We start from the raw sequence: 72,089 nt of genomic DNA on the forward strand, positions 1-72,089 counted from the left end.
AAATTCACATTATACACCAACGGTTGATGGCTTGAAGATTATACTGACTGTCATTTGCATCGACTATTTAGGAAAATCAGCGAAAAATAACATTTGCATAATAATTTGGAATGCGGTGTATTAAAAGAAAGTTATTTTAAAAAGTCCTGCACTATAATCATTCTTCTTTATAACTGGAGGTACACTTTAAGTCTAAGGCTATGTTCACACTGAGGTTTTTTTACGATGTTTTTGACGCGGAAACCGCATCGGAAACCGCGGCAAAGAACGGCCGAAAATGTCTCCCATTGATTTCAATTTGAGGCGGAGGCGTTTTTTTTCCCCGCGAGCGGAAAAAACGCTCGCGGGAAAAAGAAGCGACATGACCTATCTTGAGGCGGTTTCCACCTCCAACAACCCATTGCAATCAATGGGAGACGGAAAAACAGCGTGTCGAGCTGGCGAGGCGTTATTTGACGCGGATTTTGTCAAATAACGCTCGCGTTATTTCCGCCTGCAAAGCACAGCAAGCACAGCCCAAAAAAGGGGCTGGCATCTGATGCAAGCTGGAGGCAGCTATTTTCAAGTTTGCCAAAACGTGGAAGAACTCCCATGTGGATAGGAGCTGGAATTTTCTGCAAACCTCCATCACAATTTTAAAAAAGTAAGTACATTACTGCTCACATCTGCCATACATGCCATACATGTAGGCAGATGTGCTAATGTTGTTTTTTTTTCCTATTTTTTTTTTTTTTGGTTGCTGCACTTTATTTCACAAATTTATTTTTGTAATTAACATTTCAGGAACAGAAATGTCTCAGGAGGCATACCATCGAATGGACTTAAACGTGGGAAAAATGATTCAGGAAGTGAGTAATCAATGTTTTTTCATATGTGCCTGTGCACATTAGCGCTGTGTTTGCGTTGAGGGGTTCAGTCAGTGCTTTCAGTTGGTGTGACCCTTCAACGGAAAGGCAAACGTAAACTACAGGTTACGTTTGCATCACCATTGATTTCAATGATGATGGATCTGTTGATAATGTTTTTCGTTTGGCTCTGTTGTGCAAGTGTTCCGCTGGTTCACATCAGCGTTGGCTTTTCGTTCTGGAGTCCCGTCTGAGGTTTCCGTTGTGGAACCCCGCAACGGAAAGTCAAACGGAAAACACAGATTCCGTTTGCATCACCATTGATATCAATGGTGGCGGAAACACTGCTAATGCCTTACGTCTGTCACCATTCCGGCAGGTTTACGTTTTTCAGACGGAATCAATAGCGCAGTCGACTGCACAACGGAGACAAACGAAAACCATTTGCACACGATCCATCAACATTGAAATCAATGGTGATGCAAACACAAACCTCCAGCTTACGTTTGTTTCAGTTTGGACTCATGGGTGGTCAATCATGAATGGAGCCCAGAGTGAGATTTGAACCAAGCGTAATGTATGCTTTTTTCTATGTCTGCTTTTACATTTGTTTGATAATTTGTTTAGCCCATGTTCACACAGGGCGGATACGCATAGTATAATGTACACAGCATATCTGCCTTGGCCGCCCCGGGGAATGCCAGCAGAAATGTCATTATTTGGAATTAGAACCTGTTCTAGACTTTACGTTGCAGGGTTCACCCCACGGAAACCTCCGGCGGAACCCCTGGAATGGAAAGCCAACGCTGATGTGAACAGGCCCTTACACTAGCGTTGCCCTTCCGTTAAGGGGTCCCAACAGAGGATCCGTATCCCCTCGACGGAAAGGCCAACTGAAAGTTACGCTGCAGCTTTCCTCACGATTTCACTGAATGGTTTTGGACACCTAGCTGTAGGTTTCCGTCACCTAATCTGGCCCTTATCGGCAGCGTCTGCGTCCTGTGTGAACATATGTTATTAGTGGATTTTATGCAGCGTCTGGATGAGATTTTAAAACTCATCCACTCTGCTTCTACTGTACGCTGCAGATTTTCCACTATGAATACCTTTCATCTGAACATACGCAGTGGCGGATGATAACTTGTGTGCGCAGGACAATGTTAATTTTGTTAATAAACTGACGTTTCAATTATATGTTATTACAGGTCCAGTCACATCCCTGTCTATGGGACAAAGGCGCGGACGGGTACAGTGACCGTAATGTCAGGGAAGATGCATGGATTGACATTTGTAAGGCACTGTACCCAAACTGGAGTAGTCTCTCACCTGCTCAAAAAAGGCGTAACGGTGAGTATGTCTTTGTTATTTAAAATTGCACTTTTTCCCACATGTTATGTTATTTTTGTAAAGTATTTTACAAACTAAATACATTTTTTTATTTGCAGAGGAAGATGTGAAAAAAAGGTGGAAGATCGTGCGGGACCGCTTCATGAAGGAGGTGCGGAAGGCAGAGAGGAGTGGGGACTCTCCATTGAAAAAACCAAAGGTCCCTCATTATGATGAGCTGCTGTTCATCTTGCCTAGCAGGGGACAACGGGCGTAAGTATTGATGCCTATGTTTTCATTTCCCAAAACAATTTTCCTAGGTACTTAATGTTTTTTTTATTTTACACAGAACTGAAGGCAATTTTCAAGAGCCAGAGGCCCCTGCCACCCAAGATGAACAGCAGCAGATGGAGAGGGAACCTACTCCTTCAACATCCACCCAGCATGAAGCGGAGGGGGAAGAGCAACTGGCGGAAGACTTGGTGGAAAAAGGCATTCCGCTGGGGGAGGAGACACCTGTCTCGTCACCCTTGACGGTCTCTCATCGCGATGCCCCCACTGTGGCCACCCAGGTCAGTGATCCCGCCCCCCCCCCTACCAGCACCTCTTCCACGCGGGGGCGTTGAAGGATCCCCCGGGTAAGGGACAGACAATTGGATGTGGAGTCTGAGGCCATGTCCCTTATCCAGAGGGTGGACGGCGATGACAAGTTTGATTATTTTGGGTATGCGTTGGCATCTTCCTGACACCAGATGCCAACGGAAAGGCAAGACCACTTTATTGCCTTTTGTCACGCTGTGGCGGCAGACTTCTCTAACGCCCCTGCCCTGCCTGAGTGTACTTCTCAGCCATTTCCGGCAGGATGTAGAGCTCCATCAGGCCCAACTTTCGGGCGCGGTCTCCACCGCCACCCACAGCCAACCCCTTAACGCTCCTGCCCCTTACCCCGCTCCTCCCCTGCCCACTGCTGGTGGACAATTTCATCAATCATTTTACCCATACCACCCTACCAGCAGAGGTCCACAGCCTACTGACTCAAACCCCACCACACCCCCTCATTACTATAATTTATAGTTTAGCTGTGCCTGGTGGTGTACATGTTTTTGTTTAGCTGTCATGTTTAAAATAGGAGTAAATTATGGTGGGTGGGTAATAAGGGATCCGTTGATTGTTTTTTTGTTTGGTTTTGTAATAAATTATATTTTAATTATTTCATTAAATTGTGTGTGTCTATTTCTTTTAACGTTCATTTTGTTGGTGTTTTCACACGAGAGACATTTATGATACATCCACAGGATATGTCATAAATGTAAGGTGTGGGTCCCAGAGCTGGGACCCGCATCTATCTGTCTCCACAACGGGAGCCGCTGTGTGTTGCTGTTGAATGAGGTTAGTTTTTGTCTATGAAAAAGGTTATGTCGTCATGACTTACGTAAGCAACGTAACTCCCTGAGCTACGCTGTTTACGTAAGTCTCACCAAAGGTAATGGTAGTTACGTAAACAGCGTAACTCACATGTTACGCTGCTTCTCTAACTGCAATTCACTACTAATGTAGTTAAGGAAACTGTGTAGCTTAACGAGTTACGCTGTTTACGTAACGCACCACCAGAAAACCTTTGGAAAGTTTGGAAAATACCTCATTCAGCGGCTGAATGGTATTTAAGGGCCCTGTTCTGGAGATAGATGCGGGTCCCAGAGGTAAGACCCGCATCTATCTGACATTCATGACATATCTAGCGGATAGCTCATAAATGTCCCTCATGGGAAAACACTTTATCTCATTAGGGTTAATCCACTCCATTTAGGGTTCATTCACCTCTGCGTTGGGGTCCCGTTCTTACGTTCCGTGGGAGGTTTCCATCAGAACGGGACCCTAAGTAGACACAAACTGACACCCTCAGAAAACAGAGGTTTCCGTCTCCATCACCATTAATTTCAATGGTGACGGAGCTGGTGCCCGTGGTTTACGTTTGACTCTTTTGTGCACCGAACGCAACGTTTGGCCGGAAGCAATAGCATAGTTGACTACGCATTTGCTTCCGCCCAAACTACTGATCTAGTGCACAAAAGAGGCAAACGTAAACCACATGCACCGGCTCCGTCACCATTTAAATCAATGGTGATGGAGACGGAAACCTCTGTTTTCCGACGGTGTCAGTTTGTGTCTGCTCAGATGTGAACGAAGCATGAGGTACATTTCCGCCACCACACAACTGTACAGTGTCCTGGTCAGACAGAAAAGACTTGGGTTGACCATGACACTATACCTTATATGGCTGCATTAATGGACCTGTTTTATGAAGGTCTAACCCCTAGTTTAATTTGTAATCTGTAGTGAACTATTTGTTAATAACATTTCAGATTACAAAATAAGTGTAGCTAAACTTTTGCAAGCTTCTGACATGTGGTAGTGTCATGTGTAAAGTTTTGATTCGCGGGGTTCGAGCACGGAGAAAGAACATGAAGTACTTGTGTAAGCACTCATCCGTTTCTTGTGTTTGGCTTTTTCTCTAAATCAAATGTATTGGAGTACGGGCTCATAGACTTTTTTTTGAGCCCGTCCTCCGATACATTGATTTACTTAAAAAGCTAAAACACACACGAAGCGGCTGAGCGCTGACAGAAGCACTTCAACTGCTTAGTTTTACTGATTGTTGGGGTCTGAGTGCTTGGACCGCCACTAATCAAAATTTCACCCATGTCACTATGACATGTCAGAAGCTTGTTAAATGTCTAGGTACATTTACATATGGATTATCCAACTGAATAAAAATAACACATAGCCACAGGGTCGGTTACAAATATTTCATAGTTTGTCCACACGTAGCGTAATTGCTGCGTATTTTCCGTCCTGACTTGTGGATGGAAACTACGCAGCTGAATACAGTAGTAGCAAAGTGTATGAGATTTAACAAATCTCATACACACACTGCACTAAAATTCAAAGCCAAACTTGACGTGCACGGTTTATTTATTGGCCCGCGGCACGTCAATTCCTGCTGTGGAAAGTGTACTGAATTTGAGCAGCGGAAAGCCTGCTACAATTGCTGATCAAATTACGTTACGTGTGGCCAAGGCCTTCATTCAAACTTATATGAAAAAAAAAACAACAGATGTATTACAACAGAACTTAAATTTTATTGAAGTATACAAGGCCTTTAAATCAAAGCAAAACGAATCGACATGACCCAAAGCCAGCAGACGAAAGTTGCTAGCAGGCTGGTTGATGAGAGGTTGGATGGAACCCATGAGGAGGACCATCAGTCCTGGACAGGCTGCTCTTCGCTGAGACATGCAAATTGCCGGGGCACGGCACCTTCGGGACTCATAAAGTAGTCTGCAAAGGCATCTCTCACCTGTAAAGCACGGTTGGATGACCGGCCAAAAAAACAATTGCCAGGTAGGTCACTAAAAGCTGCCTGTTGCTCCTCGCCTATGTCCAAACTGTCATAGTCCCAAGCATAGTTGTGGAGCACACATTCAGCTTTAATGACCATGTCAACTTTGCCTGCATCCAACTGCATTGCACAGGTGAAGACCCTCCACTTACTACTCATGATCCCGAAGGTGCACTCCACGAAGCGTCGTGCCCGGCTCAGCCTCATGTTGAAGGCTCTCTTCCGGGCATCCAGTCCCCTTCGTGGGTATGGGCGCAGCAGGTTGGTCATCAGCGGAAAAGCCTCATCCCCTACCATGACGAAAGGGAATGGATGCAAGGTACCCGGAAGAGGTCTTGGAGGGGGCAGTCACTTGATCTACCAGCACTCGCTGGCCGAATGTCGATGTCAGTAGCGCCCGGGAGTCCCCAGTACTGCCATAGGCGCCGACTTCAATAGCAACAAACTTATATTACTACTTCCTGTAATTGAAGCAATGTGATCCTGAGTGCGGTGGTTGCTACACACGTATGTGCTTACCATCGACGGCGCCTATGCAGTTCGGGAAATTGGCCACAGACTGAAAGCCTGCTGCTGCCCGCAACCAAGTCTCCTGGGTCGGACTGGGCATCGAAATCGTCTGTAAGTGCTGCCAGATCACGTGACATGTCCTCCTCACAATTACGGTCGATTTACCAACCCGGAATTCGAGGTGCAGAGATGCGTAACTCTCCCCAGTTGCCAAAAATCTGAAAAAGAGAGCGAGAATAAAATTAGTACAAGGAGCAATCACGTATATACAAGCCTATCTTGACCATACCCACTAATATCATACAAATTTAATCGATGGTCAAGAAGGCAAAACGTTGTTTTGTTTTATTTTTATAAACTCACCGCAATGTGATAAGCAGCCTATATGTACGAGAGATGACCCTCCTCATGGTGGTGTCCTGGCGCATCAAATGGCACTGCAGGACTTCATCCAGTCGATCAAATGAGCTCATAGCCAATTTAATGAAATCGAAAAACTTCTCAGGATAGCTGTAAATACAAAATCCCAATGGATTAAGCATTTTTAAGTTTCAATTAACTTTTTACATTCACCACTATCAAACATAAATAACAGCCCCCCCCCCTGTAGACAGTGTCACAACCCACTTGTGGATAGCGCACCCCACCTACCCCTTGTAGCTAGCGCCATACAGACCACACTGTAAATAGCGCCATACAGCCACACCACCCAAATAAAACAAAGAGCATTATACTCACCTAGGCGATGAACTAAGCTGATCCACAACATTAACGACAACCAGGGCCGATTCTAGCTTTTCTGCTGCCTGAGGCAAAAATGGAAATGGCGCCCCCCCCCCCCTCCACACAAAATAAATAAATAAAAATAAATTGTAAGTAAGAAACAACTTGTAAAACGAAACAAGAAAATTAAAGCTGTGTGAACAAAAAAATACATTAGGGCCTGTTCACATCACCGTTCGCTTCCGTTCCGAGGTTCTGTCGGGTGAACCCCGCAACGGAAAGTGAAAGTGACAGCACAGCTTCCGTTTCAGTCACCATTGATCTCAATGTTGATGGAAACATCGCTAATGGCTTCCGTTCGTCACCATTCCGGCTGGTTTCCGGTTTTCCGACGGAATCAATAGCGGAGTCGACTACGGAACGGAATCGAACGGTGATGTGAACAGGCCCTTATTGAACATCATTGTTATAAACTGCAAGGTCTCATAATGCTACAGGCAATTGTGTAGTAAATATCCCTATATTGCACCAGCTATAAATACTACTAAAATGACCAGGGCAACGTGTATCCAAAATTCAAACACAAAAATGAAAGAACAATGTCAGTGTTCAAACTTGTGTCAGGGCTCCTTTAATGGCTCTTTACAGTCAGTATAGTAACGCACGCTGCACTTTACAGTCAGTATAGTAACGCACGCTGCACTTTACAGTCAGTATAGTAACACATGCGGCACTTTACAGTCAGTATAGTAACACATGCTGCACTTTACAGTCAGTATAGTAACGCACGCTGCACTTTACAGTCAGTATAGTAACGCACGCTGCTCTTTACAGTCAGTATAGTAACGCACGCTGCACTTTACAGTCAGTATAGTAACGCACGCTGCACTTTACAGTCAGTATAGTAACACATGCTGCTCTTTACAGTCAGTATAGTAACGCACGCTGCACTTTACAGTCAGTATAGTAACGCACGCTGCTCTTTACAGTCAGTATAGTAACACATGCTGCTCTTTACAGTCAGTATAGTAACGCACGCTGCACTTTACAGTCAGTATAGTAACGCACGCTGCTCTTTACAGTCAGTATAGTAACGCACGCTGCACTTTACAGTCAGTATAGTAACGCACGCTGCACTTTACAGTCAGTATAGTAACACATGCTGCTCTTTACAGTCAGTATAGTAACGCACGCTGCACTTTACAGTCAGTATAGTAACGCACGCTGCTCTTTACAGTCAGTATAGTAACACATGCTGCTCTTTACAGTCAGTATAGTAACGCACGCTGCACTTTACAGTCAGTATAGTAACGCACGCTGCTCTTTACAGTCAGTATAGTAACGCACGCTGCACTTTACAGTCAGTATAGTAACGCACGGTGCTCTTTACAGTCAGTATAGTAACACACGCTGCTCTTCACAGTCAGTATAGTAACGCACGCTGCACTTTACAGTCAGTATAGTAACACATGCTGCTCTTTACTGTCAGTATAGTAACACATGCTGCACTTTACAGTCAGTATAGTAACGCACGCTGCACTTTACAGTCAGTATAGTAACACATGCTGCTCTTTACAGTCAGTATAGTAACACACGCTGCACTTTACAGTCAGTATAGTAACACACGCTGCTCTTTACAGTCAGTATAGTAACACATGAAGCACTTTACAGTCAGTATAGTAACACATGCGGCACTTTACAGTCAGTATAGTAACACATGCGGCACTTTACAGTCAGTATAGTAACATGCTGCTCTTTACAGTCAGTATAGTAACACATGCTGCTCTTTACAGTCAGTATAGTAACACACGCTGCTCTTTACAGTCAGTATAGTAACGCACACTGCACTTTACAGTCAGTATAGTAACACATGCTGCTCTTTACAGTCAGTATAGTAACGCACGCTGCTCTTTACTGTCAGTATAGTAACACATGCTGCTCTTTACAGTCAGTATAGTAACACATGAGGCACTTTACAGTCAGTATAGTAACACATGCGGCACTTTACAGTCAGTATAGTAACACATGCGGCACTTTACAGTCAGTATAGTAACACATGCGGCACTTTACAGTCAGTATAGTAACACATGCGGCACTTTACAGTCAGTATGGTAACACATGCTGCTCTTTACAGTCAGTATAGTAACACATGCTGCTCTTTACAGTCAGTATAGTAACGCACGCTGCTCTTTACAGTCAGTATAGTAACGCACGCTGCTCTTTACAGTCAGTATAGTAACACATGCTGCACTTTACAGTCAGTATAGTAAAACATGCTGTTCTTTACAGTCAGTATAGTAACACATGCTGCTCTTTACAGTCAGTATAGTAACACACGCTGCACTTTACAGTCAGTATAATAACGCACGCTGCACTTTACAGTCAGTATAGTAACACATGCGGCACTTTACAGTCAGTATAGTAACGCACGCTGCACTTTACAGTCAGTATAGTAACACACGCTGCACTTTACAGTCAGTATAGTAACACACGCTGCTCTTTACAGTCAGTATAGTAACGCACGCTGCTCTTTACAGTCAGTATAGTAACACACGCTGCACTTTACATTCAGTATAGTAACACATGCTGTTCTTTACAGTCAGTATAGTAACACATGCTGCTCTTTACAGTCAGTATAGTAACACACGCTGCACTTTACAGTCAGTATAATAACGCACGCTGCACTTTACAGTCAGTATAGTAACACATGCGGCACTTTACAGTCAGTATAGTAACACACGCTGCACTTTACAGTCAGTATAGTAACGCACGCTGCACTTTACAGTCAGTATAGTAACGCACGCTGCACTTTACAGTCAGTATAGTAACGCACGCGGCACTTTACAGTCAGTATAGTAACGCACGCTGCTCTTTACAGTCAGTATAGTAACACATGCTGCACTTTACAGTCAGTATAGTAACGCACGCTGCACTTTACAGTCAGCATAGTAACACATGCTGCTCTTTACAGTCAGTATAGTAACACATGCGGCACTTTACAGTCAGTATAGTAACGCACGCTGCACTTTACAGTCAGTATAGTAACACATGCGGCACTTTACAGTCAGTATAGTAACACATGCTGCTCTTTACAGTCAGTATAGTAACGCATGCTGCACTTTACAGTCAGTATAGTAACACATGCGGCACTTTACAGTCAGTATAGTAACACACGCTGCACTTTACAGTCAGTATAGTAACACATGCGGCACTTTACAGTCAGTATAGTAACACATGCTGCACTTTACAGTCAGTATAGTAACGCACGCTGCACTTTACAGTCAGTATAGTAACGCACGCTGCACTTTACAGTCAGTATAGTAACGCACGCTGCACTTTACAGTCAGTATAGTAACGCATGCGCCACTTTACAGTCAGTATAGTAACACATGCTGCACTTTACAGTCAGTATAGTAACGCATGCGGCACTTTACAGTCAGTATAGTAACGTACGCTGCACTTTACAGTCAGTATAGTAACACATGCTGCTCTTTACAGTCAGTATAGTAACACATGCGGCACTTTACAGTCAGTATAGTAACACATGCTGCTCTTTACAGTCAGTATAGTAACGTACGCTGCACTTTACAGTCAGTATAGTAACACATGCTGCTCTTTACAGTCAGTATAGTAACACATGCTGCACTTTACAGTCAGTATAGTAACGCACGCTGCACTTTACAGTCAGTATAGTAACGCACGCTGCACTTTACAGTCAGTATAGTAACGCACGCTGCTCTTTACAGTCAGTATAGTAACACACGCTGCACTTTACATTCAGTATAGTAACACATGCTGTTCTTTACAGTCAGTATAGTAACACATGCTGCTCTTTACAGTCAGTATAGTAACACACGCTGCACTTTACAGTCAGTATAATAACGCACGCTGCACTTTACAGTCAGTATAGTAACACATGCTGCACTTTACAGTCAGTATAGTAACGCACGCTGCACTTTACAGTCAGTATAGTAACGCACGCTGCACTTTACAGTCAGTATAGTAACGCACGCTGCTCTTTACAGTCAGTATAGTAACACACGCTGCACTTTACATTCAGTATAGTAACACATGCTGTTCTTTACAGTCAGTATAGTAACACATGCTGCTCTTTACAGTCAGTATAGTAACACACGCTGCACTTTACAGTCAGTATAATAACGCACGCTGCACTTTACAGTCAGTATAGTAACACATGCGGCACTTTACAGTCAGTATAGTAACACATGCGGCACTTTACAGTCAGTATAGTAACGCACGCTGCTCTTTACAGTCAGTATAGTAACAGACGCTGCACTTTACATTCAGTATAGTAACACATGCTGTTCTTTACAGTCAGTATAGTAACACATGCTGCTCTTTACAGTCAGTATAGTAACACACGCTGCACTTTACAGTCAGTATAATAACGCACGCTGCACTTTACAGTCAGTATAGTAACACATGCGGCACTTTACAGTCAGTATAGTAACGCACGCTGCACTTTACAGTCAGTATAGTAACACACGCTGCTCTTTACAGTCAGTATCGTAACGCACGCTGCTCTTTACAGTCAGTATAGTAACACACGCTGCACTTTACATTCAGTATAGTAACACATGCTGTTCTTTACAGTCAGTATAGTAACACATGCTGCTCTTTACAGTCAGTATAGTAACAAACGCTGCACTTTACAGTCAGTATAATAACGCACGCTGCACTTTACAGTCAGTATAGTAACACATGCGGCACTTTACAGTCAGTATAGTAACACACGCTGCACTTTACAGTCAGTATAGTAACGCACGCTGCACTTTACAGTCAGTATAGTAACGCACGCTGCACTTTACAGTCAGTATAGTAACGCACGCGGCACTTTACAGTCAGTATAGTAACGCACGCTGCTCTTTAGTCAGTATAGTAACACATGCTGCTCTTTACAGTCAGTATAGTAACACATGCGGCACTTTACAGTCAGTATAGTAACGCACGCTGCACTTTACAGTCAGTATAGTAACGCACGCTGCACTTTACAGTCAGTATAGTAACGCACGCTGCACTTTACAGTCAGTATAGTAACGCACGCTGCACTTTACAGTCAGTATAGTAACACACGCTGCTCTTTACAGTCAGTATAGTAACACACGCTGCACTTTACATTCAGTATAGTAACACATGCTGTTCTTTACAGTCAGTATAGTAACACATGCTGCTCTTTACAGTCAGTATAGTAACACACGCTGCACTTTACAGTCAGTATAATAACGCACGCTGCACTTTACAGTCAGTATAGTAACACATGCGGCACTTTACAGTCAGTATAGTAACACATGCGGCACTTTACAGTCAGTATAGTAACGCACGCTGCTCTTTACAGTCAGTATAGTAACACACGCTGCACTTTACATTCAGTATAGTAACACATGCTGTTCTTTACAGTCAGTATAGTAACACATGCTGCTCTTTACAGTCAGTATAGTAACACACGCTGCACTTTACAGTCAGTATAATAACGCACGCTGCACTTTACAGTCAGTATAGTAACACATGCGGCACTTTACAGTCAGTATAGTAACGCACGCTGCACTTTACAGTCAGTATAGTAACACACGCTGCTCTTTACAGTCAGTATAGTAACGCACGCTGCTCTTTACAGTCAGTATAGTAACACACGCTGCACTTTACATTCAGTATAGTAACACATGCTGTTCTTTACAGTCAGTATAGTAACACATGCTGCTCTTTACAGTCAGTATAGTAACAAACGCTGCACTTTACAGTCAGTATAATAACGCACGCTGCACTTTACAGTCAGTATAGTAACGCCTGCTGCACTTTACAGTCAGTATAGTAACACACGCTGCACTTTACAGTCAGTATAGTAACACATGCTGCTCTTTACAGTCAGTATAGTAACGCATGCTGCACTTTACAGTCAGTATAGTAACACATGCGGCACTTTACAGTCAGTATAGTAACGCACGCTGCACTTTACATTCAGTATAGTAACACATGCTGCTCTTTACAGTCAGTATAGTAACACACGCTGCACTTTACAGTCAGTATAGTAACACATGCGGCACTTTACAGTCAGTATAGTAACGCACGCTGCACTTTACAGTCAGTATAGTAACGCACGCTGCACTTTACAGTCAGTATAGTAACGCATGCTGCACTTTACAGTCAGTATAGTAACGCATGCGGCACTTTACAGTCAGTATAGTAACACATGCTGCACTTTACAGTCAGTATAGTAACGCACGCTGCACTTTACAGTCAGTATAGTAACGCACGCTGCACTTTACAGTCAGTATAGTAACGCACGCTGCACTTTACAGTCAGTATAGTAACGCACGCTGCACTTTACAGTCAGTATAGTAACGCACGCTGCACTTTACAGTCAGTATAGTAACGCACGCTGCACTTTACAGTCAGTATAGTAACGCACGCTGCACTTAACAGTCAGTATAGTAACACATGCTGCTCTTTACTGTCAGTATAGTAACGCACGCTGCACTTTACAGTCAGTATAGTAACACATGCGGCACTTTACAGTCAGTATAGTAACGCACGCTGCACTTTACAGTCAGTATAGTAATGCACGCTGCACTTTACAGTCAGTATAGTAACACATGCGGCACTTTACATTCAGTATAGTAACGCACGCTGCACTTTACAGTCAGTTTAGTAACACACGCTGCACTTTACAGTCAGTATAGTAACGCACGCTGCACTTTACAGTCAGTATAGTAACACACGCTGCACTTTACAGTCAGTATAGTAACACATGCGGCACTTTACAGTCAGTATAGTAACGCACGCTGCACTTTACAGTCAGTATAGTAATGCACGCTGCACTTTACAGTCAGTATAGTAACACATGCGGCACTTTACAGTCAGTATAGTAACGCACGCTGCACTTTACAGTCAGTATAGTAACACATGCGGCACTTTACATTCAGTATAGTAACGCACGCTGCACTTTACAGTCAGTATAGTAACACATGCTGCACTTTACAGTCAGTATAGTAACGCACGCTGCACTTTACAGTCAGTATAGTAACGCACGCTGCACTTTACAGTCAGTATAGTAACGCACGCTGCACTTTACAGTCAGTATAGTAACGCACGCTGCACTTTACAGTCAGTATAGTAACGCACGCTGCACTTTACAGTCAGTATAGTAACGCACGCTGCACTTTACAGTCAGTATAGTAACGCACGCTGCACTTTACAGTCAGTATAGTAACGCACGATGCACTTTACAGTCAGTATAGTAACGCACGCTGCACTTTACAGTCAGTATAGTAACACATGCGGCACTTTACAGTCAGTATAGTAACGCCTGCTGCACTTTACAGTCAGTATAGTAACACATGCGGCACTTTACAGTCAGTATAGTAACACATGCTGCTCTTTACAGTCAGTATAGTAACGCATGCTGCACTTTACAGTCAGTATAGTAACACATGCGGCACTTTACAGTCAGTATAGTAACGCACGCTGCACTTTACATTCAGTATAGTAACACATGCTGCTCTTTACAGTCAGTATAGTAACACACGTTGCACTTTACAGTCAGTATAGTAACACATGCGGCACTTTACAGTCAGTATAGTAACACACGCTGCACTTTACAGTCAGTATAGTAACGCACGCTGCACTTTACAGTCAGTATAGTAATGCACGCTGCACTTTACAGTCAGTATAGTAACGCACGCTGCACTTTACAGTCAGTATAGTAACGCATGCGGCACTTTACAGTCAGTATAGTAACACATGCTGCACTTTACAGTCAGTATAGTAACACACGCTGCACTTTACAGTCAGTATAGTAACGCACGCTGCACTTTACAGTCAGTATAGTAACGCACGCTGCACTTTACAGTCAGTATAGTAACGCACGCTGCACTTTACAGTCAGTATAGTAACGCACGCTGCACTTTACAGTCAGTATAGTAACGCATGCTGCACTTTACAGTCAGTATAGTAACGCACGCTGCACTTTACAGTCAGTATAGTAACGCACGCTGCACTTAACAGTCAGTATAGTAACACATGCTGCTCTTTACTGTCAGTATAGTAACGCACGCTGCACTTTACAGTCAGTATAGTAACACATGCAGCACTTTACAGTCAGTATAGTAACGCACGCTGCACTTTACAGTCAGTATAGTAACACATGCGGCACTTTACATTCAGTATAGTAACGCACGCTGCACTTTACAGTCAGTATAGTAACACATGCTGCACTTTACAGTCAGTATAGTAACGCACGCTGCACTTTACAGTCAGTATAGTAACACACGCTGCACTTTACAGTCAGTATAGTAACACATGCGGCACTTTACAGTCAGTATAGTAACGCACGCTGCACTTTACAGTCAGTATAGTAATGCACGCTGCACTTTACAGTCAGTATAGTAACACATGCGGCACTTTACATTCAGTATAGTAACGCACGCTGCACTTTACAGTCAGTATAGTAACACATGCTGCACTTTACTGTCAGTATAGTAACGCACGCTGCACTTTACAGTCAGTATAGTAACACATGCGGCACTTTACAGTCAGTATAGTAACACATGCTGCACTTTACAGTCAGTATAGTAACGCACGCTGCACTTTACAGTCAGTATAGTAACGCACGCTGCACTTTACAGTCAGTATAGTAACGCATGCTGCACTTTACAGTCAGTATAGTAACGCACGCTGCACTTTACAGTCAGTATAGTAACGCACGCTGCACTTAACAGTCAGTATAGTAACACATGCTGCTCTTTACTGTCAGTATAGTAACGCACGCTGCACTTTACAGTCAGTATAGTAACACATGCGGCACTTTACAGTCAGTATAGTAACGCACGCTGCACTTTACAGTCAGTATAGTAAGGCACGCTGCACTTTACAGTCAGTATAGTAACACATGCGGCACTTTACATTCAGTATAGTAACGCACGCTGCACTTTACAGTCAGTATAGTAACACATGCTGCACTTTACAGTCAGTATAGTAACGCACGCTGCACTTTACAGTCAGTATAGTAACGCACGCTGCACTTTACAGTCAGTATAGTAACACATGCGGCACTTTACAGTCAGTATAGTAACGCACGCTGCAATTTACAGTCAGTATAGTAACGCACGCTGCACTTTACAGTCAGTATAGTAACGCACGCTGCACTTTACAGTCAGTATAGTAACACATGCGGCACTTTACAGTCAGTATAGTAACGCCTGCTGCACTTTACAGTCAGTATAGTAACACATGCGGCACTTTACAGTCAGTATAGTAACACATGCTGCTCTTTACAGTCAGTATAGTAACGCATGCTGCACTTTACAGTCAGTATAGTAACACATGCGGCACTTTACAGTCAGTATAGTAACACACGCTGCACTTTACAGTCAGTATAGTAACACATGCGGCACTTTACAGTCAGTATAGTAACACATGCTGCACTTTACAGTCAGTATAGTAACGCACGCTGCACTTTACAGTCAGTATAGTAACGCACGCTGCACTTTACAGTCAGTATAGTAACGCACGCTGCACTTTACAGTCAGTATAGTAACGCATGCGCCACTTTACAGTCAGTATAGTAACACATGCTGCACTTTACAGTCAGTATAGTAACGCATGCGGCACTTTACAGTCAGTATAGTAACACATGCTGCTCTTTACAGTCAGTATAGTAACGTACGCTGCACTTTACAGTCAGTATAGTAACACATGCTGCTCTTTACAGTCAGTATAGTAACGCATGCTGCACTTTACAGTCAGTATAGTAACGCATGCTGCACTTTACAGTCAGTATAGTAACACATGCGGCACTTTACAGTCAGTATAGTAACGCCTGCTGCACTTTACAGTCAGTATAGTAACACATGCTGCTCTTTACAGTCAGTATAGTAACGCATGCTGCACTTTACAGTCAGTATAGTAACACACGCTGCACTTTACATTCAGTATAGTAACACATGCTGTTCTTTACAGTCAGTATAGTAACACATGCTGCTCTTTACAGTCAGTATAGTAACACACGCTGCACTTTACAGTCAGTATAATAACGCACGCTGCACTTTACAGTCAGTATAGTAACACATGCTGCACTTTACAGTCAGTATAGTAACGCACGCTGCACTTTACAGTCAGTATAGTAACGCACGCTGCACTTTACAGTCAGTATAGTAACGCACGCTGCTCTTTACAGTCAGTATAGTAACGCACGCTGCACTTTACATTCAGTATAGTAACACATGCTGTTCTTTACAGTCAGTATAGTAACACATGCTGCTCTTTACAGTCAGTATAGTAACACACGCTGCACTTTACAGTCAGTATAATAACGCACGCTGCACTTTACAGTCAGTATAGTAACACATGCGGCACTTTACAGTCAGTATAGTAACACATGCGGCACTTTACAGTCAGTATAGTAACGCACGCTGCTCTTTACAGTCAGTATAGTAACACACGCTGCACTTTACATTCAGTATAGTAACACATGCTGTTCTTTACAGTCAGTATAGTAACACATGCTGCTCTTTACAGTCAGTATAGTAACACACGCTGCACTTTACAGTCAGTATAATAACGCACGCTGCACTTTACAGTCAGTATAGTAACACATGCGGCACTTTACAGTCAGTATAGTAACGCACGCTGCACTTTACAGTCAGTATAGTAACACACGCTGCTCTTTACAGTCAGTATCGTAACGCACGCTGCTCTTTACAGTCAGTATAGTAACACACGCTGCACTTTACATTCAGTATAGTAACACATGCTGTTCTTTACAGTCAGTATAGTAACACATGCTGCTCTTTACAGTCAGTATAGTAACAAACGCTGCACTTTACAGTCAGTATAATAACGCACGCTGCACTTTACAGTCAGTATAGTAACACATGCGGCACTTTACAGTCAGTATAGTAACACACGCTGCACTTTACAGTCAGTATAGTAACGCACGCTGCACTTTACAGTCAGTATAGTAACGCACGCTGCACTTTACAGTCAGTATAGTAACGCACGCGGCACTTTACAGTCAGTATAGTAACGCACGCTGCTCTTTACAGTCAGTATAGTAACACATGCTGCTCTTTACAGTCAGTATAGTAACGCACGCTGCACTTTACAGTCAGTATAGTAACGCACGCTGCACTTTACAGTCAGTATAGTAACGCACGCTGCACTTTACAGTCAGTATAGTAACGCACGCTGCACTTTACAGTCAGTATAGTAACACATGCGGCACTTTACAGTCAGTATAGTAACACACGCTGCACTTTACAGTCAGTATAGTAACACATGCTGCACTTTACAGTCAGTATAGTAACGCACGCTGCACTTTACAGTCAGTATAGTAACGCACGCTGCACTTTACAGTCAGTATAGTAACACATGCTGCTCTTTACAGTCAGTATAGTAACACACGCTGCACTTTACAGTCAGTATAGTAACACATGCTGCACTTTACAGTCAGTATAGTAACGCACGCTGCACTTTACAGTCAGTATAGTAACGCACGCTGCACTTTACAGTCAGTATAGTAACGCACGCTGCACTTTACAGTCAGTATAGTAACGCACGCTGCTCTTTACAGTCAGTATAGTAACACACGCCACACTTTACATTCAGTATAGTAACACATGCTGTTCTTTACAGTCAGTATAGTAACACATGCTGCTCTTTACAGTCAGTATAGTAACACACGCTGCACTTTACAGTCAGTATAATAACGCACGCTGCACTTTACAGTCAGTATAGTAACACATGCGGCACTTTACAGTCAGTATAGTAACACATGCGGCACTTTACAGTCAGTATAGTAACGCACGCTGCTCTTTACAGTCAGTATAGTAACACACGCTGCACTTTACATTCAGTATAGTAACACATGCTGTTCTTTACAGTCAGTATAGTAACACATGCTGCTCTTTACAGTCAGTATAGTAACACACGCTGCACTTTACAGTCAGTATAATAACGCACGCTGCACTTTACAGTCAGTATAGTAACACATGCGGCACTTTACAGTCAGTATAGTAACGCACGCTGCACTTTACAGTCAGTATAGTAACACACGCTGCTCTTTACAGTCAGTATAGTAACGCACGCTGCTCTTTACAGTCAGTATAGTAACACACGCTGCACTTTACATTCAGTATAGTAACACATGCTGTTCTTTACAGTCAGTATAGTAACACATGCTGCTCTTTACAGTCAGTATAGTAACACACGCTGCACTTTACAGTCAGTATAATAACGCACGCTGCACTTTACAGTCAGTATAGTAACACATGCGGCACTTTACAGTCAGTATAGTAACACACGCTGCACTTTACAGTCAGTATAGTAACGCACGCTGCACTTTACAGTCAGTATAGTAACGCACGCTGCACTTTACAGTCAGTATAGTAACGCACGCGGCACTTTACAGTCAGTATAGTAACGCACGCTGCTCTTTACAGTCAGTATAGTAACACATGCTGCACTTTACAGTCAGTATAGTAACGCACGCTGCACTTTACAGTCAGTATAGTAACACATGCTGCTCTTTACAGTCAGTATAGTAACACATGCGGCACTTTACAGTCAGTATAGTAACGCACGCTGCTCTTTACAGTCAGTATAGTAACACACGCTGCACTTTACATTCAGTATAGTAACACATGCTGTTCTTTACAGTCAGTATAGTAACACATGCTGCTCTTTACAGTCAGTATAGTAACACACGCTGCACTTTACAGTCAGTATAATAACGCACGCTGCACTTTACAGTCAGTATAGTAACACATGCGGCACTTTACAGTCAGTATAGTAACGCACGCTGCACTTTACAGTCAGTATAGTAACACACGCTGCTCTTTACAGTCAGTATCGTAACGCACGCTGCTCTTTACAGTCAGTATAGTAACACACGCTGCACTTTACATTCAGTATAGTAACACATGCTGTTCTTTACAGTCAGTATAGTAACACATGCTGCTCTTTACAGTCAGTATAGTAACAAACGCTGCACTTTACAGTCAGTATAATAACGCACGCTGCACTTTACAGTCAGTATAGTAACACATGCGGCACTTTACAGTCAGTATAGTAACACACGCTGCACTTTACAGTCAGTATAGTAACGCACGCTGCACTTTACAGTCAGTATAGTAACGCACGCTGCACTTTACAGTCAGTATAGTAACGCACGCGGCACTTTACAGTCAGTATAGTAACGCACGCTGCTCTTTACAGTCAGTATAGTAACACATGCTGCTCTTTACAGTCAGTATAGTAACACATGCGGCACTTTACAGTCAGTATAGTAACGCACGCTGCACTTTACAGTCAGTATAGTAACGCACGCTGCACTTTACAGTCAGTATAGTAACGCACGCTGCACTTTACAGTCAGTATAGTAACGCACGCTGCACTTTACAGTCAGTATAGTAACACATGCGGCACTTTACAGTCAGTATAGTAACACACGCTGCACTTTACAGTCAGTATAGTAACACATGCTGCACTTTACAGTCAGTATAGTAACGCACGCTGCACTTTACAGTCAGTATAGTAACGCACGCTGCACTTTACAGTCAGTATAGTAACACATGCGGCACTTTACAGTCAGTATAGTAACACACGCTGCACTTTACAGTCAGTATAGTAACACATGCTGCACTTTACAGTCAGTATAGTAACGCACGCTGCACTTTACAGTCAGTATAGTAACGCACGCTGCACTTTACAGTCAGTATAGTAACGCACGCGGCACTTTACAGTCAGTATAGTAACGCACGCTGCTCTTTACAGTCAGTATAGTAACACATGCTGCACTTTACAGTCAGTATAGTAACGCACGCTGCACTTTACAGTCAGTATAGTAACACATGCTGCTCTTTACAGTCAGTATAGTAACACATGCGGCACTTTACAGTCAGTATAGTAACGCACGCTGCACTTTACAGTCAGTATAGTAACGCACGCTGCACTTTACAGTCAGTATAGTAACGCACGCTGCACTTTACAGTCAGTATAGTAACGCACGCTGCACTTTACAGTCAGTATAGTAACGCACGCTGCACTTTACAGTCAGTATAGTAACACATGCGGCACTTTACAGTCAGTATAGTAACGCCTGCTGCACTTTACAGTCAGTATAGTAACACATGCGGCACTTTACAGTCAGTATAGTAACACATGCTGCTCTTTACAGTCAGTATAGTAACGCATGCTGCACTTTACAGTCAGTATAGTAACACATGCGGCACTTTACAGTCAGTATAGTAACGCACGCTGCACTTTACATTCAGTATAGTAACACATGCTGCTCTTTACAGTCAGTATAGTAACACACGCTGCACTTTACAGTCAGTATAGTAACACATGCGGCACTTTACAGTCAGTATAGTAACACATGCTGCACTTTACAGTCAGTATAGTAACGCACGCTGCACTTTACAGTCAGTATAGTAACGCACGCTGCACTTTACAGTCAGTATAGTAACGCACGCTGCACTTTACAGTCAGTATAGTAACGCATGCGGCACTTTACAGTCAGTATAGTAACACATGCTGCACTTTACAGTCAGTATAGTAACGCACGCTGCACTTTACAGTCAGTATAGTAACGCACGCTGCACTTTACAGTCAGTATAGTAACGCACGCTGCACTTTACAGTCAGTATAGTAACGCACGCTGCACTTTACAGTCAGTATAGTAACGCACGCTGCACTTTACAGTCAGTATAGTAACGCATGCTGCACTTTACAGTCAGTATAGTAACGCACGCTGCACTTTACAGTCAGTATAGTAACGCACGCTGCACTTAACAGTCAGTATAGTAACACATGCTGCTCTTTACTGTCAGTATAGTAACGCACGCTGCACTTTACAGTCAGTATAGTAACACATGCAGCACTTTACAGTCAGTATAGTAACGCACGCTGCACTTTACAGTCAGTATAGTAACACATGCGGCACTTGCGGCACTTTACAGTCAGTATAGTAACGCACGCTGCAATTTACAGTCAGTATAGTAACGCACGCTGCACTTTACAGTCAGTATAGTAACGCACGCTGCACTTTACAGTCAGTATAGTAACACATGCGGCACTTTACAGTCAGTATAGTAACGCCTGCTGCACTTTACAGTCAGTATAGTAACACATGCGGCACTTTACAGTCAGTATAGTAACACATGCTGCTCTTTACAGTCAGTATAGTAACACATGCGGCACTTTACAGTCAGTATAGTAACACATGCGGCACTTTACAGTCAGTATAGTAACACACGCTGCACTTTACAGTCAGTATAGTAACACATGCGGCACTTTACAGTCAGTATAGTAACACATGCTGCTCTTTACTGTCAGTATAGTAACGCACGCTGCACTTTACAGTCAGTATAGTAACACATGCAGCACTTTACAGTCAGTATAGTAACGCACGCTGCACTTTACAGTCAGTATAGTAACGCACGCTGCACTTTACAGTCAGTATAGTAACGCATGCGCCACTTTACAGTCAGTATAGTAACACATGCTGCACTTTACAGTCAGTATAGTAACGCATGCGGCACTTTACAGTCAGTATAGTAACACATGCTGCTCTTTACAGTCAGTATAGTAACGTACGCTGCACTTTACAGTCAGTATAGTAACACATGCTGCTCTTTACAGTCAGTATAGTAACACACGCTGCACTTTACAGTCAGTATAATAACGCACGCTGCACTTTACAGTCAGTATAGTAACGCATGCGGCACTTTACATTCAGTATAGTAACGCACGCTGCACTTTACAGTCAGTATAGTAACACATGCTGCACTTTACAGTCAGTATAGTAACGCACGCTGCACTTTACAGTCAGTATAGTAACGCACGCTGCACTTTACAGTCAGTATAGTAACACATGCGGCACTTTACAGTCAGTATAGTAACGCACGCTGCAATTTACAGTCAGTATAGTAACGCACGCTGCACTTTACAGTCAGTATAGTAACGCACGCTGCACTTTACAGTCAGTATAGTAACACATGCAGCACTTTACAGTCAGTATAGTAACGCCTGCTGCACTTTACAGTCAGTATAGTAACACATGCGGCACTTTACAGTCAGTATAGTAACACATGCTGCTCTTTACAGTCAGTATAGTAACGCATGCTGCACTTTACAGTCAGTATAGTAACACATGCGGCACTTTACAGTCAGTATAGTAACACATGCGCCACTTTACATTCAGTATAGTAACGCACGCTGCACTTTACAGTCAGTATAGTAACACACGCTGCACTTTACAGTCAGTATAGTAACACATGCGGCACTTTACAGTCAGTATAGTAACGCACGCTGCACTTTACAGTCAGTATAGTAATGCACGCTGCACTTTACAGTCAGTATAGTAACACATTCGGCACTTTACATTCAGTATAGTAACGCACGCTGCACTTTACAGTCAGTATAGTAACACATGCGGCACTTTACAGTCAGTATAGTAACGCCTGCTGCACTTTACAGTCAGTATAGTAACACATGCGGCACTTTACAGTCAGTATAGTAACGCCTGCTGCACTTTACAGTCAGTATAGTAACACATGCGGCACTTTACAGTCAGTATAGTAACACATGCTGCTCTTTACAGTCAGTATAGTAACGCATGCTGCACTTTACAGTCAGTATAGTAACACATGCGGCACTTTACAGTCAGTATAGTAACACATGCTGCACTTTACAGTCAGTATAGTAACACATGCGGCACTTTACAGTCAGTATAGTAACACATGCTGCACTTTACAGTCAGTATAGTAACGCACGCTGCACTTTACAGTCAGTATAGTAACGCACGCTGCACTTTACAGTCAGTATAGTAACGCACGCTGCACTTTACAGTCAGTATAGTAACGCATGCGCCACTTTACAGTCAGTATAGTAACACATGCTGCACTTTACAGTCAGTATAGTAACGCATGCGGCACTTTACAGTCAGTATAGTAACACATGCTGCTCTTTACAGTCAGTATAGTAACGTACGCTGCACTTTACAGTCAGTATAGTAACACATGCTGCTCTTTACAGTCAGTATAGTAACACACGCTGCACTTTACAGTCAGTATAATAACGCACGCTGCACTTTACAGTCAGTATAGTAACACATGCTGCACTTTACAGTCAGTATAGTAACGCACGCTGCACTTTACAGTCAGTATAGTAACGCACGCTGCACTTTACAGTCAGTATAGTAACGCACGCTGCTCTTTACAGTCAGTATAGTAACACACGCTGCACTTTACATTCAGTATAGTAACACATGCTGTTCTTTACAGTCAGTATAGTAACACATGCTGCTCTTTACAGTCAGTATAGTAACACACGCTGCACTTTACAGTCAGTATAATAACGCACGCTGCACTTTACAGTCAGTATAGTAACACATGCTGCACTTTACAGTCAGTATAGTAACGCACGCTGCACTTTACAGTCAGTATAGTAACGCACGCTGCACTTTACAGTCAGTATAGTAACGCACGCTGCTCTTTACAGTCAGTATAGTAACACACGCTGCACTTTACATTCAGTATAGTAACACATGCTGTTCTTTACAGTCAGTATAGTAACACATGCTGCTCTTTACAGTCAGTATAGTAACACACGCTGCACTTTACAGTCAGTATAATAACGCACGCTGCACTTTACAGTCAGTATAGTAACACATGCGGCACTTTACAGTCAGTATAGTAACACATGCGGCACTTTACAGTCAATATAGTAACGCACGCTGCTCTTTACAGTCAGTATAGTAACAGACGCTGCACTTTACATTCAGTATAGTAACACATGCTGTTCTTTACAGTCAGTATAGTAACACACGCTGCACTTTACAGTCAGTATAATAACGCACGCTGCACTTTACAGTCAGTATAGTAACGCACGCTGCACTTTACAGTCAGTATAGTAACGCACGCTGCACTTTACAGTCAGTATAGTAACGCACGCTGCACTTTACAGTAAGTATTGTAACGCACGCTGCACTTAACAGTCAGTATAGTAACACATGCTGCTCTTTACTGTCAGTATAGTAACGCACGCTGCACTTTACAGTCAGTATAGTAACACATGCGGCACTTTACAGTCAGTATAGTAACGCACGCTGCACTTTACAGTCAGTATAGTAATGCACGCTGCACTTTACAGTCAGTATAGTAACACATGCGGCACTTTACATTCAGTATAGTAACGCACGCTGCACTTTACAGTCAGTATAGTAACACATGCTGCACTTTACAGTCAGTATAGTAACACATGCGGCACTTTACATTCAGTATAGTAACGCACGCTGCACTTTACAGTCAGTATAGTAACACACGCTGCACTTTACAGTCAGTATAGTAACACATGCGGCACTTTACAGTCAGTATAGTAACGCACGCTGCACTTTACAGTCAGTATAGTAATGCACGCTGCACTTTACAGTCAGTATAGTAACACATTCGGCACTTTACATTCAGTATAGTAACGCACGCTGCACTTTACAGTCAGTATAGTAACACATGCGGCACTTTACAGTCAGTATAGTAACGCCTGCTGCACTTTACAGTCAGTATAGTAACACATGCGGCACTTTACAGTCAGTATAGTAACGCCTGCTGCACTTTACAGTCAGTATAGTAACACATGCGGCACTTTACAGTCAGTATAGTAACACATGCTGCTCTTTACAGTCAGTATAGTAACGCATGCTGCACTTTACAGTCAGTATAGTAACACATGCGGCACTTTACAGTCAGTATAGTAACACACGCTGCACTTTACAGTCAGTATAGTAACACATGCGGCACTTTACAGTCAGTATAGTAACACATGCTGCACTTTACAGTCAGTATAGTAACGCACGCTGCACTTTACAGTCAGTATAGTAACGCACGCTGCACTTTACAGTCAGTATAGTAACGCACGCTGCACTTTACAGTCAGTATAGTAACGCATGCGCCACTTTACAGTCAGTATAGTAACACATGCTGCACTTTACAGTCAGTATAGTAACGCATGCGGCACTTTACAGTCAGTATAGTAACACATGCTGCTCTTTACAGTCAGTATAGTAACGTACGCTGCACTTTACAGTCAGTATAGTAACACATGCTGCTCTTTACAGTCAGTATAGTAACACACGCTGCACTTTACAGTCAGTATAATAACGCACGCTGCACTTTACAGTCAGTATAGTAACACATGCTGCACTTTACAGTCAGTATAGTAACGCACGCTGCACTTTACAGTCAGTATAGTAACGCACGCTGCACTTTACAGTCAGTATAGTAACGCACGCTGCTCTTTACAGTCAGTATAGTAACACACGCTGCACTTTACATTCAGTATAGTAACACATGCTGTTCTTTACAGTCAGTATAGTAACACATGCTGCTCTTTACAGTCAGTATAGTAACACACGCTGCACTTTACAGTCAGTATAATAACGCACGCTGCACTTTACAGTCAGTATAGTAACACATGCTGCACTTTACAGTCAGTATAGTAACGCACGCTGCACTTTACAGTCAGTATAGTAACGCACGCTGCACTTTACAGTCAGTATAGTAACGCACGCTGCTCTTTACAGTCAGTATAGTAACACACGCTGCACTTTACATTCAGTATAGTAACACATGCTGTTCTTTACAGTCAGTATAGTAACACATGCTGCTCTTTACAGTCAGTATAGTAACACACGCTGCACTTTACAGTCAGTATAATAACGCACGCTGCACTTTACAGTCAGTATAGTAACGCATGCGGCACTTTACAGTCAGTATAGTAACACATGCGGCACTTTACAGTCAGTATAGTAACGCACGCTGCTCTTTACAGTCAGTATAGTAACACACGCTGCACTTTACATTCAGTATAGTAACACATGCTGTTCTTTACAGTCAGTATAGTAACACATGCTGCTCTTTACAGTCAGTATAGTAACACACGCTGCACTTTACAGTCAGTATAATAACGCACGCTGCACTTTACAGTCAGTATAGTAACACATGCGGCACTTTACAGTCAGTATAGTAACGCACGCTGCACTTTACAGTCAGTATAGTAACACACGCTGCTCTTTACAGTCAGTATCGTAACGCACGCTGCTCTTTACAGTCAGTATAGTAACACACGCTGCACTTTACATTCAGTATAGTAACACATGCTGTTCTTTACAGTCAGTATAGTAACACATGCTGCTCTTTACAGTCAGTATAGTAACAAACGCTGCACTTTACAGTCAGTATAATAACGCACGCTGCACTTTACAGTCAGTATAGTAACACATGCGGCACTTTACAGTCAGTATAGTAACACACGCTGCACTTTACAGTCAGTATAGTAACGCACGCTGCACTTTACAGTCAGTATAGTAACGCACGCTGCACTTTACAGTCAGTATAGTAACGCACGCGGCACTTTACAGTCAGTATAGTAACGCACGCTGCTCTTTACAGTCAGTATAGTAACACATGCTGCTCTTTACAGTCAGTATAGTAACACATGCGGCACTTTACAGTCAGTATAGTAACGCACGCTGCACTTTACAGTCAGTATAGTAACGCACGCTGCACTTTACAGTCAGTATAGTAACGCACGCTGCACTTTACAGTCAGTATAGTAACGCACGCTGCACTTTACAGTCAGTATAGTAACGCACGCTGCACTTTACAGTCAGTATAGTAACACATGCGGCACTTTACAGTCAGTATAGTAACGCCTGCTGCACTTTACAGTCAGTATAGTAACACATGCGGCACTTTACAGTCAGTATAGTAACACATGCTGCACTTTACAGTCAGTATAGTAACGCACGCTGCACTTTACAGTCAGTATAGTAACACACGCTGCACTTTACAGTCAGTATAGTAACACATGCAGCACTTTACAGTCAGTATAGTAACGCACGCTGCACTTTACAGTCAGTATAGTAACGCACGCTGCTCTTTACAGTCAGTATAGTAACACACGCTGCACTTTACATTCAGTATAGTAACACATGCTGTTCTTTACAGTCAGTATAGTAACACATGCTGCTCTTTACAGTCAGTATAGTAACACATGCTGTTCTTTACAGTCAGTATAGTAACACATGCTGCTCTTTACAGTCAGTATAGTAACACATGCGGCACTTTACAGTCAGTATAGTAACACATGCTGCACTTTACAGTCAGTATAGTAACGCACGCTGCACTTTACAGTCAGTATAGTAACGCACGCTGCACTTTACAGTCAGTATAGTAACGCACGCTGCTCTTTACAGTCAGTATAGTAACACACGCTGCACTTTACATTCAGTATAGTAACACACGCTGTTCTTTACAGTCAGTATAGTAACACACGCTGCACTTTACAGTCAGTATAATAACGCACGCTGCACTTTACAGTCAGTATAGTAACACATGCGGCACTTTACAGTCAGTATAGTAACACATGCGGCACTTTACAGTCAGTATAGTAACGCACGCTGCTCTTTACAGTCAGTATAGTAACACACGCTGCACTTTACATTCAGTATAGTAACACATGCTGTTCTTTACAGTCAGTATAGTAACACATGCTGCTCTTTACAGTCAGTATAGTAACACACGCTGCACTTTACAGTCAGTATAGTAACGCACGCTGCACTTTACAGTCAGTATAATAACGCACGCTGCACTTTACAGTCAGTATAGTAACACATGCGGCACTTTACAGTCAGTATAGTAACGCACGCTGCACTTTACAGTCAGTATAGTAACACACGCTGCTCTTTACAGTCAGTATAGTAACGCACGCTGCTCTTTACAGTCAGTATAGTAACACACGCTGCACTTTACATTCAGTATAGTAACACATGCTGTTCTTTACAGTCAGTATAGTAACACATGCTGCTCTTTACAGTCAGTATAGTAACAAACGCTGCACTTTACAGTCAGTATAGTAACACATGCGGCACTTTACAGTCAGTATAGTAACGCACGCTGCACTTTACAGTCAGTATAGTAACACATGCTGCACTTTACAGTCAGTATAGTAACGCACGCTGCACTTTACAGTCAGTATAGTAACGCACGCTGCACTTTACAGTCAGTATAGTAACGCACGCTGCTCTTTACAGTCAGTATAGTAACACACGCTGCACTTTACATTCAGTATAGTAACACATGCTGTTCTTTACAGTCAGTATAGTAACACATGCTGCTCTTTACAGTCAGTATAGTAACACACGCTGCACTTTACAGTCAGTATAATAACGCACGCTGCACTTTACAGTCAGTATAGTAACACATGCTGCACTTTACAGTCAGTATAGTAACGCACGCTGCACTTTACAGTCAGTATAGTAACGCACGCTGCACTTTACAGTCAGTATAGTAACGCACGCTGCTCTTTACAGTCAGTATAGTAACACACGCTGCACTTTACATTCAGTATAGTAACACATGCTGTTCTTTACAGTCAGTATAGTAACACATGCTGCTCTTTACAGTCAGTATAGTAACACACGCTGCACTTTACAGTCAGTATAATAACGCACGCTGCACTTTACAGTCAGTATAGTAACACATGCGGCACTTTACAGTCAGTATAGTAACACATGCGGCACTTTACAGTCAGTATAGTAACGCACGCTGCTCTTTACAGTCAGTATAGTAACAGACGCTGCACTTTACATTCAGTATAGTAACACATGCTGTTCTTTACAGTCAGTATAGTAACACATGCTGCTCTTTACAGTCAGTATAGTAACACACGCTGCACTTTACAGTCAGTATAATAACGCACGCTGCACTTTACAGTCAGTATAGTAACGCACGCTGCACTTTACAGTCAGTATAGTAACGCACGCTGCACTTTACAGTCAGTATAGTAACGCACGCTGCACTTTACAGTCAGTATAGTAACGCACGCGGCACTTTACAGTCAGTATAGTAACACACGCTGCACTTTACAGTCAGTATAGTAACGCACGCTGCACTTTACAGTCAGTATAGTAACGCACGCTGCACTTTACAGTCAGTATAGTAACGCACGCGGCACTTTACAGTCAGTATAGTAACGCACGCTGCTCTTTACAGTCAGTATAGTAACACATGCGGCACTTTACAGTCAGTATAGTAACGCACGCTGCACTTTACAGTCAGTATAGTAACGCACGCTGCACTTTACAGTCAGTATAGTAACGCACGCTGCACTTTACAGTCAGTATAGTAACGCACGCTGCACTTTACAGTCAGTATAGTAACACATGCGGCACTTTACAGTCAGTATAGTAACACACGCTGCACTTTACAGTCAGTATAGTAACACATGCTGCACTTTACAGTCAGTATAGTAACGCACGCTGCACTTTACAGTCAGTATAGTAACGCACGCTGCACTTTACAGTCAGTATAGTAACACATGCTGCTCTTTACAGTCAGTATAGTAACACACGCTGCACTTTACAGTCAGTATAGTAACACATGCTGCACTTTACAGTCAGTATAGTAACGCACGCTGCACTTTACAGTCAGTATAGTAACGCACGCTGCACTTTACAGTCAGTATAGTAACGCACGCTGCACTTTACAGTCAGTATAGTAACGCATGCTGCTCTTTACAGTCAGTATAGTAACATACGCGGCACTTTACAGTCAGTATAGTAACACATGCTGCTCTTTACAGTCAGTATAGTAACACACGCTGCACTTTACATTCAGTATAGTAACACATGCTGTTCTTTACAGTCAGTATAGTAACACATGCTGCTCTTTACAGTCAGTATAGTAACACACGCTGCACTTTACAGTCAGTATAATAACGCACGCTGCACTTTACAGTCAGTATAGTAACACATGCGGCACTTTACAGTCAGTATAGTAACACATGCGGCACTTTACAGTCAGTATAGTAACGCACGCTGCTCTTTACAGTCAGTATAGTAACACACGCTGCACTTTACATTCAGTATAGTAACACATGCTGTTCTTTACAGTCAGTATAGTAACACATGCTGCTCTTTACAGTCAGTATAGTAACACACGCTGCACTTTACAGTCAGTATAATAACGCACGCTGCACTTTACAGTCAGTATAGTAACACATGCGGCACTTTACAGTCAGTATAGTAACACATGCGGCACTTTACAGTCAGTATAGTAACGCACGCTGCACTTTACAGTCAGTATAGTAACACACGCTGCTCTTTACAGTCAGTATAGTAACGCACGCTGCTCTTTACAGTCAGTATAGTAACACACGCTGCACTTTACATTCAGTATAGTAACACATGCTGTTCTTTACAGTCAGTATAGTAACACATGCTGCTCTTTACAGTCAGTATAGTAACACACGCTGCACTTTACAGTCAGTATAATAACGCACGCTGCACTTTACAGTCAGTATAGTAACACATGCGGCACTTTACAGTCAGTATAGTAACACACGCTGCACTTTACAGTCAGTATAGTAACGCACGCTGCACTTTACAGTCAGTATAGTAACGCACGCTGCACTTTACAGTCAGTATAGTAACGCACGCGGCACTTTACAGTCAGTATAGTAACGCACGCTGCTCTTTACAGTCAGTATAGTAACACATGCTGCACTTTACAGTCAGTATAGTAACGCACGCTGCACTTTACAGTCAGTATAGTAACACATGCTGCTCTTTACAGTCAGTATAGTAACACATGCGGCACTTTACAGTCAGTATAGTAACGCACGCTGCTCTTTACAGTCAGTATAGTAACACACGCTGCACTTTACATTCAGTATAGTAACACATGCTGTTCTTTACAGTCAGTATAGTAACACATGCTGCTCTTTACAGTCAGTATAGTAACATACGCTGCACTTTACAGTCAGTATAATAACGCACGCTGCACTTTACAGTCAGTATAGTAACACATGCGGCACTTTACAGTCAGTATAGTAACGCACGCTGCACTTTACAGTCAGTATAGTAACACACGCTGCTCTTTACAGTCAGTATCGTAACGCACGCTGCTCTTTACAGTCAGTATAGTAACACACGCTGCACTTTACATTCAGTATAGTAACACATGCTGTTCTTTACAGTCAGTATAGTAACACATGCTGCTCTTTACAGTCAGTATAGTAACAAACGCTGCACTTTACAGTCAGTATAATAACGCACGCTGCACTTTACAGTCAGTATAGTAACACATGCGGCACTTTACAGTCAGTATAGTAACACACGCTGCACTTTACAGTCAGTATAGTAACGCACGCTGCACTTTACAGTCAGTATAGTAACGCACGCTGCACTTTACAGTCAGTATAGTAACGCACGCGGCACTTTACAGTCAGTATAGTAACGCACGCTGCTCTTTACAGTCAGTATAGTAACACATGCTGCTCTTTACAGTCAGTATAGTAACACATGCGGCACTTTACAGTCAGTATAGTAACGCACGCTGCACTTTACAGTCAGTATAGTAACGCACGCTGCACTTTACAGTCAGTATAGTAACGCACGCTGCACTTTACAGTCAGTATAGTAACGCACGCTGCACTTTACAGTCAGTATAGTAACACATGCGGCACTTTACAGTCAGTATAGTAACACACGCTGCACTTTACAGTCAGTATAGTAACACATGCTGCACTTTACAGTCAGTATAGTAACGCACGCTGCACTTTACAGTCAGTATAGTAACGCACGCTGCACTTTACAGTCAGTATAGTAACACATGCGGCACTTTACAGTCAGTATAGTAACACACGCTGCACTTTACAGTCAGTATAGTAACACATGCTGCACTTTACAGTCAGTATAGTAACGCACGCTGCACTTTACAGTCAGTATAGTAACGCACGCTGCACTTTACAGTCAGTATAGTAACGCACGCGGCACTTTACAGTCAGTATAGTAACGCACGCTGCTCTTTACAGTCAGTATAGTAACACATGCTGCACTTTACAGTCAGTATAGTAACGCACGCTGCACTTTACAGTCAGTATAGTAACACATGCTGCTCTTTACAGTCAGTATAGTAACACATGCGGCACTTTACAGTCAGTATAGTAACGCACGCTGCACTTTACAGTCAGTATAGTAACGCACGCTGCACTTTACAGTCAGTATAGTAACGCACGCTGCACTTTACAGTCAGTATAGTAACGCACGCTGCACTTTACAGTCAGTATAGTAACGCACGCTGCACTTTACAGTCAGTATAGTAACACATGCGGCACTTTACAGTCAGTATAGTAACGCCTGCTGCACTTTACAGTCAGTATAGTAACACATGCGGCACTTTACAGTCAGTATAGTAACACATGCTGCTCTTTACAGTCAGTATAGTAACGCATGCTGCACTTTACAGTCAGTATAGTAACACATGCGGCACTTTACAGTCAGTATAGTAACGCACGCTGCACTTTACATTCAGTATAGTAACACATGCTGCTCTTTACAGTCAGTATAGTAACACACGCTGCACTTTACAGTCAGTATAGTAACACATGCGGCACTTTACAGTCAGTATAGTAACACATGCTGCACTTTACAGTCAGTATAGTAACGCACGCTGCACTTTACAGTCAGTATAGTAACGCACGCTGCACTTTACAGTCAGTATAGTAACGCACGCTGCACTTTACAGTCAGTATAGTAACGCATGCGGCACTTTACAGTCAGTATAGTAACACATGCTGCACTTTACAGTCAGTATAGTAACGCACGCTGCACTTTACAGTCAGTATAGTAACGCACGCTGCACTTTACAGTCAGTATAGTAACGCACGCTGCACTTTACAGTCAGTATAGTAACGCACGCTGCACTTTACAGTCAGTATAGTAACGCACGCTGCACTTTACAGTCAGTATAGTAACGCATGCTGCACTTTACAGTCAGTATAGTAACGCACGCTGCACTTTACAGTCAGTATAGTAACGCACGCTGCACTTAACAGTCAGTATAGTAACACATGCTGCTCTTTACTGTCAGTATAGTAACGCACGCTGCACTTTACAGTCAGTATAGTAACACATGCAGCACTTTACAGTCAGTATAGTAACGCACGCTGCACTTTACAGTCAGTATAGTAACACATGCGGCACTTGCGGCACTTTACAGTCAGTATAGTAACGCACGCTGCAATTTACAGTCAGTATAGTAACGCACGCTGCACTTTACAGTCAGTATAGTAACGCACGCTGCACTTTACAGTCAGTATAGTAACACATGCGGCACTTTACAGTCAGTATAGTAACGCCTGCTGCACTTTACAGTCAGTATAGTAACACATGCGGCACTTTACAGTCAGTATAGTAACACATGCTGCTCTTTACAGTCAGTATAGTAACGCATGCTGCACTTTACAGTCAGTATAGTAACACATGCGGCACTTTACAGTCAGTATAGTAACACACGCTGCACTTTACAGTCAGTATAGTAACACATGCGGCACTTTACAGTCAGTATAGTAACACATGCTGCTCTTTACTGTCAGTATAGTAACGCACGCTGCACTTTACAGTCAGTATAGTAACACATGCAGCACTTTACAGTCAGTATAGTAACGCACGCTGCACTTTACAGTCAGTATAGTAACGCACGCTGCACTTTACAGTCAGTATAGTAACGCATGCGCCACTTTACAGTCAGTATAGTAACACATGCTGCACTTTACAGTCAGTATAGTAACGCATGCGGCACTTTACAGTCAGTATAGTAACACATGCTGCTCTTTACAGTCAGTATAGTAACGTACGCTGCACTTTACAGTCAGTATAGTAACACATGCTGCTCTTTACAGTCAGTATAGTAACACACGCTGCACTTTACAGTCAGTATAATAACGCACGCTGCACTTTACAGTCAGTATAGTAACGCATGCGGCACTTTACATTCAGTATAGTAACGCACGCTGCACTTTACAGTCAGTATAGTAACACATGCTGCACTTTACAGTCAGTATAGTAACGCACGCTGCACTTTACAGTCAGTATAGTAACGCACGCTGCACTTTACAGTCAGTATAGTAACACATGCGGCACTTTACAGTCAGTATAGTAACGCACGCTGCAATTTACAGTCAGTATAGTAACGCACGCTGCACTTTACAGTCAGTATAGTAACGCACGCTGCACTTTACAGTCAGTATAGTAACACATGCGGCACTTTACAGTCAGTATAGTAACGCCTGCTGCACTTTACAGTCAGTATAGTAACACATGCGGCACTTTACAGTCAGTATAGTAACACATGCTGCTCTTTACAGTCAGTATAGTAACGCATGCTGCACTTTACAGTCAGTATAGTAACACATGCGGCACTTTACAGTCAGTATAGTAACACACGCTGCACTTTACAGTCAGTATAGTAACACATGCGGCACTTTACAGTCAGTATAGTAACACATGCTGCACTTTACAGTCAGTATAGTAACGCACGCTGCACTTTACAGTCAGTATAGTAACGCACGCTGCACTTTACAGTCAGTATAGTAACGCACGCTGCACTTTACAGTCAGTATAGTAACGCATGCGCCACTTTACAGTCAGTATAGTAACACATGCTGCACTTTACAGTCAGTATAGTAACGCATGCGGCACTTTACAGTCAGTATAGTAACACATGCTGCTCTTTACAGTCAGTATAGTAACGTACGCTGCACTTTACAGTCAGTATAGTAACACATGCTGCTCTTTACAGTCAGTATAGTAACACACGCTGCACTTTACAGTCAGTATAATAACGCACGCTGCACTTTACAGTCAGTATAGTAACACATGCTGCACTTTACAGTCAGTATAGTAACGCACGCTGCACTTTACAGTCAGTATAGTAACGCACGCTGCTCTTTACAGTCAGTATAGTAACACACGCTGCACTTTACATTCAGTATAGTAACACATGCTGTTCTTTACATTCAGTATAGTAACACATGCTGTTCTTTACAGTCAGTATAGTAACACATGCTGCTCTTTACAGTCAGTATAGTAACACACGCTGCACTTTACAGTCAGTATAATAACGCACGCTGCACTTTACAGTCAGTATAGTAACACATGCGGCACTTTACAGTCAGTATAGTAACACATGCGGCACTTTACAGTCAGTATAGTAACGCACGCTGCTCTTTACAGTCAGTATAGTAACAGACGCTGCACTTTACATTCAGTATAGTAACACATGCTGTTCTTTACAGTCAGTATAGTAACACATGCTGCTCTTTACAGTCAGTATAGTAACACACGCTGCACTTTACAGTCAGTATAATAACGCACGCTGCACTTTACAGTCAGTATAGTAACGCACGCTGCACTTTACAGTCAGTATAGTAACGCACGCTGCACTTTACAGTCAGTATAGTAACGCACGCTGCACTTTACAGTAAGTATTGTAACGCACGCTGCACTTAACAGTCAGTATAGTAACACATGCTGCTCTTTACTGTCAGTATAGTAACGCACGCTGCACTTTACAGTCAGTATAGTAACACATGCGGCACTTTACAGTCAGTATAGTAACGCACGCTGCACTTTACAGTCAGTATAGTAATGCACGCTGCACTTTACAGTCAGTATAGTAACACATGCGGCACTTTACATTCAGTATAGTAACGCACGCTGCACTTTACAGTCAGTATAGTAACACATGCTGCACTTTACAGTCAGTATAGTAACACATGCGGCACTTTACATTCAGTATAGTAACGCACGCTGCACTTTACAGTCAGTATAGTAACACACGCTGCACTTTACAGTCAGTATAGTAACACATGCGGCACTTTACAGTCAGTATAGTAACGCACGCTGCTCTTTACAGTCAGTATAGTAACACATGCTGCTCTTTACAGTCAGTATAGTAACACATGCGGCACTTTACAGTCAGTATAGTAACGCACGCTGCACTTTACAGTCAGTATAGTAACACATGCTGCTCTTTACAGTCAGTATAGTAACACATGCGGCACTTTACAGTCAGTATAGTAACGCACGCTGCACTTTACAGTCAGTATAGTAACGCACGCTGCACTTTACAGTCAGTATAGTAACGCACGCTGCACTTTACAGTCAGTATAGTAACGCACGCTGCACTTTACAGTCAGTATAGTAACGCACGCTGCACTTTACAGTCAGTATAGTAACACATGCGGCACTTTACAGTCAGTATAGTAACGCCTGCTGCACTTTACAGTCAGTATAGTAACACATGCGGCACTTTACAGTCAGTATAGTAACACATGCTGCACTTTACAGTCAGTATAGTAACGCACGCTGCACTTTACAGTCAGTATAGTAACGCACGCTGCACTTTACAGTCAGTATAGTAACGCACGCTGCTCTTTACAGTCAGTATAGTAACACACGCTGCACTTTACAGTCAGTATAGTAACACATGCTGTTCTTTACAGTCAGTATAGTAACACATGCTGCTCTTTACAGTCAGTATAGTAACACATGCTGTTCTTTACAGTCAGTATAGTAACACATGCTGCTCTTTACAGTCAGTATAGTAACACATGCGGCACTTTACAGTCAGTATAGTAACACATGCTGCACTTTACAGTCAGTATAGTAACGCACGCTGCACTTTACAGTCAGTATAGTAACGCACGCTGCACTTTACAGTCAGTATAGTAACGCACGCTGCTCTTTACAGTCAGTATAGTAACGCACGCTGCACTTTACAGTCAGTATAGTAACGCACGCTGCACTTTACAGTCAGTATAGTAACACACGCTGCACTTTACATTCAGTATAGTAACACATGCTGTTCTTTACAGTCAGTATAGTAACACATGCGGCACTTTACAGTCAGTATAGTAACACACGCTGCACTTTACAGTCAGTATAATAACGCACGCTGCACTTTACAGTCAGTATAGTAACACATGCGGCACTTTACAGTCAGTATAGTAACACATGCGGCACTTTACAGTCAGTATAGTAACGCACGCTGCACTTTACAGTCAGTATAGTAACACACGCTGCTCTTTACAGTCAGTATAGTAACGCACGCTGCTCTTTACAGTCAGTATAGTAACACACGCTGCACTTTACATTCAGTATAGTAACACATGCTGTTCTTTACAGTCAGTATAGTAACACATGCTGCTCTTTACAGTCAGTATAGTAACAAACGCTGCACTTTACAGTCAGTATAGTAACACATGCGGCACTTTACAGTCAGTATAGTAACGCACGCTGCACTTTACAGTCAGTATAGTAATGCACGCTGCACTTTACAGTCAGTATAGTAACACATGCGGCACTTTACATTCAGTATAGTAACGCACGCTGCACTTTACAGTCAGTATAGTAACACATGCTGCACTTTACAGTCAGTATAGTAACGCACGCTGCACTTTACAGTCAGTATAGTAACACACGCTGCACTTTACAGTCAGTATAGTAACACATGCGGCACTTTACAGTCAGTATAGTAACGCACGCTGCACTTTACAGTCAGTATAGTAACGCACGCTGCACTTTACAGTCAGTATAGTAACACATGCGGCACTTTACATTCAGTATAGTAACGCACGCTGCACTTTACAGTCAGTATAGTAACACATGCTGCACTTTACTGTCAGTATAGTAACGCACGCTGCACTTTACAGTCAGTATAGTAACACATGCGGCACTTTACAGTCAGTATAGTAACACATGCTGCACTTTACAGTCAGTATAGTAACGCACGCTGCACTTTACAGTCAGTATAGTAACGCACGCTGCACTTTACAGTCAGTACAGTAACGCACGCTGCACTTTACAGTCAGTATAGTAACGCACGCTGCACTTTACAGTCAGTATAGTAACGCATGCTGCACTTTACAGTCAGTATAGTAACGCACGCTGCACTTTACAGTCAGTATAGTAACGCACGCTGCACTTAACAGTCAGTATAGTAACACATGCTGCTCTTTACTGTCAGTATAGTAACGCACGCTGCACTTTACAGTCAGTATAGTAACACATGCGGCACTTTACAGTCAGTATAGTAACGCACGCTGCACTTTACAGTCAGTATAGTAATGCACGCTGCACTTTACAGTCAGTATAGTAACACATGCGGCACTTTACATTCAGTATAGTAACGCACGCTGCACTTTACAGTCAGTATAGTAACACATGCTGCACTTTACAGTCAGTATAGTAACGCACGCTGCACTTTACAGTCAGTATAGTAACGCACGCTGCACTTTACAGTCAGTATAGTAACACATGCGGCACTTTACAGTCAGTATAGTAACGCACGCTGCACTTTACAGTCAGTATAGTAACGCACGCTGCAATTTACAGTCAGTATAGTAACGCACGCTGCACTTTACAGTCAGTATAGTAACGCACGCTGCACTTTACAGTCAGTATAGTAACGCATGCTGCACTTTACAGTCAGTATAGTAACGCACGCTGCAATTTACAGTCAGTATAGTAACGCACGCTGCACTTTACAGTCAGTATAGTAACACATGCTGCACTTTACAGTCAGTATAGTAACACATGCGGCACTTTACAGTCAGTATAATAATGCACGCTGCACTTTACAGTCAGTATAGTAACGCATGCTGCACTTTACAGTCAGTATAGTAACGCACGCTGCTCTTTACAGTCAGTATAGTAACGCACGCTGCACTTTACAGTCAGTATAGTAACGCACGCTGCACTTTACAGTCAGTATAGTAACGCATGCTGCACTTTACAGTCAGTATAGTAACGCACGCTGCACTTAACAGTCAGTATAGTAACACATGCTGCTCTTTACTGTCAGTATAGTAACGCACGCTGAACTTTACAGTCAGTATAGTAACACATGCGGCACTTTACAGTCAGTATAGTAACGCACGCTGCACTTTACAGTCAGTATAGTAATGCACGCTGCACTTTACAGTCAGTATAGTAACACATGCGGCACTTTACATTCAGTATAGTAACGCACGCTGCACTTTACAGTCAGTATAGTAACACATGCTGCACTTTACAGTCAGTATAGTAACGCACGCTGCACTTTACAGTCAGTATAGTAACGCACGCTGCACTTTACAGTCAGTATAGTAACACATGCGGCACTTTACAGTCAGTATAGTAACGCACGCTGCACTTTACAGTCAGTATAGTAACGCACGCTGCAATTTACAGTCAGTATAGTAACGCACGCTGCACTTTACAGTCAGTATAGTAACGCACGCTGCACTTTACAGTCAGTATAGTAACGCATGCTGCACTTTACAGTCAGTATAGTAACGCACGCTGCAATTTACAGTCAGTATAGTAACGCACGCTGCACTTTACAGTCAGTATAGTAACACATGCTGCACTTTACAGTCAGTATAGTAACACATGCGGCACTTTACAGTCAGTATAATAATGCACGCTGCACTTTACAGTCAGTATAGTAACGCATGCTGCACTTTACAGTCAGTATAGTAACGCACGCTGCACTCTACAGTCAGTATAGTAACGCACGCTGCTCTTTACAGTCAGTATAGTAACACACGCTGCACTTTACAGTCAGTATAGTAACACATGCTGCACTTTACAGTCAGTATAGTAACGCACGCTGCACTTTACAGTCAGTATAGTAACGCACGCTGCACTTTACAGTCAGTATAGTAACACATGCGGCACTTTACAGTCAGTATAGTAACGCACGCTGCACTTTACAGTCAGTATAGTAACGCACGCTGCAATTTACAGTCAGTATAGTAACGCACGCTGCACTTTACAGTCAGTATAGTAACGCACGCTGCACTTTACAGTCAGTATAGTAACGCATGCTGCACTTTACAGTCAGTATAGTAACGCACGCTGCAATTTACAGTCAGTATAGTAACGCACGCTGCACTTTACAGTCAGTATAGTAACACATGCTGCACTTTACAGTCAGTATAGTAACACATGCGGCACTTTACAGTCAGTATAATAATGCACGCTGCACTTTACAGTCAGTATAGTAACGCATGCTGCACTTTACAGTCAGTATAGTAACGCACGCTGCACTCTACAGTCAGTATAGTAACGCACGCTGCTCTTTACAGTCAGTATAGTAACGCACGCTGCACTCTACAGTCAGTATAGTAACGCACGCTGCTCTTTACAGTCAGTATAGTAACGCATGCTGCACTTGCTTTCTGTCCACGTCTGTTGGATCTGTACTACCAATCCGTAATATTTGTAAACCGAAACTGCACAGACCAGACTAGGAATGAATGTGATCATCGAGCCAGTAATATAATCTGAAAACTATTCACTGCATGTTCAGATCTTAAAGGGGTTGTCCCAAGATTAAATGTTATCCCCTCTCTACAGGATAGGAGATAACATGCTGATCAGTGGGGGTCCCTCGTACCCCTGAGTTAATGACGCTGCAGGTCAAGCATACACCCTGCCGCTCCAGTTACTCAGGGGTACAAGGGACCACCGTCCCAGTTATCAGTGGGGGTCCCAGTAGTTGGACCCCCACCGATCAGCATGTTATGTCCTGTCCTGTAGACAGGGGATAACATTTAATCTTGGAACAACCCCTTTAACTGCAAGGGGCAAAAATGTATATTTAGAAAAAAAGGCATATGGAACAGTAGCAAAGCAAAAAATAAACTGCGCACAACCTATAAATAAATATGTACCAGCAGTGTATATACCGCACAGATCCATATATAGCAGCAGTGAATATACCACAGATATAAGTATATACCAGTAGTGAATGTTATCAGCCACAGTCCGCCCTTCTCCTCCTCTCATCCAATAACATGTGGAGGCTGAGGAGAGGTGCAGAGTTGCCATACTCACTCGTTAGACGCGCTCTCTGTATCGTGGTCCGCAGGGGCGGGCGCTTCTCCGCTGCAAGCTCTGTTGTGAACTTGTGATATTCTGCACACAGGGGCGGATATAGGATTGAAATCTAGGGCAGGGGTGGAAAAAACACAAACTGTGAACAGACCATATTTTCCCCCCTCCTCCCCCTAACACCACCCCTATTGAACTCTGTCACCTGTTAACGGAAAAATCATCTGTCAGAAGTAAAAATGTTTCCCGATGAGTACAAGAAAGCCCCACCTGGGAATTAGACTTTCTTGTACTCCACAATGGGGAAACATTTTTTCCCTCTGGCGGCTAACTTTTCAGTTGACAGGAAGCAGAGTTACATGAAGGGAAATTATTTTTCCTTGACCTCTAGTTTCTATTGTGGCGCAGGGGAGAAAAAAGTATAGGTTTTATATTTGTAATACTGCTAACTTTTATTTTTTTGCTATGTTCGGCTGAACCATTTAGACTCAGGCCTCATGCACACGACCGTATTTTTTCCCACCCGTAAATACTGGCGTAAATACGGGTCCGGTGTCACACGTATTCCACCCGTTTTGCACCAGTATTTACGAACCCGTGCTCGTAAATATGGGTCCGGTGTCACCCGTATTCCACCCGTATTTGCGAGCACGTTTTTGGCGGCAAAATAGCACTGCACTAATCGGCAGCCCCTTCTCTCTATCAGTGCAGGATAGAGAGAAGGGACAGCCTTTTCTGTAATAAAAGTTAAAGAAATTCATACTTACCCGGCCGTTGTCTTGGTGACGCGTCCCTCTCTTCACATCCAGCCCGACATCCCTGGATGACGCGGCAGTCCTTGTGACCGCTGCAGCCTGTGATTGACCTGTGATTGGCTGCAGCGATCACATGGCCTGAAACGTCATCCAGGACGTCGGGCCGGATGTCGAGAGGGACGCGTCACCAAGGCAACGGGCGGGAGACCGGACTGGAGGAAGCAGGAAGTTGTCGGTAAGTATGAACGTCTTTTATTTTTATTTTTTACAGGTTTATACTGATCGGTAGTCACTGTCCAGGGTGCTGAAAGAGTTACTGCCGATCAGTTAACTCTTTCAGCTCCCCGGACAGTGACTATTTACTGACGTCGCTTAGCAACGCTGCCGTGATGACTGGTGCACACACGTAGTCACCCGTTATTATGAGAGCTCCATAGACTTCTATGGACTGTCCGTGCCGTTATTACGGCCTGAAATAGGACATGTTCTATCTTTTTTAACGGCACGGGCACCTTCCCGTAAGAAAACGGGAAGGCACCCGTCGCCAATAGAAGTCTATGAGCCCGTTATTACGGGTCGTGATTACGACCCGTAATAACGGGAGTTTTTACGGTCGTGTGCATGAGGCCTAAGGGTATGTGCACACGTAGTGGCCAAAAACGTCTGAAAATACGGAGCTGTTTTCAAGGGAAAACAGCCCCTGATTTTCAGAAGTTTTTTGAGCAACTCGCGTTTTTCGCTGCGTTTTTTACGTCCGTTTTTGGAGCTGTTTTCATTGGAGTCTATAAGAAAACGGCTCCAAAAACGTCCAAAGAAGTGTCCTGCACTTCTTTGACGAGGCAGTCATTTTACGCGTCGTAGTTTGACAGCTGTCAAACGATGACGCGTAAATTACAGGTCGTTGGCACAGTACGTCGGCAAACCCATTCAAATGAATGGGCAGATGTTTGCCGACGTATTGTAGCCGTATTTTCAGGCATAAATCGTGGCATAATACGCCTCGTTTACGCCTGAAAATAGGTTGTGTGAACCCAGCCTAACATCATAGATTAGTTGGACTACTTCGATAATGTACATTTTTTTTTTTAATAAAATGGTGAAAGAGGGTTGTGCGGGGGAGTTTTTATTTCAATAAAAAATGTTTTCTTATGTCTTTGTTTTTTTTAAATTATATTACCGGCCAGCCTTAGGTTGGATGGCACACTGTGCGGGGGACTCTCTTGCTGCCCTCTACAAATACAGGCAAATATACACATATATATATATATATATATATATATATATATATATATATATACACACACACACACACAGAGTGCATGTATACATATACAGACACATATACACACATACACAGACAGACAGAATGCATGTATACATATACAGACACATACACACACACACACACACACACACACACACAATGCATGTATACATATACACACACACACACACACACACACACAAGGCATGTATACACATATATATACACAAATAGACGGACCCAAGGCATGTATACATATACAGACACATATACACACACATACATACAGACAGACAGACAGACACAAGGCATGTATGCATATACAGACATATATATATACACACACACACACACACACACACACACACACACACACACACACACACACACAAAGCATGTATACATATAGAGACACATATATATACACACACACACATACACAGACAATCAGACACAAGGCATGTATACATATACAGACACACACATATATATATACACACACACACACACACACACACACACACACACACACACACACAAAGCATGTATACATATAGAGACACATATATACACACATACACAGACAATCAGACACAAGGCATGTATACATATACAGACACACACATATATATATATACACACACACACACACACACACACACACACACACACACACACAGACAAAGCATGTATACATATAGAGACACATATATACACACACATAGACAGACAGTCAGACACAAGGCATGTATACATATACACACACACACACACACTCACAGGAACTTACCATCTCTCCAGCTGCACAGGTTTCTTGCAGGTCGGACTGTGGGCGGAGCTTCCTCCTCGGCTCTGCACTTGCTTCCTCTGCTTCCTCAGTGTGTGTAACGAGGAGCAGAGAATATAGAGTCCAAAGCACGGCCTGCACAGTTGCGCCCCCTACATGGTGGGAGGATGAAGCACCATGTCGCACACCTCTAAGGCTGCCCAATGCAGTCAGTCAGATGCCCCCCTCTTGTCAGTATGGTAGCAGCCCATCACTTTTAAATTAGTGAGGGCAGGAGGCTGAGCGCAGTAATTGGCACTCTGCCGCTCTAGTCTTTATCAACGACTCAGCCTCCTGTCCTCAACTCATTACTTACCAGCTGCTTTTCTTTTCTTCAGGAGAGAGCGTTCGGCCGCTCCTCCCGCAGTCCTCCAGGTTCCCTATGCTCCTCTCTCGCGGCGCGTGCAGCGTCACAGAGGGGGAGTGTACTAGCAGACGTGTGCCTATCGTGCTGCACGTCTGCTAGGTAAAGTACTCTCCCCTGCCTTCCCCACGCATCCCCCCTGGCCCTGCCACAATATGCCGCCCCCCGTTTTTAGCTCAGTGGCGCCGCTGCCTCACCTCGCCTAATGGCAGGTGCGGCCCTGACAACAACGGGATCCTTGCATAGACCGGCGTGATGCAGTGATGGCATCACGCTGGCCGGCGCAGGGATCCTGTCTCTGCGCATGATAAAGAATACATTACAAACATGGCCTCTACCCTATGTCAGAGCAGGGAGATTACTCCCTGCCAGGGCCGCCATCAGGAATTTCAGGGCCCCCTACAGCTAAATTTTCTGGGCCCCCCTGCCGTGGCACCGCCTGTTAACGGTACTCCGTCCAGCACTATATCATGGTACCCAGGGCCGCCATCAGGGGGGGTATTAGGGGTACTGATGTGAGAGGCCCGGCCAAACCTAATTGAAAGGAGGGCCCGGCAAACTGCCGCGACTTGCCTTTGGTAGAAAAAAAAAACAGGCCCCTGCAATGGGGCCCGTTTTTTTCACCAAAAGAATGTCATGAGCTGCGGGCCCCCCTTTCAATTAGGTTTGGCCGGGCCTCTCACATCAGTACCCCTAATACCCCCCCTGATAGCGGCCCTGGGTGGCATGGGGGCCGTCAAACACCGCCGCCCGTGCGACCGATCGCGCGCACCCGCAAACTCCCGAGCATGCGCACCGGCGACCGCCTGGAACCGCGCACCGAATTTTGAGGCAGATTTTGACCTGCCCACACTATCTTGCCGCGTTTGTTGCCCGCGGCGATTGAGGACAGCAGACAGAAAACGCAGCGAAAAATGCATTTTCTGCCTCCCATTGATTTCGATGGGAGGTCAGAGGCGGAACCGCGGCAAGAAAGGACGTGCTGCTTTTTCTTTTTTCCGCGACTGGCTCCCATTGATTTCAGATTAAATCAATGGGAGGCGGTTTTGGAAGTTGTTTGGTGCTGATTCTGACGCAGTGTCCGAGTCAATATCAAGGCCCAAAAGCTCGGTGAACTGGGCCTTATTGTTAGGGCTTATTCAGACGAACGTGTAATACATCCGTGCAACGTGCGTGATTTTCACGCGCCTCGGACGGACCTATTTTACTCTATGGGGCCGTGCAGACTGTCAGTGATTTTCACGCAGCGTGTGTCCGTGTGTCCGCTGCGTAAAACTCACGACATGTCCAATATTTGTGCATTGTTCGCACATCACACACCCATTGAAGTCAATGGGTGCGTGAAAATCACACCCAGCACTTCCGCAGCAGTATAAACTATGAATGAAAACAGAAAAGTACCATGTGCTACAAACATACAAACAGAGTGTCATAATGAAAATCACGCAGCCACGCATCATACGCTGCTGCCACACGGAGCTGTTATGGACCTTTTGCATAAAAAGTGACAGCACAGCTTCCGTTTCCGTCACCATAAGCGCAGTCGACTGCGCTATTGATTCCGTCCGAAAACCAGCCGGAATGGTGACGAACGGAAACCATTAGCAATGTTTCCGTCACCATTGAGATCAATGGTGACTTGAAACGGAAGCTGTGCTGTCACTTTCACTTTCCGTTGCGGGGTTCACCCGACAGAAACCTCAGACGGAACCCCGGAATGGAAGCGAACGGTGATGTGAACAGGCCCTAACACAAAAGATTTGTATTTTTTTAAGCTGGTTCACAAAAAAAAATAATTCCAAATTCTACTGGACCAACTGCCTATTTAGAGACCGGCAGCAGCTCCAGGAGCGACATCATAAGGGACACACTAGGCGGATATGCTGAGTAAAACGACACAGCTTATCCGCCCCGGGAGCCGCAGGGAATTCTGCCAGCAAAACCGCACCAAATAGTGGCGCAGGTTTCGTGAGGCATGTCCGCTGCGGGAATCCTGTAGGGAAAAAAAGTTTAGACTTGCCCTGGCCGTAGTCCTGGTGACGCATCTCTCTCTTCTGAACGTAGCCCCGCCTCCTGGGATGACGCTGTAGACCATGTGACCGCTGCAGCAGTCACATGGGATGAAACATCATGACAGGAGGCGGGGCTGCGCTAAGAATAGAGGATCGCGTCAACAGGACTACGGCCGGGGCAAGTCTAAACTTTTATCAATTTAAAAAAGCACCTTTTCTTTTCTCATTTGTGATTTTTGCGGCAGAACCGCAGCATTTCCGCAACAGACGAGCGGCGATTCCACAGCATAAATTGACGTGCTGCGGCTTAAAAAGCCAAAAGCCACACTGCAGGTCCATTTTTTTTGCAGCGTGTGAATGAGATTAGTTCAAATCTCATCCACTCGGCTGCGACTGTGATACGCTGCGGATTTTCCACAATAAAATGTGTTGCATAAAATCCGCAGTGTTCATGCCTAGTGTGTTCCTACCCTAAGGCCGGATTTACACGAGCGTGTGCTTTTTGCACGCGCAAAAAACGTGGCGTTTTGTGCATGCAAAAGGTCCATAACAGCTCCGTGTGTCAGCAGCGTATGATGCGCGACTGCGTGATTTTCGCGCAGCCGCCATCATTGTGACACTCTGTTTGTATGTTTGTAGCACGTGGTGCTTTTCTGTTTTCATTCATAGTTTATACTGCTGCGGAAGTGCTGGGCGGGATTTTCATTATGACACTCTGTTTGTATGTTTGTAGCACGTGGTGCTTTTGTTTTCATTCATAGTTTATACTGCTGCGGAAGTGCTGGGCAGTGTTCATGCCTAGTGTGTTCCTACCCTAAGGCCGGATTTACACGAGCGTGTGCTTTTTGCGCGCGCAAAAACTGCGTTTTGCGCATGCAAAAGGTCCATAACAGCTCCGTGTGGCAGCAGCGTATGATGCGTGGCTGCGTGATTTTCATTATGACACTCTGTTTGTATGTTTGTAGCACGTGGTACTTTTCTGTTTTCATTCATAGTTTATACTGCTGCGGAAGTGCTGGGTGTGATTTTCACGCACCCATTGACTTCAATGGGTGCGTGATGTGCGAACAATGCACAAATATAGGACCTGTCGTGAGTTTTACGTAGCGGACACACGCTGCGTGAAAATCACTGACAGTCTGCACAGCCCCGTAGAGTAACATAGGTCCGTGCAAGGCGCGTGAAAATCAGGCGCGTTGCACGGATGTATTACACGTTCGTCTGAATAAGCCCTAACAATAAGGCCCAGTTCACAGAGTTTTTGGGCCTTGATATTGACTCGGACACTGCGTCAGAATCAGCACCAAAAAACTCAAAAAACCGCCTCCCATTGATTTAATCTGAAATCAATGGGAGCCAGTCGCGGAAAAAAGAAAAAGCAGCACGTCCTTTCTTGCCGCGGTTCCGCCTCTGACCTCCCATCGAAATCAATGGGAGGCAGAAAATGCATTTTTCGCTGCGTTTTTTGTCTGCTGTCCTCAATCGCAGCGGGCAAAAAACGCAGCATAAAAACGCAGCAAGATAGTGTGGGCAGGTCAATATCTGCCTCAAAATTCTTTAAGGAATTTTAAGGCAGATTTTTTTCGGCCTGCAAAATACTGTGTGAACAGGGCCATACTTAAACAGCACTTTGAGACACTTTACTCACCGTGTCAGAAGAGCTGCTCCCACTCCAGTCCTCTTCAGGCGATGTCTTCGGTCCAGACATCGTCCTTCACCTCCAGGCTCCAGAAAATGGCGGGGATCGTAGAACTGCCGCCGCGCAAGAACTAGACTCCTCCCCCTCTCCTTACGCAGCTACGCTCTGGAGAAGGAGGAGGAGGCGGAGTCGGACGAGGAGGCAGAGTCGGACGAGGAGTCGGAGGAGGACGAGGAGGCGGAGTCGGAGGCGGGCCAGCAGGTAAGTAGACCGTGCGCCGCTGTCCCTGTGTGGCTGTCCTTCTACGTCGATGTACTTGTGTTGCTCCCTCTCGGCGGCGCGCCTAGTCGTTCGCGCGTGGGCGCGCGCTTGCGGTCGTGCGCGCTTGCGGTCGTTCGTGCGCGGTCGCGGGCGCTCGTACGCGAGCAAGCGGGCGGTGTTTCGCGGCGCGGCGGCGGTGATGAGAGGGGGGCCCGCAGCTAACGGCTGTGTTTGACAAGAGGGGGGCCCGCAGCTCACAACATTGTTTTGGTGAAAAGAACAGGCCCCATTGCAGGGGCTTGTTTTTTTCTACCAAAAGCAAGTCGCGGCAGTTGCCGGGCCCCCCTTTCAATTAAGTTTGGCCGGGCCCACTACAGTACTACCCCTAATACCCCCCTGATGGCGGCCGTGCTCCCTGCTATACCATACTGTTCAATAGTATCTGCATCCAAGGGCGCAGATACTATTCATTGTAGTGTGCCCATATCAGATGCTAGCGGCGTCTCCGGGCATGGGGGGGCCTGTGCTGGAGGACAGCACGGGCACCCTCATGCAGTGTACCCCGTAGCAAGCTGATATGGTTGCAGCAGTGCTAGTTACAACCCCGCTAATGGCCTGGATGCCGTGGATGCTATAAATCACAGCATTTAGAGCTTAAATGGACAGGATCATAGTTCTCCCTGTTCACATTTTTGTACTGTTGCAACTACAAAAAATAAAACAACTCACCATCGCAGTTCTGCGTACAGATGTCAAATGTGTCCCCTCTGTGGCCGCAGTTCATTTATGAGATGTACTCAGTACCGACGGTGCCGTTCACTCCGTCGTTCTTCCTCCTGTGAAAAATGAAGTGTTGAACAGAAATGAATGCTTTATCTAAATTTTGCTAATAGAGGGTAGAAAAAGTGTTGGACAAAACTTACCTGACGCAACCTATGCCGACGCACGACGTTGAACACCACCTTCATGAGGAGGCGCATCTCACGCCTGCTCACCTTTATTTGTGGCTGTGGTAATGCCACACTGCTGTGCTGTTCAGGATTTTGGTCCATAGCAGTTTCTACAGCAGTAGTAATGTGTATAATGGCGACTGGGAGAAGGCTGGGAGGAGTTTTTGCCCTCTTGGGAAGTACAGCTCTTTTCTGAGGGATGTCTTAAAAAAACGCTTCAAAACCGCGTTAGAAAACCGCGTCAAAAACAACATCAAATATCACGTCTTCTGTAAAAAAAAACGTTCAGGAAAAAAATGAACAGATTTTACAGGCGGAAGTTCCGCCTGCAAAAAACTCTGTGTGAACATAGACGTTAGGCTTCCTTTATACATAGATTTTAGTTGTTTTGAACAGCTTGAAAACATGCATGTTAAGAAACCAGTGTTTTGTAAAATGTAACAGTGTTTTTGATGGCGTCTTTAGTGGCATTTTTACTTACTGTTATTTTTGTAAATGCTTTTTTTCTGGCCTTTTTGAAGTCCTATGGAGAAGCCTATAGGAAAATTGGCTGAAAAAACTCCATACCCAGAGAAACGGCACTAAATGTAAAAAAGCAACAATTTACTCTGCATTACAAAAGTTTTTAGGAGACAATTTCTCATTTAGATAGCAAAGATGCATTGAAATAGAAATAAAGATTTAACTCTGAAATATTTTCACAGGTTTGTACCACCAAGTGATATAAACAGAAAGATTGTGGCAGCTATAATACAAGGTTAGTTACTAACACATGTTCGTACATTTTGGTTACAGTAATAAAGTGATATTTGGTAGACATAGACATAAATTGTATCCTTTCCAGGGGAAATTACTGAACTGCAGAACTACATGCAATATAAGTATGCACTTGATGAAGCTGATGAAAAAGGCTGGTTTCCTCTACATGAAGCAGTTGTTCAACCGGTCCGTCAGATAACTGAAATAATCCTTGATGGTAAGTTTCTATAAACGACACAATATTACAAATAGTTATGATGTATAATGTGCTAGTTAATATGTTTAGAATATTTCACAAACCTAAGGACTAGGCTATATTAATTTCTAGTATCAAACTTATAGTCTGAACCACAGTTATACTTCATGGCAGATCCATATTCATGTTCAAATTTTATACTGTAGGCTACTTCTCATGATCACAAGCACATTTACAGTAGAGTTAAATGGACTGTCCGTCCATTAAATATTATATTTAAATATCATATTCATTGTATAGTTCATAAAAATTGCATGTGAAATATTTACAAGAGTTATGATATTTACTTACATAGTATAAAGCCATCTGCTGCACATCCACCTAGTGATCTGAGTGCTGCAGGACAGGCATGTTCAGCCACTCTCCCCACAGCCAGTTCTCTGCTCAGTGATCCTTTGATCACTGCAGGGCAGTGTAAAGGATCTGCCAGACACAGCTTCTGTGTCGACGCCTGTGGGTAATCAGTCTGCACCTGCTCCTATGTCTGTGAGACTGACTCCATCTTCCACCACTCAGGATGGCAGGCTTAGGAGTGGGAAAACCTATCACAGCCTGGCCAGACGGAGTTAGCTCCCGCCCACTGTCTATTTATACCTGCCTTTCCTGTTCCTCCTTTGCCTGTGATTCTGCTCTGCTTGTTTCCTGGCTCTGCTGCTGCTGCTTGAACTACTGATCCTCTGCTTGTTATTGACCTTGGCTTACTGACCACTCTCCTGCTCAGCGTTTTGTACCTCGTGCACTCCTGGTTTGACTCGGCTCGTTCACTACTCTCGTTGCTCACGGTGTCTCCGTGGGCAGCTGCCCCGTTTCCCTAGCTTCTGTGTACCCTTGTCTGTTTGTCTGTCGTGCACTTACTGAGCGTAGGGACCGTCGCCCAGTTGTACCCCGTCACCTAGGTCAGGTCCTTGCAAGTAGGCAGGGACTGATTGGCAGGTACATTAGGGCTCACCTGTCTGTCTCCCTACCCCGTCATTACATAATCACAGGCCCATATACCTAGTCTACCCTGCTCCCTGACACAACTATGGACCCCCTTGAGACCCTGGCTCAGCAAATGCAGGACCTCTCCCTACAGGTCCAAGCCCTGGCTCAGAGGGACAACTTGCATGATGCTACCCTGGTAGTGCCTCCCACCTCACCTCTTGAACCCCACCTCAAGTTGCCTGACCGGTTCTCAGGGGACCGGAAGACTTTTTTCTCCTTTCGGGAGAGTTGTAGGCTCTATTTTCGCTTAAAGCCCCACTCCTCCGGTTCTGAGAGGAAGCGGGTGGGTATAATTATGTCCCAGCTCCAGGACGGGCCCCAAGAATGGGCCTTCTCCTTGGCTCCTGACGCCCCTGAACTTTCCTCCGTTGATCTTTCCTGCTCTCGAGCTCATTTATGACGAGACTGACAAGACTGATTTGCCGAGAGTCAGCTGGTGACCTTACGTCAGGGTAAGAGACCTGTTGAGGAGTATTGTTCTGACTTTAGGAAATGGTGTGTAGCTTCTCGGTGGAATGACCCTGCCTTGAGGTGGCAGTTTAGATTGGGTCTGTCGAACGCCCTGAAAGACCTGCTAGTTAGCTATCCCTCTTCTGACTCCCTAGATCAGGTTATGGCTTTAGCGGTACGACTTGACCGACGTCTCAGGGAACGACGACTTGAACGTTTTTGTGCCTTCTCCTCTGACTCCCCCATGATGCCTGCCGAGGTTCCGTTGCTTCGTTCTTCCACGGAAGACTCGGATGTACCTATGCAACTCGGGGCCTCCGTGTCCCCCCAACAACGTTGAGAGTTCCGCAGGAAGAATGGTCTCTACTTCTACTGTGGGGATGACAAGCATCAAGTGAACAACTGTCCTAGGCGTAAGAATAAGCAGCCGGAAAACTTCCGCGCCTAAGTGATCATCGGGGAGGTCACTTGGGCGCACAGGTATTTCCCGTAAATATGAAACCTAATAAAATCTTGCTTCCCTTTCAGGTCTCTTTTGGTCGTAGGTCTGCTACCGGCAGTGCCTTCGTGGATTCAGGGTCTTCTGCTAATATTATGTCTGTGGAATTTGCTATGTCTCTAGCTATGCCATTGATTGATTTGCCTAAACCTGTCCCAGTAGTGGGTATCGACTCCACTCCTCTTGCTAATGGTTATTTTACACAGCATACCCCTGTTTTTGAACTTCTTGTTGGCTCCATGCATTTGGAGCAGTGCTCTGTACTGGTGATGCAGGGATTATCGTCCGATTTGATTTTAGGCCTTCCCTGGTTGCAGTTGCATAATCCCACGTTTAACTGGAATACTGGGGATCTTACCAAATGGGGTAATGAATGCATGACGTCATGTTTTTCTGTTAATTCTATTTCTCTCCCTGAAGAGGTGAACACTCTACCTGAGTTTGTTCAGGACTTTGCTGATGTTTTCTCTAAAGAGGCCTCCGAAGTGTTACCTCCTCATAGAGAATACGATTGCGCAATCAATTTGGTACCAGGAGCTAAGCTCCATAAGGGTAGGATATTTAATCTCTCTTGTCCCGAACGTGAAGCCATGAGAGGGTATATCAAGGAATGCCTGGCCAAGGGTTACATTCGCCCCTCTACTTCTCCGGTAGGTGCTGGCTTCTTCTTCGTAGGGAAGAAGGATGGTGGTCTTAAGCCGTGCATTGACTACTGGAACTTGAATAAGGTCACTGTAAGGAACCAGTACCCCCTTCCTTTGATTCCTGATCTCTTCAATCAGCTTTAGGGGGCCCAATGGTTCTCTAAGTTTGATCTACGGGGGGCTTATAACCTTATCCGCGTCAAAGAGGGGGATGAGTGGAAGACTGCGTTTAACATTCCCGAATGTCATTTTGAGTACCTCGTCATGCCCTTTGGGTTGTGTAATGCTCCCGCGGTCTTCCAGAATTCCATAAATGAGATTTTAAGAGACTACCTGGGGGTATTTCTTGTAGTGTACCTTGATGACATACTTGTGTTTTCCAAGGACTGGTCCTCCCACATTGAGCATGTCAGGAAGGTGCTCCAGGCCCTTCGGGAAAACAAACAGTTTGCTAAGATCGAAAAATGTGTGTGTTTGGGGTGCAGGAGATACCATTTTTGGGTCAAATCCTCACTCCTCATGAATTCCGCATGGACCCCGCCAAGGTCCAGGCTGTGGCGGAATGGGTCAAACCTGCCTCCCTGAAGGCGTTACAGTGCTTCCTGGGGTTCGCTAATTATTACAGGAGATTTATTGCTAACTTCTCGGTCATCGCTAAGCCTCTTATGGATTTCACTCGCAAAGGTGCTGATCTCCTCCACTGGCCTCCTGAGGCTGTCCAGGCTTTTGAGGTCCTTAAGGAAGTGCTTTATCTCGGCCCCAGTGCTGGTTCAGCCCAACCAAATGGAGCCATTCATCGTGGAGGTTGACGCCTCCGAGGTGGGAGTGGGTGATGTCTTGTCCCAGGGTACCAGGTCCCTCACCCATCTCCGTCCCTGTGCCTACTTCTCCAGGAAGTTTTCGCCCACTGAGAGTAACTATGATATTGGCAACCGCGAACTCTTAGCCATTAAATGGGCATTTGAAGAGTGGCGCCACTTCCTGGAGGGGGCTAGGCACCAGGTAACGGTCCTTACTGACCACAAGAATCTGGTTTTCTTAGAATCTGCCCGGAGGCTAAACCCGAGACAAGCTCAATGGGCGTTATTTTTTACCAGATTCAACTTTTTGGTCACCTATATGGCTGGGTCTAAAAATATTAAGGCTGATGCACTGTCGCGTAGCTTCATGGCCAGCCCTCCTTCGGAGGAAGATCCTGCTTGTGTTTTGCCTCCAGGTATAAACATTTCCTCTATTGATTCTGATTTAGTCTCCGAAATTGCGGCTGATCAAGGTTCAGCTCCCGGGAACCTTCCTGAGAACAAGCTGTTTGTTCCCCTGCAATTCCGGCTAAGGGTACTTAGGGAAAATCATGACTCAGCACTATCTGGCTATCCAGGCATCCTGGGTACCAAGCACATCATTGCCAGAAACTACTGGTGGCCTGGGTTGCTTAAGACGTTAAGGCCTACGTCGCCGCTTGTGAGGTTTGTGCTAGGTCCAAGACTCCCAGGTCCCGACCAGTGGGCTTACTATGTTCTTTGCCCATTACCAGAGACCTTGGACCCATATCTCCATGGATTTTATCACCGATTTGCCTCCATCTCAAGGCAAGTTGGTGGTGTGGGTTGTAGTAGACCGCTTCAGTAACATGTGCCACTTTGTGCCCCTCAAGAAACTACCCAATGCTAAGACGTTAGCTACCTTGTTTATCAAACACATCCTGCGTCTCCATGGGGTTCCTGTCAATATTGTTTCTGACAGAGGGGTACAATTTGTTTCATTGTTTTGGAGAGCCTTCTGTAAAAAGTTGGAGATTGATCTGTCCTTCTCCTCGGCTTTCCATCCTGAAACTAATGGCCAAACGGAGAGGACTAATCAGTCTCTAGAACAATATTTAAGGTGTTTTATCTCTGACTGTCAACATGATTGGGTCTCATTCATTCCCCTCGCCGAATTTTTCCTTAATAACCGGGTCAGTAACTCGTCAGGGGTCTCCCCCTTTTTCTGTAATTTTGGGTTTAATCCACGGTTCTCCTCCGTTTCCCCTGGTAGTTCCAACAATCCCGAGGTAGATGTCGTTCATCAGGAACTGTGCACAGTCTGGGCCCAGGTTCAGAAGAACCGAGAGGCGTCCCAGAGTATGCAAAAGACTCAGGCAGATAAAAGACATTCTGCTAACCCCTTGCTTGTGGTCGGGGATCTGGTGTGGCTATCTTCAAAAAATGTGCGCCTTAAAGTCCCGTCCAAGAAGTTTTCTCCCAGGTTTATAGGGCCGTACAGGGTCATTGAAGTCCTTAACCCTGTCTCCTTCCGACTGGAGTTGACCCCGTCTTTTCGAGTACACAACGTGTTTCATGCCTCCCTCCTTAAACGCTGCTCCCCGTCCTTGGCTCCCTCGAGGAAACCTCCGGTCCCTGTTCTCACCCCTGAGGGGGTAGAATACGAGGTGGCCAAGATTGTGGACAGCAGGATGGTCCAAGGCTCCCTCCAGTACCTGGTCCATTGGAGAGGATACGGGCCTGAGGAGAGTACTTGGGTACCCGCCCGGGATGTTCACGCTGGGGTATTGCTCAGGAGGTTCCACCCTTGTTTCCCCAATAAAACAGGTCCACCTAGAAAGGGTCCGGTGGCCCCTCATAAAAGGGGGGGTACTGTAAAGGATCTGCCAGACACAGCTTCTTGAATTTGTTAAAACATTACTTGAGTTTATACTCAATAAAAATTATTTCATGGTTGGTGATAAATTCTACCTCCAAAAAAGGGGTACGGCCATGGGGTCTAATATGGCCCCGACATATGTTAATATTTTCATGTGCCGGATTGAGGAGGATCTTGTCTATGTGTCCCACCACTTCAGAAATGTATTGCGGTGGTGGCGATACATAGACGATGTCTTCCTCATCTGGACCCGTTCAGAGGATGAATTTAAACAATTTCATTCTTTTCTAAATGATATGTGTCAGGGGATCAAATTCACCATGATCCATTCTTACTCTTCGGTTGAATTTTTGGATACTAAGATCTATTTACAAGATGGTATGTTAACTACAGATATATATAAGAAAACCGATAGGAACAGTCTGTTGCACTATAATAGTGGACACCCCTGGGCTATGGTGAGATCATTGCCTTTTAGCCAACTTCTCAGAGTTAGAAGGATTGTTAGTAATGAAGATCAGCTGTCCAAAAGAGTGGACGAGATGTGCAACAAATTTAAATGTAGGGGATATCCAACTGATATGCTAAATTTATATAAAAGACAGACGATAAAAATGGATAGACAACAACTTTTGGATAAACAGACAGTGGTGCATAAGAAAAATGTTCGTATACCATTTGTCTCAACTTTTTCTACATCAAGCCCAGAGATTGGCAATATTCTGAGAAGAGAATGGCGTCTATTAACCAGGGCTTTTCCCCTTATTAAGGAATTCCAAGAGCCACCATTATTAGCATACCGTAAAGGTAAAACCATCAGAAATAGGCTAGTAAGGGAAGATTGGATCCAAAACTAAGATGTCACAGAGTGTTCTAGCCCCTCCAAAATATGGATGCTTTCCGTGCCTGGGATGCAATATGTGTAATCATATGTGTAATCATATGATTAAGGGAGATAGTTTCTGTCATCCACAAACAGGTAAAACTTTCAAAATTCAGGGCTTCTATACCTGTAAAACCATCTTTGCAATCTACCTATTGATTTGTCCATGTGGCCTATATTATGTGGGTGAGACCACTACGGAAGTAACGCTTAGAATGAGGAACCACAAATCTAGTATTAACACCAAGAGACGAGATCTACCAGTCTCTAGACATTTTGTAGACTGTAGACATAATGTATCCCAAATGCGCTTTAAAATTATTGATTCAGTACCCCTAAACAGACGAGGAGGTGATAGAGAGCTGGCCCTCAAACGTAAAGAACTTGAGTGGATTTTTACTCTTGAAACCATGTCCCCAAAGGGACTTAATGTAGAATATACATATTTCCCACATATCTGAACGTTCATGTATATTTGACATGATCTATTATGAGTCTGATATATCCATATCCGATCCATTCTTTTGAGTGTAGGTGGGATCTTTTTGACATTGTTTTTAAATCCATATAAATACAGATGTGAATTTTTATCTATATTTATTTTTATATACATATTTTCTCACTTTATACACACTTTTTTCTATTCACAGATACCAACTTATATGAAGGGATGTACATCATGGGAGCAGAGGTCACGTTTCTTAATCAATTTTGTTCCAAGGATTATATACAGATTTTCTTTGATGTAAATCAGAAACTTTCTCTGTGTATTATATGCTCTCTGTGGAAATCATATGGAATAAATTATAATCAATATTTGTAACAAATCATTACTTTTCTATTTATGTCTATAACATGGTCCTGAATTCAAAAAGACACGTATGGGTGGTTGAGACTATGTTGTCTCTGTGAGATATGGCCACCTATCTTTAGGTGTAGCCGTTCTCTCCATTTATGTTGTGGTCCGTGGCCATTTCCTTTTAGACTACATAAATGAGTCTTTTTTGTTATAGACATTTAAATAAATCCCCCATATATATATATATATATATCTAATGTGGGCCATCTATATATAAAAAAACATAGATTGCTGGCTATATACTCTTTTGAGTCTTTTTCCATATTGATGTAAACATACGTCAGGACAGAATTCACTGTCTGCGCATGCGCGGCTATACTGCGTTCCAGATATGCGTTCCACATGACGCATTTCCGGCAGTTCGCCATTTTGCGCATGCGCATTATCGAACCGCGGGACGCCATGGTTTATTCCATGCATCACCGAGAGCTGACACTGTAAGTTTTATGATATAATATGACTTCTTTTCCACTATAATTGCGTTGGAACATTCCCTCTGCTCCTCCCCCTTCATTATGAGCTGGTGCTTTTGATTAGGGTAATTATAACATTACCTTATTTTCCCTGTATTGCTTATCATATATTTTGAGATGTTGTTTCTTAAACACATTTATTGGACACATATATTGGCATATGTCTACCTTTGTATAACTATGTGTTGTATATTTATGGATTTTTTATATATATATTATTAATTGCACTGTTGAATGTACATCCTATGTATCCCTATATATATGTGGCACTATGCACTGTTGTAATTAGCTTGAGAAAGGTTCAGGTGTGAACCGAAACGTTGCTCATTCTTTCCACCTGGTGGTGAATAAACCAACATCTCCCCAACATTGAAGTCCTGGTGCCGTTACTTGTTCTTTGTTCCTGCTATATCATATATATATATATATATATATATATATATATATATATATATATATATATATATATATCTATATATATATATATATATATATATATATATTTATATATATATATTTATATAACCAAAAGTTTGAACAGCACAGTCCAGCAAAATGGAACAAAACGTGCAAAACCCTAACAGCTTAGCCAGGCTCCTATAATGCAGGTATTCAGTTTGTTTGTTTTTTCAGATTACTGTACAGTGCATGGTGAAAATACTACACTTTCCAGAACGCAAATCACTGAAGCAATTTCTGTATCAAAACTCAACAAGTAGGAAATGCTGGTGGATTTCAGCTCTTAAAGCGTACCTAACTTTTCAGGTGGCTTTCCAAAATAAGTTGGCATATGTGTGTACATGAGGAATGACACTATTTCTGGCCATTATATGACTTGTATTCTGTATTTTTTAGTTTTCCTTTCTGCAGGCTCTCTAATGCTGAGCTAGTGGGTGGAGCCTAACTGCTATCATATCTTCTATACACTGCACATATAGAAGAGAAGAATCCTGCTCCCCTATCTCTAGCTATCACATATATAGAAGCAGCAGCAGCATGGAGCAGATTATACTGCAGTAATAAGCAGTGTAGTTGAGAATTCAGCACTGGGATGACATAGAAATCTTACCAGCAGCTACTGCACATTTGTGTGTGCCTGCGTCTCCTCTCTCTCTTTACTCCCTCCTCCTGCTCCCCCTCCACTCTCCATAGATTTCCATGGGCAGGCAGTGAAGAGACACCCTCCACTTTCTGCAGTCTGTCTCCTCTGCTCTGTAACTGGGAACCAATTTTGCTTGACAACAGGGGATGCACAGCAGATTACAGGAATGTAGCAACCTAGTTTAAGTAACTTCACACAGAATTTGCATGAATAAAAACAACTAAATTTGAACAGCAAGTAAATTACAAAGTTGATATATTTTAGGTATAATATTAATTAGCATAAGTTGTTTGAACAGTTAGTGTCGAATATAGTCTATGTGTGAATACAGCTCTAGAATATAATATAAGCTGCAAAGTGGACCCTTTAAGTTATATAAAGGGCAACTAATCATTGATTATGCATACTGTACAGACCTCTTGAATAGCATTAAAGTAGATGGAAAGGCTGGGTAAACAAAAAGCCTACTATATATTGGCCTCTTTCTTTGTCTTTTGCATTTACATTTGATAACCTTCAACTAATTTGTGCTATTATTAAATTTATATAGCTATACATAAAACACAGTGTGAACAGAAGACAAATGATGGGGAGACTCCACTGACTCTATCTGCAAAGTCTGGATTAGTTGAGAATGTGAAGGTACTTCTAGAGAAAGGAGTCTGGCCAAACAGCAAGAATAGAAGTGGCGAATCTCCTCTTCTTATCGGTATGACCTATAAAAAAATGTTGGGGATGTTTTGTTCAATTATTAATTCCCTCTTGACGTATGACATATGTCATAGCCAGGTAGAGGGAAGTAAGGAGCGGGCTCACGGGCTGAGCCTGCTCCATAGAAAAGGGTGTTGGCTGTATGTTACAGCCTACAATTCACTCTAAAGTGTTAGAAAGAGGGGACGACCCATCAACCCCCCGCGACGTTATCTCGGGGTGCCGAAGGTTGGCATGGCAACCTGAGGGCCTAATGAAGGCCTCTAGGTCTGCCATCTTTGTACTCTTATTAAGCCATGCCTCCTAGAAGACTTAGGCTGGGTTCACACGTGGCGGAATTTCACTTAAATTCCGCTGCGGACACTCCGCAGCGTTAATCCGCAGCGGAGCCGTTTGTCCATTGACTTACACTTTAATTTAGCAGTGTTCGTTTAGACGAGGCGTAAAATTCCGCTGCGGAGCATAGGCTGCGGAGCGGAATTTGGTGTCCGCAGCATGCTCTGTCTGTTGCGGAGCAGTGGCGGACTCATGGCGGAATTTCTCCATTGACTTCAATGGAGATTCTAATTTCCGCAATGAAGTCCGCAGCTGTCATGCACATGTTATGTGTGCTGCGGATCCGTCTTGCTTTTTTAACTTGACATTTCTTCATTCTGGCTGGACCTATGTATTTCTAGGTCTACAGCCAGACTGAGGAAGTCAATGGGGCTCCCGTAATGACGGGAGCGTTGCTAGGAGACGTCAGTAAATAGTCACTGTCCAGGGTGCTGAAAGAGTTAAGCGATCGGCAGTAACTGTTTCTGCACCCGGGACAGTGACTACCGATCCCAATATACATCTATCTGTAAAAAAAAATGAAGTTCATACTTACCGAGAACTCCCTGCTTCTGTCTCCAGTCCGGCCTCCCAGGATGACGTTTCAGTGTAAGTGACGGCTGCAGCCAATCACAGGCTAATAACAGGCTGCAGCGGTCACATGGACTGCCGCGTCATCCAGGGAGATCGGGCTGGATGCCGAAGGAGGGACGCGTCACCAAGACAACGGGCGGTAAGTATGAATTTCTTTGACTTTCACAAGGGAAAGTGCTGTCCCTTCTCTCTATCCTGCACTGATAGGGAGAAGGGAAGTACTTTTACCGCAGTCCGCAGCAGCTAGTCCGCATCAATTTACTGCACATTTTGTGCAGATCCGCAGCAGAATCTGCAACGCAGATTCTGTGCGGCATTGATGCGGACAGTTGCGGAGGAAATCCGCCACGTGTGGTCATGCCCTTTATTGTTGCCTGTTGGAAACACGATATACTGTAATACATTAGTATTGCAGTATATATGTAGTGCAAGCGATCCAACGGTCACTGGTTCAAGTCCCCTTGGGGGACTAATAAAAACAGTAAAAATCTGTTAAATAAAGTTTTATTTATGTACAAAAAAAAAATAAAAGTAAAAAAAAAAACTTTTCCCACTTTACCCCTAAAGCAATGTAAAAAAATAATAATAAACATAATTGGTTTTGCCTCCTCCATAAAAGTCTGAACTATTACAATAAAACATTATTTAACCCCTTAATGACCGGGCCTGAAAAGACCTTAATGACCAGCTCAATTTTTCTGTTTTTGCCTCTCTGCGTTTCAGCAGCCATAACTTTTTTATTTTTTCATTGACGTGGCTGTATGAGGCCTTGTTTTATGCGAGAGAAATAGTATTTTTTTTCCCCACAGTTTGGGGGTAAAAAAAATTTTTTACGCCGTGAATATAGGAAAAAGCGATTCTCGGAATAGTTTTTTTTGTTTCTTTTTTATCCCGTTCACGTTTCACGCTAAATAACCCATTAGATTAATTCTTCAGGTTATTACGGTCATGTAGATACCTAATATGTGTAGGTTTTTTGTTTTTATTTAGTGTAGGGGCAATAAAATGTATTTAATGCAAAATAAAGACTCTTTTTGGGACTTTTTTTATTTATTTATTTGTTTTGTTACTTTTTTTTTTTTAATCCCATCAAGGGATAACTTTATTTGTAACTTTATTTTTTACTTGCAATGTATTAGCATACTTCTGTATGCTAATACATTACACTGTGTCATTATGACACAGGCTGCTGATCGGGCAGCACATAGTGTGCCCGAACAGCAGGCACACGGAACAGACAGCCCTGGGGTCCTTTGTAGGTCCCCAGGGCTGACTGCAGAGGGATTCCCCAGTGTTTGATCGCATCACTGGAATCCCGGTGATGCGATCTTAGAGGGGAATTCCCTCTGATCATGCCGCGGTTACGGACCGCGGTAATCAAAGGGTTAAACAGCTGGGATCCGAATGTTTGTCGACCCCAGCTGTGTTCAGGAGGCTGCTCTAAGATCAGGAGCTGTTAGTAACAGCTCCTGCTTAGAGGATGAGTGCTCACACGCTCGCTCATCAGCCTGTCCTGCAGCGACGCCAAAAGACGTCTCTGTAGACTAAGCACCCGCACCGCCTGACGTCAAAAGACAGTGGGCGGTCGGGAAGGTGTTAACAGGCATGGTGAATGGCGTAAAAAAAAAAAAAAAAAAAGTACAACACCAGAATCTCCCACAAAATTTTTATAAAATGTGATCAAAAACTCGCATGTACCTCAAAATGGTACCAATGAAAACTACAGCTTGTCCCGCAAAAAAAAAGCCCTCGACGGAAAAATAAAAAAGTTATATAGCTTTCAGAATGTGGCGACAATTAGATTTTTCCCTGTAAAAGTAGTAAAATATAAAGAAATATATCAATTTGGTATCGCCGTAATTGTATTGACCCGCAGAAAAAAGTTAACATGTTTTAATTGCACGATGAACGCCGTAAAAGTAAAGCACAAAAAACTATGGAGGAATCGCTGTTTTATTATTTTCTACCACACAAATAATTTTTTTCCCATTTCCTAGTACATTATATGGTACAATAAATGGTGCCATGAAAAACTAAAACTCGTCCCACAAAAATCAAGCCCTTACATGGCTGTATCGTTGTTACATATATCCCCCTTTTACATTTTTAGTGGTAATTTTTTTAAACAATTGAAATGTTTTAATAGTGGAAGTACAATTTTTACCAGTGCATCTTACTACAATTAGACATACAGTCATGTCTAGACCAGATTTTCTGTTCCACTAAATACTATGCATAGTGCCCATATTCCTTGAGGAGACCACCCCCTAGAAGAACTTTTGTCAATTCAATTTTGGGTGTTCGTCTCAAAGACCTTTCACTGTATCTATAATAGAAATTTTTCCGAACCTGAGATTCCTTACTCAACGTGTTAAAATCCTTCAATTTACGCTGCTCTACTCTAAATAAACCTAATTTCCCCCAAGGCTGATATTGTCTAATTTTTTTTTACATTCCCTGCTATCGTTCATTCTCCCAGATAGGAGTGCAAACAAGTGCCCTTATAACCTCACCCAAGTCCCAAAAGCTAAAGCAGAATTTGTGCATCATCTTACCTATCCCCCGATTTTGGTTTACATTTTCCGATTCCAGAAACTCTGTTATACTCCCAATATTTTTATATTTCTTCATTAGCCATACCGCAAAATGTTTATTGGCCAAAATATATTGGAATTGTGCTGCTATGAAATACAGCCCAAAGTTAGGCAGATACAAACCCGCCTCTCATCTCTTCCAAACACATAGATTCTTGTTTTACCCTTGGATGATTTCCCTTCCATAAAAAATCATTGATAATATTTTCTAAGGATTTGAAATCTTATTATCTACCAAGGTTGGGGAACACATAAGCAGGTACAAGATGTGGTTTATTACACCTTTTTAGGAGCTATACCTTTATTTGATCTTCTACTTATATATGAAGGAATTGCATTTACAACAACAGCCTTTTATGTACTTTTTGCGCAAATTACTTCCTTTATAATAGATAATTAGATTCCCCATGCCCATCTTATCAGCAATCTGTTATATTATCTGTATAATTCTTCTTCTTTTCAGCTATTAGGATAGGAAGTTATGACATGGTGTCTTTTGATCAGTTACAACTGTACCATTAACCAACCTTGTGTGAAGAGATGGTCAGCAATGCATGAAGCTGCAAAACAGGGACAAAAAGATATTATCTCTTTACTCTTGAAAAATGGTGGTAATGTCAGTCTTAGAGATGGTTTCGGTGTAACGCCATTAGGAGTTGCTGCTGAATTTGGTCACTGTGATGTGTTGGAACAACTAATACATAAAGGTATGTGAAAACTTATGTAACATATATGTTGTGATGATGCCAACTGTGTGTTCTTGTAAAAAGCATTTTTTTCCCCTTTGATTTGGTTTGTACTCAAATATTAGAGATAATTATTATAGGAGATATTATAAGAGATAATAATTTAGTTAATACACACTTTCTATAAAAACTTGTCTGAGATGAGGTCCCTGAATAAAGGCGGCCCCCATTACCATCACATCATGCCTTTAGGGAAAGGCCCTTAGTAGGCATATGACAAAGCTCTATACTACCATGTTGGTTGTATATTTTACAATTATCTCTCAGAGCCGTGTCCCATTTTTTTTAAGGAAATTTTACTGCAAATAAAACGAAATAAAAAGTAATAATAAAAAAAAAAATCGATCTTTTATGCAGGTTCTCAAAAATCCAGGTGCAAGCCCACAACTGAGTCCTTCTGACATATAATACACATTGTGATCATCGGCAAGCTACAGTATTTACACATCCAAAATACATTTTTGATATGGCTAGAGCTACTTGGTTACATGGCGGTGCACATGGTTTTTAGCTTTTTATTTTAACCGCGGGGTTGCTTATGAGTTCCCCCCACCACACAGGGAACAGGCGTAATCATTGAAATGTGAAACATTTTGCAACTTTCTAATAAATTCTGTTCTCTTTGAGGATAGTATAGGATAGAGGGTAGCATAGGAAATCTGACAAAGCTGCTTTACATTTTACACATAATATTCACTGGTTTATATCTTTTGGGATATGTATAAATAATATTGATGCAGTCAACAACATATTTAGTTCACAGTAAATTTTAGAGGGTTTGTAATTACTACTCTTTAAAGTATTTATCTGTTTGCCACTTTCCTTCCAAATGATTTTTTTCAGTATCTCAGTCATCTAAAAAATTTAATATATCTAGGTGGAGATATCAACATAGAAGCAGACGATGGCTCCACAGTGCTCTCTGATGCGGCCGCTGGAGGAAATCCAGATTGCATTGCCCTCCTTTTGGAATATGGCGCTAGTGGAAATATGCCAGATAAAGAGGGTTATCTTCCCATACACAAAGCAGCCTATGGAGGGCATTATATGTGAGTATTTTGCTCTTAGGGTATGTAAAATGCGGCCACTGCCTTTAAGTAACAAAAGCAGACCCCTTTTAGAAAATAAAATCTGGCAGATTTTATTTTCTAAAAGGGGTCTGCTTTTGTTACTTAAAGGCAGTGGCCGCAATCACGTGGTGTCTCATTGCCAATGAGGCCGAGAGTCACCTTTATTTGAATACAATTCACACTTTGAAATGGAGCACCCATTGATGTGAATTAGAAAAAAACATATAATACATGACCTGTTCCTGAGTTTCGAAAACAGGATATGCCATAAATGTCCAACATGGAATAACCCCTTTAAAGGGGCCTGTCTGGTGACAAATTCCCATTAAAGTAAACTTCCTACAGATGTATTTAAAATATCTGCAGCTGCTCTTTTACAGCCATCAACATTGTCAGTGTATCACTAATATTTGTGGAAACACTGTAGACCCCCCCATTGTGCTTCTGAGAGTGTTAGCGACATACTAAATTATAAAGTTATGTGCTAGGAATGTAATTCGGACTAATATTTTAATATTTTATGGTTCCCTTTAGTGCACTAAAGTATCTTATTCCTGTAACATCACAACATGCAGTACAAAGAAGCGGAATAAGCCCTATTCATTCTGCAGCTGAAGGACAGAGCGTGCAATGCTTAGAACTACTCATTGAGAATGGCTTTGACGTAAACGACCTGTTAGCTGAACATATATCTGAAAATTATGGTGATAAAAGAATGACTGCACTGTTTTCTGCAGTATCCAATAAAGATGTTTTTTGCACAGAGCTGCTATTAAAAGCTAATGCTAATCCAAACTTGGACCCCCTGAACTGTCTCTTAGTGGCTGTACGATCCGGAAGCCATGAAATTGTTAGACTTCTCTTAGCTCATCATGCCAATGTAAACTGCTACTTCATGCTTGTGAATGATACTCATTTTCCAAGTGCAATACAATATGCCCTCAATGATGAAACCATGCTACGGATGTTGTTAAATAATGGATACCAAGTTGAGAGGTGCTTTGACTGCATGCATGGGGACATGTATGGTGGATCATTTGTATGGACATCCTCAGAAGAAGTGCTACCTGGTTGGACATCATGTGTTATAAAAGACAGCCATGTGAGTAGCTTTATTGGGCTAAACTAAATGTTTTATATATTCTCCACCTTTGTAATGTATCAATTAAGTTGATTTGAGCTTCGCCAATATAACACAACTAGTATAGCAAACCTGTTACACAGGTTTGCTAGCAAAAGGAATGATAAGTATTTAAAATTGTGCTCTTTGAGAACGACGTTGTTCATTACAGGCTCGTCTTACTTCAGGGTTTTCTTAATGCCTTGTTTTGGGAATTGGTTTCTCGTTGTTCCTGGCGTTCCTCTGCACTCATAGTTGCTCTTCTTATTCTCTGAGCCAAATTTATATGATGATTATCAGCATTGTCCCTTTTATAAGTGAGCGTGATCACACGTAGCAGCTAAGGGAGAATCCTGATAATCAATATATATTATTGGATAACTATGCCTGCAATTCTCTTACGTAAAAGAATTGTGTCTTGGTATTTTTTTGAGATAAGGGAATTGCATTGACAGTAATTCCTTAATTACTTCTAAAAATAAGAAAATCATGAATCAAATCAAAAATCGTCCATAGGGTTGACAAAAATCAAGTTTTTCTTTTTTTGCAAAATCGCCCAGCCCTGCACACAGTAATAACTCTGAGTACGGATAATGTAGTAGATGTCACCTGCAGTCCTATGTAACACCACAGACAACACACAGTGATAGCTCTCTGAATACGGATAATGTAGTTATGTTAGCTGCAGCCCTATGTAACACCACAGATAATACACAAAGACAACACTCTGAGTACAGATAATATAGTAGCTGTTACCTGCAGTCCTATGTAATACCACAGAAAACACAGTGATAACTCTCTGAGTACAGATAATGCAGATGTTACCTGCAGTCCTATGTAATAACACAGATAACACAGGAATAACTCTCTGATTACAGATAATGTAGTAGATGTTACCTGCAGTCCTATGTCACACCACAGATAACACATTGATAACTCTCTGAATACAGATAATGTAACAGTGTTACCTGCAGTCCTATGTAACACCACAGATTACACAGGGATAACTCTCTGATTACAGATAATGTAGTAGATGTTACCTGCAGTCCTATGTAACACCACAAATAACACAGTGATAACTCTCTGAGTGCAGATAATGTAGTAGATGCACACACAGATATATATATATATATATATATATATATATATATATATATATATATATATATACACATACAGATACAGGGGCGTAGCTAAAGGCTCATGGGCCCTGGTGCAAGAATTCAGCTTGGGACCCCCTACCCCTTCCCAACATCACCAGACCCCTGCGCGTGCCTATGCCCAGCCGCCAGACCCCATGAATGCCTCCACAGTATAATGCTCCCCATAGCTGACCTCACAGTATAATGCTCCATAGCTGCCCCACTAAGTATAATGCCCCCCATAGCTGCTCACACACATTATAATGCCCCCCATAGCTGCCCACACAGTATAATGCCCCCATAGATGCCCCCACACAGTATAATGCCCCATATATTCCCCCACAGTATATTGCCACCCATAGCTGCCCCATACCGTATAATGCCCCCATACAGTATAATGCACTCCATACAATATAATGCCCCATACAGTATAATGCCCCCCTAGCTGCCACATACGGTATGATGCCCCACATAGCTGCGCCATACACTGTAATGTCCCATACAGTATAATGCCCCCATAGCTGCCCCATACAGTATAATACGTTTCATACAGTATAATGAACCCCATTGCTGCCCCATACAGTATAATGCCCCACACAGTATAATGCCTACCATAGCTGTCCCATACAGTATAATGCCCCACACAGTATAATGCCCCCCATAGCTGCCACATACAGTATAATGCCCATTACAGTAAAAAGCCACCCATAGCTGTCCCATACAGTATAATGCTCCCCATACAGTATAATGCCCTTGTAATGAAAGGGGGTAGGGAAACGGACAAGTGAGCTCTAATCTACCCGCCACTCTGTCCCTGCCTACTTGCAACGACCCGCCCTAGGCGACGGGGTACAACTGGGCAGCGGTCCCTACGCTCAGTAAGTGCACGAGACAAACAGATAAGGGTACACAAAGCTAAAGGAAATGGGGGAGATGCCCACGGAAACACCATGAGCAACAAGAGTGGTGAACGAGCCGAGTCAAACCAGGAGTGAACACGGTACCAAACGCAGAGCAGGAGAGTAGTCAGTAAGCCAGGGTCAGTATGGAGCAGGATCAAATAGTAGAAGCTGTAGCTGGGCCAGGAAACCACGCGAGAAGAATCACAAGCAAAGGAGGAACAGGAAAGGCAGGTCTAAATAGACAGAGGGCGGGAGCTAGCTCCGTCTGGCCAGGCTGCGATAGGCTCTCCCACTCCTAAGCCTGCCATCCTGAGTGGTGGAAGATGGAGTCAGTCTCAGAGACATAGACTCAGGTGCAGACTGATTACCTATGGGCGTATACACAGAAGTTGTGCCTGGCAGATCCTTTACAGCCCGTCATAGCTGCCACATACAGTATAATGACCCCACACAGTCAGGGCCGGCCTTAGGTTGAATGGCGTACTGTGCGGGACTCTCTATTGCCTCCCTCCACAAAGCAAAAATTAACCACATATATAGACACATACATACTGGTACATACATACTGTACATACATAAAGACATATTTAGACATACAGGCAAAAATGTGGTTGTCACAGCATCGGAGAAAGATGTAAAAATGCTGGGTTCAAGCCTCAGAGGGACCCAATCCAAAGTTCCACAGCAGATATCCACAAACAAAATAGAGACGAGGCAGCCCTTCAAAAATACATAGGGATTCATTCACCCACCAGTGCAAGGTTTCAGTCCAGTCGGACCCTGAGAGCCCCCCAGGCTTGTTGCGACCTCTATAGCTACGCCACTGTACAGATACATATATAGGCACTTAGACACACAAATACACACACAAAGACACACATACTGGAACTTATACACACACAAACAGAGAGACACACAGACAAATATAGGGACAAACAACAGACAGACTGAGCACTCACATCTCCTTCCTCACAGGCTTCCTGCAGGTCGGGCGGTGGGCAGAGCTAACTGTGCCTTGGACACCAAGTCCTTGCCAAATATATATATGATGTGACGGTAAATTGTACCTATCACTATAACAAACCATAGAGAAGGAGGAGGTGGAAATGTAGCTGCAGCTTCTCACTCAGTGGCTCAGTGAAACAGCATAAGGGGTGGCGGGACCCAGCAGGGAAAAGAGATCTGATTGGCTCAGAGCACATAGCACAGTTCTGACATCACTCCAGGAAGTATCCACCTACTCATCATGCATGGAGAGAGAAAATGTGCATTTACAGAAACCACTACTGGTAAGGAAAAAGACCCAATATTATGCAGGTTAGACACAACATTTCTATCTGTACTACATCTAATATTGAATTATTTAGATAAACTTGAATCTTTTTTCAACCATACTGATTATTGTTCCAATGACTTGTTAAATCAATCAATATAAAAAAAAAATTTTTATGGCTTAGAAAATGCAATTTTCGGACCCATATGTGTGGGTATGTGTGGCCTCCTCTACATTCTGTTTGATATGCTGATCTGAGTTGTTTATTATGGTCCCCCATTTGTGCCATGCTAGTATCAATTACTTTAGTGGAAGTCAACTCAGGTTACTACATTCCACTGAAATAAAACATCCATTCACACTAAAGTGTCTGAAATTTAATTGATCAATTCAATTCAATAGAAATGGAAAACAATTACTGGTAACATTTTCCTTTCATCATTGAAATCTGCATTTTGTGCAAAACTGAAAAGATGGAAAAAAACACCAAAAAAAAAAAAAAAAACACTAGCAGGCAATAAACTGACCAAACGTAGAAACTCATGTTTCACTTATATTAGGTAAATGAAAGGTAAATACATTTGGGTGCAGTTGATGAGGAGGCACAATGTACATATTGGAAACATCAAATTGTAGCCATCACCCAAAACCGCCTAGAATGCATCGACTTCAGATAAGTTATCTAATAAAATCGAATGGGTTTGTGCCTGATGTGTTTCCATTATTTAAATAAGAACAGTAATTGTATTATTATTGTTTGACATTTTCTGTCTTTTTTCTTTTAGTTTTGCGATTTCATCACAGTGTCGTGGATGAGGCATTTGGTTGGAAAAGTTATTCGAGTGTTAGTAGACTACATGGATTATGTTCCAATTTGTACAAAACTGAAATCTATTCTTGAAGTACAAAATAACTGGGCAGAGATCCAGGAGATTATAGGTAAATTAATTTACACCACCTATTATCTGTATCAGTGTTTATTAATGTTTTAAAGTCAAGTATCCCAAGTAAAAAACAATTGGACCAAATCTTCATAGGCTACATAAGCTAGGATCCATTATAATTTTAAACAAATTAGTCCACTGAGATAATAAACTGTGCATGCCTTGGTACGGTGCCTTCTTAAAAGCGTCAGACACCTTACACCCATAACAGAGCCAATCACATTGCCCCCTCTATAGAGCCAGTCTGGTACAAGGGCTCTTACCCCCTATGGTACATCTTGGTTGAAAAACTATGATCTATATGATTTGTGAAGTTAGTAAAAGCCTAATTTAGTAATTTCATGCATCTACTACTGTTTATAAATATTCACGAGTCAGGTATGAGTCGGTTAAAATGTATCTATTTCTTTAATGAATATAGAGTATAGCACATGCAAATAAATGACCTAAAGAAGCTTTTTCACAATATACTGTATACGTCTGCTTAATGCAAAGCACCAATATTTCCTACTCCTACATACATTTTACAAATGGCTCATAGTATTTTACGCTATAACAAATTGCTCAGTGGTGTCTCCATATGATGGATGTATTCTTTCATTGTATCGCTAAACCATTTGTTGTAGAAATATATAGAGTTCATATAGACAATTTCATAGGTTTTCCTGCTTATAAATGTCATTTGTTACTAGGAAACCCCCGTCCACTGAAGCATTTGTGCCGTCTTAAATTACGTAAACTTTTTGGTTTGGAGAGATTACAGAACCTGTCGTCTGTGAAGAGAGTTCACCTGCCTCCGCTTCTGAAGTCCTATTTAATGTACAAAGAATATGATTTATATGGGAAGGGATTACATTTTGACGCATAATAAACCAACAAATTAACTTTCATCTCTAGGAGTTAGTTTACAAGTCTGATGACGTGACAACTCGATGTAAATATTGTGAAATTTCTATGTTACCCTGTATTTTGGCTTTATAATCATCTAGACATCAACAATAATGCAGAAAAAATATATATCTTTTATAATACTTTACATCATGCATATATATCTTTATCATGTGGTATTGTGTTAATGTTGCAGCCTTGACAGTACAGATTACATTGCACTAGACTGTAGCTCAAAATGTACCTGATGGTAAGGGGTTTAGAAAATTAATCAGGTAGTATGCAAGTTGCCCACTGCTGTAGAGGCCATTGGAGTGGTTATTGTTGGAGGTATTTTATGTATGATTGGTGGGAGACCACCCGTAGGAATCCCAAAGGATCAAGGTAACGATGAGGGTCCTACTGCTGGGACAAGAATCCAGGCTGCACTAAGTGTAATTAAAATGTACAGCTGTCTAAAGATTGAGGCCCCATGCACATGACAGTAGATTTAGTCCGAAATTACGGTCCATAATTACGGACCCATTAATTTCTATGGCCAACGGACACCATCCCATATATTTATGGGAAGGTGTCCGTGCCGCAGAAACCCTCCATAAAAAATAGGACATGTCCTATTTTTTTATTTTAC

General features: G+C 43.0%; 2 protein-coding genes across 2 annotated transcripts; one reads left to right on the forward strand and one right to left on the reverse strand.

The window, feature by feature from the left end:
- Nucleotides 1-5,324: 5,324 nt before the first annotated feature.
- Nucleotides 5,325-41,693, reverse strand: LOC142747939 (uncharacterized). The gene is made up of 3 exons (XM_075855055.1): nt 41,543-41,693; nt 6,445-6,591; nt 5,325-6,299 (listed from the first exon to the last, which is right to left on the reverse strand). Exons 2-3 carry the CDS (start codon nt 6,552-6,554, stop codon nt 6,071-6,073), a joined length of 339 nt encoding a protein of 112 aa, XP_075711170.1. The 5' UTR covers nt 6,555-6,591; nt 41,543-41,693; the 3' UTR covers nt 5,325-6,070.
- An 8,591-nt stretch (nt 41,694-50,284) lies between these two features.
- Nucleotides 50,285-71,453, forward strand: ASB15 (ankyrin repeat and SOCS box containing 15). Its single transcript, XM_075855056.1, is given in 9 exon segments — nt 50,285-50,367; nt 50,455-50,586; nt 59,710-59,868; nt 63,837-63,864; nt 63,866-64,080; nt 64,997-65,168; nt 65,724-66,291; nt 70,412-70,565; nt 71,263-71,453. Coding segments are annotated over 8 exon segments (1,578 nt in total). The 5' UTR covers nt 50,285-50,367; nt 50,455-50,480; the 3' UTR covers nt 71,439-71,453.
- Nucleotides 71,454-72,089: the final 636 nt, after the last annotated feature.

Source organism: Rhinoderma darwinii, chromosome 3 (assembly GCF_050947455.1).
Source record: "Rhinoderma darwinii isolate aRhiDar2 chromosome 3, aRhiDar2.hap1, whole genome shotgun sequence".
Lineage (NCBI taxonomy): Eukaryota > Metazoa > Chordata > Amphibia > Anura > Rhinodermatidae > Rhinoderma > Rhinoderma darwinii.

What these genes read in the sequence shown, in the direction of transcription:
- LOC142747939 (XM_075855055.1), bottom strand. Translation starts at nt 6,554, where the DNA reads ATGAGCTCATTTGATCGACTGGATGAAGTCCTGCAGTGCCATTTGATG. An exon ending in AGGCTGCTTATCACATTGCG is followed by an intron (nt 6,300 to 6,444) that starts GTGAGTTTATAA and finishes TCTCTTTTTCAG; the next exon opens with ATTTTTGGCAACTGGGGAGA.